This window comes from Hylobates moloch, unplaced genomic scaffold, assembly GCF_009828535.3.
Source record: "Hylobates moloch isolate HMO894 unplaced genomic scaffold, HMol_V3 SCAFFOLD_7, whole genome shotgun sequence".
In the NCBI taxonomy this organism is placed as follows: Eukaryota; Metazoa; Chordata; class Mammalia; order Primates; family Hylobatidae; genus Hylobates; species Hylobates moloch.
The window spans coordinates 9703098-9775186 of NW_026652282.1; the positions used below are offsets into that span (position 1 = coordinate 9703098).

A 72089-nucleotide genomic window follows, 5' to 3' on the forward strand; every position below is an offset into this window, starting at 1 on the left:
TATTTGCATATATCAGGGTAATTTCTGGGATGGAGGTTTTTACTGAGCATTTGTTGGCAGAGAGATTTTTCTCCCAGTCTCAAGACGTTCACAAAAAGCTAGTACTGAGAGGAAAAAACTGTTGGGACTTACATGTAATAGCATCCTCCAAGCAGCTCTATAAGATGACTAACATTTCAGCTGGACATGAGACAACTTGGCACCAGAAATGGTGGATGATGGTGCACCACCACTGCTTCATGCAGCCCACTATCGAGGCAAGGGGGCCTGAGCACATTGCCTGCAAATAATATGTTTGCAACTTTTCAATTCATTTGAGTCCTGACTTAAAAAAAAGCGTGCCAGGCAAATGATCATCTGCATGACTTTTCAGAAGGTTTTGTCCTGCTAGCCCTTAAATGATATGTGAAAACAAATCAGGGAGTTGGGGCCATCTGAAATGTAGCTTGAGAGGGTAAGAGAAGATGGAGAGACATGCTAAGGGTTTAAATAGGAGGAACCAATGAGGAAAAGCATATGACACTATTATAGTGGAATTTTGCCTTTTTTGGCCATTCCTGTATTTCCATAGTTGTAACCATTTGTTTCAAGCCATTCCTCTGATTTTTTTTTTTTTTTTTTGCATCTTATAAAAGTGAGGAGTCTATAAAACACAACATTTTGTAGGCCTGCAGCCTTTGTATCTAGTTTTTGGAAATAAGTTGTTACTTATCTGCCTATGAATGCCTTCTCCCAGCTTCCCTCGAAGTTTTGGGGGGATAAGGAAAAATTAGTTTCCTTTTAAAATACGGAACCCCTGGAGAACATTTGTTTCTCAGAGAATGATAAACAAGGAAAGGGGATGTGATGCATACAGCAAATTTAAAAACATTATCAGGCTGGATGCAGTGGCTCACGAAGCTTGCATTTTAGTGCAAAAAAACACAAATAAATATATAATATGGCAAGCGTATTGCTAAGCATTTTAGAGAAAAGTGAAATAGGATAAAAGGATTAGAGAAGAAATAGGAGGGTGGAGGGTCCATGCTATGTTGTAGGTCATGATTGTAAAGATCATTAAGTCTAGTCTCCATTCTCCCCCTGTGCAGATGAAGAAACTGAGGCACTAAAGGAAGAGATGACTGCTCAGGGTCCCCCAGCTGGCTAGGGGCCCACTGGGAATGAAACCCAGCTCTCCTGACCCAAGACAAGCCCTCTTTTCTCCCATCTCGACACCCGCACTTGGAAATGGGTTGCTGCAGTAGAAATTTGAAGTCTAGCATTTTTTCCCTTTGCAATCAATTGATACTGATTTTCTTATGAGTACAAAATGAATTGTCCAACACCATTTGCATATCAGCTTGTGGCAGCAGTAATAGTCACTAATATTTAGAAAGGGGTGGCATGGAAGTCACCTAGAGTTGACTCCCCACTGTGTGGTCAGTTCATGAGCATCTGCCCTGTGCTCAGCACCTTTCACACTGATGTGACAAATTCAGGATGCATCTCCAACTTTAATATGTACATGAGTCACCTGGGAATCTTGTTAAAGTGCGGATTCTGATTCAAGAGGTCTAGGTGGGACCTGAGACTCTAATAAGCTCCCAGGTGATGCTGAGGTTGCCAGTTCACAGACCACATTTTGGGTATTGAAAGTCTAGGTACCTCTGCTAGTTTGCTGAGTGCAACTGAGAAAGAAACCTCAGGGTTAATGCTTGCATTTTTCTGTCTTCACTTCTCCATTGTCCTACTCCCCTCCCTTGGAAGGCTCCAGCTTAGAAAAAGAAAACATTATGAAATAGCAGTGCCAAACCTGAATTACAACGTTAGCCATGTAATTATCTGGGCAAAAGCCAGATGTTCAGACTAGAGTTTAGTACAGCTTGCTGCCAGGGCTGGGTAAAGTTCCTAGATTGAAGACACAGTTGAGACTACATGACATATGCAAGAGAAAAGGGGTACCTGTGCCTGAGACTCTGGGAGGTGAGAAGTGGACAAGGGTTACTGCTGCATAAATAATTGAGGAAGCTTCTCCTTCCCCACCAGATTGCAAACTGAGATGTTTGCATGTTAATCTTGGCCACAGGGGTGACTTGGTCTGTGTCTGCAAATGAAAAGTTTCATCCTTGGCTGTGAAATAAAAATAGCAAATTGCATGTGGCATGCAGGGGCTTTTCCTCTATAAGGGGCGTCACTGTCCACTGTTTAAAGCCTCTGCTTGAGCCGTCTTCAAGGAAGGAGGGCTGTGAATGAGTGGGGGCAGATTGCAGAGCCAGTTCATAGACAGCAGAGATGCTCCAGGGAAAACCTCCCTTCTCTTGCTGTTTACATTTGCACATGCTTACCAGTTTGCCAGAACTTCTTGGTGTCAACAACCTTGACTGAGACTGCGCCACGTGAACGTATCTCCTGGGGACTCAGAAGATAGCTCAGGAGGGAAAGGCAAGGCCCCTACACTGTGATCTGACTGAGCTTAGGAGAACTGGGCTCCCCAAATCTTTTTGCAAACTCAGTTTCTTCTCAGAGGAAAATGGTAACAGTGATAATAAGAAAAAAATAAAACCGTATCTCTAAAGTGGACAAAGGCTGTAACAGTTCCCATTACTCTTCTGGAGGGAAAACCAGTTCCAGTGGGCCTAGGCTTCCGCAGCTATGTAGGGTTCTTTACAACTGAAGACTTTAGACCATTTGGTTTGCATTCAGTAGGGCCAGGTGGAAGATGTGAGGACGGGATGGTGAATGGGAGGTAGATATCTGACTTTAGATTTCTAGGCATTTGCCAAAATATTCCTTCTCCAGTCAAGACTTGTTGCCATCGGTGAAAATGGTCAGTCACCTTGTAACAGTTGTGATCTTCCTAAATGCGCTCAGCAAAGGCAAATGGAATGTTCTGGATTGCCAACCAATGGCCCAGAAGGTTGTACATCACACTGGGAATTGTTGCTGGTCTCTTTTGTTCAAAGTTGAACTAGAGAGGTGGCAAGCAGAGGTGAAACACTCTCATCAGTTACTAGAAAGATTTCCCACCACCCAGATAAGCCATAAACCATCTGAGGGAAAGAAAGATTAATTCCCTCAGCCAATATCAGCTCTAGCTCGATAATAACCTCCCAGTCTTGGAGATGGGAATAGGGAAGGCAAATGCCCTCTTCTTCAACAAGTCTCAGAGCTTACTGTAGTGTCTCAAGGATAAGGCTCCTATGACCCAAGAGCTGCTGGGCAACCTGTGTGTGTCTCAGCAGAGTCAAGGGTTTGGAGGACTGCCTGGGGCAACCCAGCTGTCACTGGGTGGCCCAGGGTTTCTGTATGAGGCCATGATCTTGGCTTGGCAAACAGCGAGGGAGATTCCAGGAAAACAAAGAAGAAAAAAATCCTTTTCACTTTTAATTCAAGTGGCCCTTCTTGCTGCCACTTTGAATGGCTAAGACATTTGTACTTTTTTTTTTTTTTTTTTTTTGAGACGGTGTCTCACTCTGTCGCCCAGGCTGGAGTGCAGTAGCACATTCTCGGCTCACTGCAAGCCCCGCCTCCCAGGTTCACGCCATTCTCCTGCCTCAGCCTCCCCAGCAGCTGAGACTACAGGCACCCACCACCATGCCTGGCTAATTTTTTGTATTTTCAGTAGAGACAGGGTTTCACCGTGTTAGCCAGGATGGTCTCGATCTCCTGACCTCGTGATCTGCCCGCCTCGGCCTCCCAAAGTGCTGGGATTACAGGCGTGAGCCACAGCGCCCAGCCGGCGACATTTGTACTTTTTAGTGGCCCCCACTTCCAGATGTGGAGTATATAAGTGGATGCTCACTGATGGGGCCACTCTGTAGCTCTCCAGAGTGAGCCAACCCCAGGATATAGGAGGAGCAGGGAGGGGCAGAGAAAAGCTTAATTCATTTTTCTTATTGTACGACTCATCTTAAAACATTGTAATTTCTTTCAAGCAAAATAGCAAGCCTTTTTTGTTCGAATAAACATTTTACTTTGGGATAATTTTAAATTTGCACAATAGTTGCAAAGATAGTACAAAGAATTGCCATATACCCAGCTTCTGCTAATGGTAACATCTTACATTTCCACCGTACATTTGTCAAAAACTAAGAAACTGACACAGGTGCAATACTATTACCTAAACTCCAGACTTAATTTCAGTTTTGCCAGTTTTCTATTTAATGTGCTTTTTCTATTCCAAGAGACAATCCAGGGGACCATATTGCATTGCATAACATGCTCTTTTCTAAAAAATCTCTGCTTGAGCTAATCTAGCTGATCTTTTAACCAACCTTACTGAGCACCTGTTCCGTACAGGGCCCTGGCTAAGCCAAGTGGGAGGGATAAATAAGTCCTGACATAGTTCGCTGTCTACTTGGAGAGGCTGATGCATAAATAACACTGTAAGATGCATGTAATCCGAGTGGTTTGCAAACAGTGCCCCAAGATTGTGGAGGACAGGCATAGTTCTCTCCACCTGGGGCCTCACTGGGGCCACATTTGCTATGAGTCCAGGAGAATCAGAAGTGCATTCCTAGGTAGGGAAGTGAGCTGGAGAGGGAAATCTGGGAAGGTGATACAGAGTTCCACCCAATTTGACTTTGATAGGAAAGGGAAAGTACTGCAGGGTACTGAGCTGACTATCTAAGATGTGGATGCTTAGAACTAGGAAATGTCCTGGTTTCTAAAAACAATGAAGAGAAGTACTCTAATACTGGGAAAATTGTGTGAGCGTGTTAGTTGGGGGGACTTTTCAACTGGGGCTCATTAGGAAGAAACCCCAGCGATCTTTCTTTCACTATGTGGCAGCTAGTTGAACTATTTGATTTTACAGCAAAGAACTCACAAAAAGAGGGCCTTTGTTCCCAGGCTGAAAGCACAAGAAAATACCAAAAACTTGAATCATGCCAGCATCCAGGTAGAAAATCATTCATATCATTTGCCGGTTGTTAATTTTGTTGGTGGCGATCATCTATGCTCTTTCCTCACCCTAGGGGTGCTGACCCTCATCTTAGAAGAGGCTTGACTTGTAGAGCGAGGACTCATTTCTCCCACCCAAGCCAAACAGGTGCAGGGGAATGGAGCAGTTTGACACCTGCTCTGTCCTAGGAGAAGATCATGACGTGACCTGGGGGTAAAGACTGAACACAAAGCTCAAAGCAGTGCTCTCTAAAAGCAGGATGTCCCTTGATGTCTGAAGAAATGACATTGTTGACCTATAGGCTTCTAGGTAGGGTTCCAAAAATGTACTCTCAGGGTCCATCTTCCATACTCAAAGCTTAACTTCAGTTCCCCCACAAAGATTTGCTTTCTCGATGCAAAGAAGGCCAAGATGTAGGATCCATGGTCTTCTAATGTGGTCTTCTACAAGATTCTCAATGGGCCCACACTCCCCAGCAATCCCCGACTTAGGAGTCCATATTCCAGCTGTTTAGCTCAAGGGCTCACAAGGCAGGTGGGTTTCACTTAAAGGCAAAAGAAGAGGATGAGAGTCCTGGGGGTAGCTCCCCACAGGTGAGGGCTGGCGGTTGAGAAGGCAGGAGAAAGTGTCACTTTCATGGCTGACGGGAATCCAGTGTGACTTCAATAGCTGAATGAGGCCGGGTGCGGTGGCTCGTGCCTGTAACCCCAACCCTTTGGGAGGCTGAGGCAAGAGGATCATTTGAGCCCAGGAGTTCAAAACCAGCCTGGGTAATGTAGTGAGACTTCATCTTTACAAAAAATAATGAGAATAATAATAATAACAATTTGAGTGAGCCTTCATCTTTCTGAGCCTCAGATTTTCCATCTGTAGATGAGAATCTTATCACCTGCCCTGCCTATCTTGCAAGGTTCTAGTAAGAATTCGAAAAACAAATGAATGCAGAATACATTGCCTGGTATAATAATACTCAATAAAGGGCAGCTATTGTTCATATTACTTCATGTATAATAAAAAAGTTATTTCTTGTAATTGAATTCCTAGTAAATATGAGAGTCTCCTTGCAGTAAAGAAGAGAACAAACTTTATGCTTCTAGAAAAAATATGTGGCTATTTGCCTATTGTGGTGGAGAGAATTATCACTCTCCAATTCAGGACAGGGTCCATGTCCTGTATGTCACATGGGAAAGGAGAATTTAGGTGGCAGATGGAATTAAGGTTGCTAAGCAGATGACTTTAAAATAGGGTGACTATCCTGAAGTTTTGGGATGGACCTAATGTAATCACAAGAGTCCTTAAAAGCGAAAAAGGAAGATGGGACTATGCAAGGGAGGACCAGCAGGACGGCAGCCTGAGAAGGACTTGGCCGGGCACTGCTGGCTTTGAAGATAGAGGGAGAAAGTCCTAAGCCAAGGAATGTAGAAACCTCTAGAAGCTGGAGAAGGCGAGGAAATGGATTCTCACCAAGAGCCTACAGACAGGAATGCAGTCCCGCTGACACCTTGCTCTTAGTCCAGTAAGATTCATGTCAGACTTCTGATCTACAAAACTGTAAGATAAAAAGCATGTGTGGGCTGGACACAGTGGCTCACGCCTGTAATCTCAGCACTGTGGGAGGCCAAGATGGGCAGATCACCAGAGGTCGGGAGTTCAAGACCAGCCTGACCAACATGGTGAAACCCCGTCTCTACTAAAAATGCAAAATTAGCCGGGCGTGGTGGCATATGCCTGTAGTCCCAGCTACTTGGGAGGCTGAGGCAGGAGAATAGCTTGAACCCGGAAGGCGGAGGTTGCAGTGAGCTGAGATCACGCCACTGTACTCCAGCCTGGGCAACAAGAGCGAAACTCTGTCTCAAAAAAAAAAAAAAAACAACAACAACAAAAAGAAACATGTGTGGTCATGGACACAAACAAGGGAACAATAGACACTGAGGCCTACTTGAGAGTGGAGGGTGCGGGGGAGTGAGGATTGAAAAACTACCTATGGCTACTATGCTGATTACCTGGGTGACAAAATAATCTGCACACCAAACCCCTGCAACATGCAGTTTATCTATAGGACAAACCTGCACATGTATCCCTGAACCTAAAATAAAAGTTTAAAAAATGTGTGTGTTGTTTTAAGCCACTTCATTTGTGATCATTGGTTACAGAAGCAATAGAAAACGGACACACCTGTCAATAGAAATTCTGGAGTAATGGCACATTCTTGGATGTAGGAATGAAATGCTATTAGCTGCACAGTTTTTTGGAAACTCCTTTACTCCTCTTCTCATGATGAATTAGTCACAGATGAATTAGTATTTTTCCCCCCATTTATCTGGCATGGATTGTAGTTGCTGAACTAAAGCAGCTATTTACAGTGCTCTTCTTATACCTCCGACTATGTTTGCAGAAACTTACATACAAAATACTGTTGCCTGATTCAGGCTGCCTGGTTTGGTTTTGAACAGGGTGTCTCAAGGTACATTCAAAGGGAAATTCCGACTCAAGGGCAAAGTGATGCTGATAGAGTCCAACTCAAAATATTTAGAGAAAAAGATGGGTATAGTCAGACAGTGGGCTTTCTCCCTTGTGTTTTCAAGGTTTTCCTGAGAACAACAGACATATCGTGGCTTTCCCCTTAGCTTACTATCAACATGAAGCGAGAGGTCAATGACACTGTCTGGCTCCTTAAAGGAGCTAAGAGAAGGGGAGAAAAATCCAAATTCCCAGGTAAACTTCTGTAAAAGGATTTGGAACTGAGGATAAGGAAGTTCTGAGGCTTACTGAAAGGGAAGGGAAGGCAGCATTATTTACTGGCCATGGATCGTACTTCCTGTTGTGAAGCTCAGAACTGTTTCATAACAGCTGGGGGCTGCTGTCTCTTCTGCTGTAATGAGGAAGCAGAGTTCTTGGTTCCTCCATATTACACAAGTTAATGACCTCTCCTGCACAGTGAAATTGGCATAGGGAGAAGAATGGGACGCTTGCCCCTGTAAACACAATAAAGCTTTTTTTAAAAAAATTGCGGGAATATCTTTTCATAGATAATGTTACTGAATATGTCACATGTCCTTTATCCCTCTGTAGGCTCTTGACTTGTCTGGAGATTAAAACAGCTTAAAGAGATAAGTACTCACCAGGGACTGCCCCTTAGCATGCATTTGTTGTCACTACATAGCCAGGGGCTACAAAAGCCAGCATAGTCCTTTAAAAAAGGAATTCGGTTCCTGTCTTTCTTATCATGTAACTTTGCTACAAACCCCACGAAAACTGTTTTTGCAGCAAATTTGCCTGGAAGGTCGGCCAGGGAATTGGGAAACAACATTTTTACCTTGACAGGAGACATAATAACTTGCCCTTATCCTTCTGCAGATAAGTCATACTGTGGCTACGTTCACACATGTGAGATACAGTGAAAAACTGAAGAGACTTCTTGGATATCTCATTGGATAAATACTCAAAAATCTAGATTTTTTTTTTTTTGGCAAAAAGTCTTTCAGGTTAGCAGACGGGTTGGGTTTCCTTATCACACCGTGTGAGTTCAAATTCAGATTGGGCTATTAACAAACTGTGTGGCCTTGACTAAGTTAATTAACATCTCTGTGCCTCAGTGTTCTCAACTTTAACGGAGAGAGTAGTAATACATATGCCATATTCTTGGCGTGAGAATTAAGTAAGGCAACATATGAAGCCCACAGAACAGTGCCTGATACTATAAAATGCTCCATCAATGTTAGCTATTTTGATTAGACAGAATGGATGTAAATTCATGATTGAGGAATAGAAGATACAGAAACAGGTGAGTCATCAAAGGGAAGGAATGCTTGAAAGCCCAGGAAACACTGCCCACCCGCATGTATGCTATCATTTGCACCCGGCATTCAGGGTTCTCCTGAATGAAGAAGCTTCTCTTCCTGCCTTATTCTCTCCTTGCCTCGTTCCCCATGACAATCCTTCTGGAAGTGTCTGCACTAGCCACACAGGTCTCCAGGGCTTTCTTATCTTCTTCCCCTCAGTCTCACACATTCACAAGGTTTTTGTTTTTTTAAAAAAAATTATTGGAAGTGACTTTAGATATCTTGCTTGTGTTATAACTTTAAAAACTCTTGGGCCAGGCGCAGTGGCTCACGCCTGTAATCCCAGCACTTTGGGAGGCCAAGGCGGGTGAATCACGAGGTCAGGAGTTCAAGACCAGCCTAGCCAACATGGTGAAACCCCGTCTCTACTAAAAATACAAAAATTAACTGGGTGTGGAGGTGCACACCTGTAATCCCAGCTACTCCGGAGGCTGAGGCAGGAGAATAGCTTGAACCCGGGAGGCAGAGGTTGCAGTGAGCCAAGATCGTGCCGTTGCACTCTAGCCTGGGCAACAGGGCGAGACTCCACCTCAAAAAAAAAAAAAAAAAAAAAAAAAATCTGGACCAGAAATGTTGCATGGTTTTACAAACTTATTCCATTTTGTACTTAGGAAATATAGACTAAATCCCAGGTTTTCAATTTCCTTGCCACTGTGCCATACTAAATATTGGGGATTCTACTCTTCTAGCAGTGCAAATCTGTGCTACTCTATTCATTCCCCATCATTGCTTAAGCTTCCAGGTTTGGTTTCTTATCTCTCCGTTAGATTCTAAGCATTCCAGGGCAGGGATCAAATGTAAGCTTTGTATTCTCAAAGGTGTCTCAAGTTCAAATCTCAAGTCTGACACTGGTAGAATCTTCAGTAAATATCTATTGACTTTTGCATTGCTTCAGTGATTAAATGGCTATATAAGGCAGATTGTTTCCCTCCTACTGAAAGCACTGTGGATAGGTGCACCCATATCGAATGGCCCCTCACTATTGTGAGTGCTGGCTGTTTTCATCACAGTGGGTGGCATTCTGGGCTCTTCCCCCAGGCTCGGAGTCTCTCTCAATGCCATGATCTTAGCATTCTGCCCGTTGACCACACTAGAAGTGAAACTACACGCTTATTTCTCATGGTGGGACACAGTGTACAAGGAAGTAAAAAAAAAAAAAAAAGGGAAAAAGAGAACAGACCTACTTTGTTCCCCTTAATCTCAGGTTTGGTGAATTACTGAGTTTGGGGCAGGCTTTAGAGGCTGGTAAATGACATGACATTGCCTCCTTTGTGGCTACTGAGTTCCTTTTGCAGGGGGATGGAAGACAGTTTCAAAGTTTTAACTTTGATCATCTTACCTGGGAAACGCAAGAAAGGCAGGATCCTCACTTGTTATGATGGAGTGCAGGGCCCAGGCAGGGGACACTGCAGGGACTTATGGTGGCAACTAGCACATTATCTTCTTGTGTCTTCATTTCTTCTGGATGAGGTTCATGATGAAGACTCCATAGGAAACCCATTCGTTAAGGGGAAGGTACTCCATTGCCTCACTTAGTTGCATATTATCCTGGCCTTTGACAGCCTGGATTAAACTCTGAGGCCTTCTCTCTAATGCAAGCTCATGGTAGGAGAGAATATCACTCTTGTCAGGCCATTCATATTGACTGGTCTTTGACATACTCCGGATACTCTGAAAATACTGCTCTGCAGTTCTCAGCATTTTAAAGGGGGAAAACCATGGTTAAAACAAACTAAATATGGCCTGAGAAGAACTCCATACTTCTAGGGGCTGGTGGGAATTGGACCTGGATGAGGCACAGAGGTTGGGCATAAATAAACAGGTCCTTCACTCTGTCACTCAAGCTAGAGTGAAGTGGCGTGATCTCAGCTCACTGTAACCTCCACCTCCCGGGTTCAAGCAACTCTTGTGCCTCAGCCTCCCAAGTAGCTGGGATTATAGGCATGTGCCCCCACGCCCGGCTAATTTTTGCATTCTTGGTAGAGACGGGGTTTCACCATGTTGGCCAGGCTGGTCTCGAACTCCTGAGCTCAAGTGATCCGCCCACCTTGGCCTCCCAAAGTGCTGGGACCACAGGCGTGAGCCACTGGGCCCAGCCTCGGTCCCTCTTATTGACCAGCTACTTCAGACTAACACTGGCCACACACTGTATCTCATAATCCTTTCAATCGTCTCTAAAATAGAGATTTTTGTCTTCCATTTTACAAATGACGAAACTGACAGCCAGAGAGATTAAGTAAGTTTCTCAGAGTGGAGCGAGGACTTGCAACTTCACAGCCATGTGCTTCTCTGCAGTATTGCCTGGATTTAGCAAAGTGGGATTTAAGGATTGCTTCCTTTGTCTTTACCTGCACTTAGGAAGTAGGCTTAGTTCTCTGAATAACCCACTTCTTGGACCATCAGACAACTATTTTCACACATACTTTCATCTTTCCCTAGCCTCCCTGAGTAGGTTAGGTAGTTATTCTTTGAGTGTTTTCCAAAATGGTAAGGCTTCAGGTAGACTTTCAAATTGTAAGAGTCATTTGAATAGAATTAAAATGTTCCACCCTAAGCCTTATACAGACAGTGCTTTGAATACATCTCCAAAAAGTATCTGACTGAATCTAATTTTTTAAAATGTCCTTTTGCTTAACTTACATTCAATAAGCCCACCCCGTCTCAGACATTTTTACTTCTGAAGATCACTGGGGCCGAACACAGTGGCTCACCCCTGTAATCCCAGCACTTTGGGAAGCCAAGGCAGGGGGATCGCTTGAGGCCAGGAGTTTGAGACCAGCCTGAGCCACATAGTGAGACCCCCATCTCTACAAAAAAAAAAAAAAAAATTAAAATTGGCTGCTTGTGGTGACACATGCTTATAGTCCCAGCTGCTTGGGAGGCTGAGGTGGGAGGATGAATTGAGCCCAGGAGTTCAAGGCTGCAGTGAGCCACGATCACACCATTGCACTCCAGCCTGGGCCACAGAGCTGTCTCTCTAAAAAATAATAATAATAAAAATAAAAAATAGAGAGAGAGAGAAATCAGAAATAGCTCCTTATAGTAAATACATTCAGAATTTCCCCATAAACACAGACTCCCATGACAACCAAACAAAGAGTCAAGGAAGGAGAAACTCACTCTCTTAAAGCCACCAGCTGTAAATCCTTTCTTCTAAAAACTGTAGGACAGTATAGATTCTGTTTAAATTTTTATTTTTATGACTGATGTAAAGAATGATCCTACTACTCTCTCTATGTTATATCTAAACTGGTACAGAGATATTGGTATAAAATATCTCTCTAATGGACAGATTGATTAATTGACTTGATAAGTTTGACTTAACGTGTATATGTCAAAAATCATTTTGAAGGGCCGGGCGCGGTGGCTCACACTTGTAATCCCAGCACTTTGGGAGGCCGAGGTGGGCGGATCACGAGGTCAGGAGATCGAGACCACAGTGAAACCCCGTCTCTACTAAAAATACAAAAAATTAGCCGGGCGTGGTGGCGGGCGCCTGTAGTTCCAGCTACTCGGAGAGGCTGAGGCAGGAGAATGGCGTGAACCCGGGAGGCGGAGCTTGCAGTGAGCCGAGATTGCGCCACTGCACTCCCGCCTGGGCGACAGAGCAAGACTCCGTCTCCAAAAAAACAAGAAAAAAAAAATCATTTTGAGTATTTCCACACACTTTGGGCTTCCAACGATCTGCATCCTTTCCCCCCACTGAGATTCTCTATGCTGGCATGTTTTTCTATGGCACAGTGAGGGAGCAGTTGACACAGTATAGGCCAAATGACCCATCTATTTCTGTTTTCTCCCTTAATTTACAATATCACTGACTACACCCAATAATTCCATTCTAAAATACATTTTTACACTTATTTTGCTACTCACGTTCAGGTCCTAAAAACACCATCACCAGGGTATACTATGGATTCAATTTTGGGGACATAAACATGTTCAAACGTCTATGATGAAAAGAAAGGTTTACTATTACTTGTCATCCTCAGTTCCATTTGTCTTATTAGAACCTTGCTGGGCACAGTGGCTCAAACCTCTAATCCCAGCACTTTGAAAGGCCAAGGCGGGAGGATTGCCTGAGGCCAGGAGTTTGAGATCAGCCGGGACAACACAGTGAGACTCCATGTCTACAAAAAATAATAATAAAAAAAATTAGCCAGGCATAGTGGCATGCATCTGTTCTCCCAACAATTCTGGAGGCTAAAGAGAGAGGATCACTTTAACCCATGAGTTTGAGCTTGCAGTGAGCTATGATCACACCACTACATTCCAGCCTAGGCAACAGAGCAAGACTCTTTCTCAAAAAAAAGAAAGAAAGAAAAAAAATAGAATCCAACAATCCTCCCACCCAACATTACATTTCCTTTTTCTGTACCCTGGGCAAAGAATATCAGAATTTTCATACACAGTAAATTCTCTATATGTGCTTGTCACTGGGGTAGTTTAAAAACCAGTGCTGTGGGGTACAGGTTTTTCTCCACAAATCACCACCGAATCAGCTTCTGACAGATCTGCAGTTAGAATGACTCTTGGCCAATCCTAGGATGATTCCTCTATTCATTAGTGGCTTTCAATGCCTTGGGGCTACTCTCTCTGTTATTTGAGGACACCATGCAGCATGCAGCGGTTTTTTATTAACTCACTAATTGTGCCATTTCTTTCACTCTTGGGGTGATGTTGTATGTGTTCTAATATAAGATATACAACTCTTCATCATTTTTCCCTGTTCAGATCATCTATTCTGCATGAGGACTCCCTGTAAGAATGTTCATAGTATTCAACTGTAGTAAGAGAAAGTTTGAAATAAACTGAATAGCTAAGTGAAAGGACATTGGTCAGATAAGTTATGGTAAACAAAATGGAATGCTAAACATCAATTAAAATGAGATGTTTGCTACTACATACTCATTAAAAAATTTTTTTTAAATGAGATGTTTCACTGGGTGCAGTGGCTCATGCCTATAATCACAAAACTTTGGGAGGTCAAGGTGGGCAGATCACTTGAGGGCAGGAGTTCGAGACCAGCTTGGCCAACATGACAAAACCCCATCTCTACTAAAAAAAAAAAAAAAAAAAAAAAAAAACATTAGCTGGGCATGGTGGCACATGACTCTAATTCCAGCTACTTGGGAAGCTGAGGCACAAGCATCACTTGACCCGGGAGGTAGAGGTTGCAGTGAGCCAAGATCGCAGCACTGCACTCCAGCCTGGGCGACAAAGCAAGACTCTGTCTCAAAAAAAAAAAAAAAAAAAAAAGAGAGATGTTTGAAGGGTATTTTAAGTTATGGAATGTTTGCAATGCTACAGTGAATATCCTTGTACTGAATCATGTACACCGATGCAAGAAATTCTGTAGGATATATTTCCAGGAATGGAATTGCTCACTCAGAAAGCTTAACTATTTTGCATTTTATATATATTGGTGAGAAAAACTTCAAAAAGATTGTACAAACTTATAATCACAAAGCAGTAACCGATTGGATGAGATTTTTTTTGAGAGACCATTTTTAATCCATCCAGTTTAGTCTAGCAACAAGCTGGAATGCTCTAAAAGAAACTCTAAAACACCAATTTGTCTTTTCACTCAAAGATGTATCATTTTCTGAAAAAATGTATAGTGAACTATATATAAAAATCATTCTATAAAGCGTTTCTTTTATGTTACTAAATTAATCAGTAGAAAGGACATGTATTATAAAAATATACTGTTGAAAACATGTTTTCTCAACATCCTAAAAGCTTCAGGCTGTATAGAGACAACCCAACTTTGTGTCTAAATGCTGTGTCATTCATATGTTCCAGCCTTGGTTTCCTTATTCTTAAAATGAGGAGTTGGAATCTAAGGTCCGTTTCAGATGTAATGACTCCATGATTTTACAATACCTCTTATCAACTGATTGTAGTAACAAAGAGAACTTCCTTCTCCCTCCTAATAATGACTTTTTAAAAAAAAATTAGAGACAGGGTCTCACTCTGTCACCCAGGTTGGAGCGCAATTATAAGATCCTAATTCACTGCAGCCTCCACCTCCTGGGCTCAAGTGATTCTCCTGTCTCAGCCTCCTGAGTAGCTGGGACCCTGGGTGCGCTGCTACGCCTGGCTAATCTTTTACTTTTTGTAGACACAGGATCCCAGTATGTTGCCCAGGCTGGTCTTGAATTCCTGGACTCAAGTGACCCTCCCAGCTCGGCCTCCCAAAGTGCTGGGATTACAGGCGTGAGCACTGCACCCAGCCAGAATGACATCTTTTGTCATAGGTTGTGTTTAGTCCTCACAAAAGCACTTTGAGGTCTCAGTATCATTGTGCCCATCTTACATAGAGGAAACTAAGGCACGGAAAGGTCAGTAACTTTTCTGAGACCACAGAGCAAGGCAGGGGTGGCAGAGGAGCAAAATTGCAATCCCCGGGGGCTGGGACAGCAGAGCCACATTCTTTCTCTTTTCTTCTCTTTCTTCCCTATTGTTAACAGATGGAAGCAAATCTCAAAGGGAAACCTACAAAAATTTTGACATTGCATTCCATAGCTTAGATAGACAATGTTTCTTTCTGTGATTCAAGGGAGAAGATTCTTAAATTATGTTCAATTGAATGTACACATCGAAACGTGGCTTAGCTTCTTTATGTCTTATGCTGTAAGAGTCTTTTTATGATTTGTTTTGATTTTTATGTTTTCTTAATTTTTCTAGGATATGTGCTTGATAGTACTGAAACAAAGGCAGAAAAGAATCCTGGGGTAGGGGGGTGAGTGGGAGGGAAGTCTCTTTAAGGTCAAATTGAGTTACTGTCTCTTGCAGATGAAGATGAATATGCTCTCACCGGACAGATTCTTGTGGCCCACGGAGAAATCTGAGCTAGTTCCCTTTTCTTGCTAATGAAGGGTCATCACTGAGGAGACTGAAGGGGAATTTTTAAAACCAGGTGAGACTAAGTATGCAGGGTAGGCTCTCAACAGATGCTGGCAGCTGCCTTTCCCTCAAGGTCCCACCTTCCCCACCCCAGACTTCCAGACACAGGCAGCTCAGGACATTTTCATACTTTGTGCCAGGCAAGAGATGCTCTTCAAATCTGTGACACGTTGGAAAGTTTTTTTTTTCTTTCAAATCACTCAAATGTTCACATCTCCAAATAGCAAAGAAAAATGCTTGATCTTGCATTTGAAACTTTCTTTCTTATTGGTCTTAATTTTCTTTATGTATTTATTTATTTTTTAGAGACAAGGTCTCCCTCTGTTACCCAGGCTGGAGTGCAGTGGTGTGATCATGGCTTACTGCAGCCTCAAACTCTTGGGCTCAAAGGATCTTCCCGCCTCACCCTCCAAGTAGCTGGGACCATAGGCGTGCACCACCATGCCCAAGACAAAGAGTCTCAGGCTGAGAGGCAGCAAGTGCAAAGGCCCTGGCAGGGTGGGAGACTGCTCACTGTGTCGCAGGGAAGGAGAGGAGACCTACATTGACTGATGGGCGGTCATGGCGTGTGAGCAATGAAGAAGGCTGGTGAGGCCCCACCCATTGGCCTTACATCACCGGGATCTTTTTCTCATGCAATGGGCAGCTAATGTAAGGTTTAGAGCAAGGGAATGAAGGGCTCTGATGATTCATAATAGTAATAGCATAGTGTGACTATTATGATCATTTTGGAACTATCACTCTTCTAGCAGGATTAGGAAAGAGGCCCTACACCAAAAACAAAGACAGGGAGACCCAGTCCAGGAACAGTTGGAGACGAGGGATTAGCAAGGGAGGGCAGGGACTGAAGCGCTGTGGGTATTGAGTGCACCAAGGGCACTGAGAGAAGGCCTGGGCTGCTGATTCCATGCTCTTGTGTCGCTTTGCTTTAGTGTTACTGCTGTTCTGCCCTTTGGCCAAGGGAAAAGATAAGAGTAATTTGAAAGGAAATATCCCTGGGAGAATAACAGTTTGTTTACCTGAAACGGATAATTCCTTGGAACAGGACTTGCCAGCTTTCAAGGATTCTAAAATTATGAGGCCAATCTGCACTTTAACCTGGACATGATCAGGATGTACTAAACTGAGACCGGGGAACCAGCCCTGGAGTTAAGATTCCTATTTTCAGTTTTGCTTTCGACCTTCCATAAACTGTTCCAATTCTCACTCATCTCCTGATACCATATTATTTTGGGCATCATATTTCCATGACTTGACTCCCTACACAAATTCTGCTTTGAAGCTTTTTCTATGCTGAAGCCACAATGGATCAATTCAGTCCAGTAACAGCTCAGCGGAAGGGAAGGGAAGTCAGTCAAAGCAGGGATTTGGTGTCAAGTAAACACAGTAATAGGCTTTTAACTGAATGAGTCTTTCCCTTTTTATTTTTATTTTTTAAATATTTATTTATTTATTTTTTATTTATTTATTTATTTATTTATTTTTGAGACAGAGTCTCGCTCTTTCGCCCAGGCTGGAGTGCAGTGGCCCAGTCTCGGCTCACTGCAAGCTCTGCCTCCCGGGTTCACGCCATTCTCCTGCCTCAGCCTCCCCAGCAACTGGGACTACAGGCACACGCCGCCACGCCCAGCTAATTTTTGTATTTTTAGTAGAGACGGGGTTTCACTGTGTTAGCCAGGACGGTCTCGATCTCCTGACCTTGTGATCCGCCCACCTCGGCCTCCCAAAGTGCTGGGATTACAGGCGTGAACCACCGCGCCCAGCGCGTCTTTCCCTTTTTAGCCAATTGTTTTGTTGTGTAGACAGAGCCTCAACCAGCCCCGTACCATTTGTCTCTTCCCAACGACTCCTCCCTATTCTCCTTCCTGGTAGCTCTGTGGGCTCCTTCATGCTGGTTTCCATGCCACAACCTATCTGGAATCTTGGAATTGCAGAATTTCAGGGGAAAGAGAAGTCTGGAATATATCTGAAGTCATGACGAACAACTTCCTTTCCCCATAGCTGATAAAGAATGGGCCTGCGGGTCCCATATGAAGGGAAGGTGTGAACACCCTGCATGATAGGAAGCAGTTTACAATGCCCTGGAGGTCCCTATTATTCACTGAGCAGTGCTGGACAACTAGACAAAAGCAAATATCATATCCACCCAGTTCAGGGGGCTTAGCCAGCTGTTTACCACGCCAGCAGTTTTCCTGTTTCACACTCCATATCGTCAATATAGGGCATTCTCTTAAGGGACCCATCATGTCCCTTCCAGTACACTCATTGTCAGTCTTTCCTTTTTTCTCCTCCCTTCACTCTTTCCACATTTCATCCAAATTGTTCTCTTTTCCTCCCCCTCCAGGGGAGAACAGGAGGATGGCCTGTGCCTGTTTCCAGTCTTAGCATGAGCACGGCCAGTTGGTGTTTACACATGAAAGGGAACTAACTGATCTCCTATGCCTGTACATCAGAGGGAAGTACCTGTTTTCCTTTGAATTCAATAGGCAGCTAATGAGTTTTCCATTCCTTCTGATCTCAACCTTCTGTCACGTCCACTAGTGGGTGATCTTCTTTCCGTTGCAAAAGAAGACTTTCTGAACTCCTATGTGGGTGGTCATTTATGAAGGTTGATTGGTGTTTGAAAATAATTTAGAACTCTGTATGTTCATATGTGTATGTGTGTATGTGTAAAAATAAAACTTGATTGGCACGACATCATGGGTGCTGGGAGTGGGTCTGGTAAGCAGGATAAAAAGTGGTCTTCTCTGTCCCTTGTCTGGCCACAATTAGGAGAGAGTCTGGATTGTCAGGAAATGGAGCTTGCACTACCCTCTCACTGCGGCTTAAGAATTTTCTTCTCAACAATGAAAAGATGCACAGATCATAGTACAGGAGATCATAAAAGTCATTCTTGCTACTTTCAGCAGATCATAGTTGTACACCATTCTATAAAAATATGAGAAAGAGAGAGAGAGGGAAAGATCTTTGTAGGAATAAACATAGAAAGCCATTTTATCTACAAAGCCAATTCAACCTGGACTGCAGTACTCACAATCATAAAGTACTAGTTAGGTTATCAGTTAGTGGTTGACAACCATAAAGTACCAGTTAGGTTATTAGTTAGTGATTGGAGGGATGCAAAAGCTGACTTGAATACATGACTTCAATCACTTGGACACATGTTTAATTTCCTGTAAGAAAGTTGCAGAAAATCAATGACCTAAATATCTGAACTTGGGTATTTCCAAGGAAACCACCAGACTTCCCCATTGTCTTAGATTAAATACAATTAATAAAATGCCTAACAGGCCCCGGAGGTCTTCTGCGTAATTAGATCAATAGCAGTACAACATGTGAGATTTATCTCTCTCTCCAACAAGACCCTTTAGGCTTGGTAACACATCCAAGTGGAAGAGGAAAGAAAGAAAGAAAAACTCAAAACCAAAAGCACAAATAAAACTACCGCTGAAATTAAGAAGTTAGGATCTTCCCAAAGGCAAGCAACTAAACTCATTCTACCGGTGAGACTGAGTGGAACCCTCTGCTCAGCCATTCCTCAGCATTGGACATGGCTTATTCTTGATGTTTGGATAAAATATGGGTTGGTCCGCAGGAAAGACATGCATTTTAAAAATAAAATAAAAAATATGAGTTGGCATCAATAAAATTGTATGTTTTAAGAAATGCAGGTTGGTATTATCAGCCCTGTTTTGCAGATAGAAAAACTGTGGCTCTGAGATCATCAGCAATCCTGAAGTCTAGATGATTTCAAGGCCGGGACTCAAACCTATGACTCTACAGTGTAGAGTTTATGCTGTCTCCTTAAATAGTCATGACTTCGCTAGGCTCACTTGAGAGAGATGATTTCACATACAATATTTAAAAAGTAAGGATGTAGGGGCAATGAAAATGTGGCCCAAGTATATCTAAAAAGGAAGATAGTTCACTGGCATATCAGGTCATGAAACAACCATGAGTGTGAATTAGGAAACCACAATGCACGTGAGAATGGCCCAAACACAACTGACTGCACCATCTGGAGAAAAGGTGAAGCCTACACAGAAGAATGCCAAGCAGAAAAATGAGATGGGTTTATGTCAAGCAAAGATTAACATTTCATGTGTCTTCTCACTTTAAGCACTTCTTCCTGCTTCTGTTATATCCCTTCATCCTGAGCTGAAGTGAGTTCATTAGCTAGGTGGAAAACAAGAGGAAAGCCAGTGGAAACTGACACTCTTTTTAGATTGTAACCCCTACTTGGGGCAAACCTACAGGATCTCAGTGATAGAGGTTTGCTTTCTTAGTAAACAGCCTTGGAAATTCCCCCTGATCTTCCTTCATGGGTCTGATGTTCTTCATCATTTTACCAATGACTTACATGTTGGGAGAGAAAACTTGCTTGCTAGATTTTAAGATAAGCTTATTAAGAGAAGAGGATGGGAGTTGGAAGGGTGGGAGTTGAGTACTTAGCATCTTGCAAGACAGGATCAGAATTTAAGAGATCAGAGGAAATTGAAAAATAATTCATAAAAAGTACAATAAATGCTTGTAGAATAAATAATAAAACAATGCAAAGCAATTATCCTGGGGAAAATAGAGACGGAAAAGTTGGTTATAACGCAAAAGGTCTATGGATCATGGTGATGGTACTTTTGCTTCTGAAAAACCTAAGATGTATCACAACTAGCACAGATGTACTTCATAACACCAGTTGAGTGCCTACTTAATTAATTCTGCTGAGATACTGATGAGGTACAGAAAAGGAAAGCGAGAATCAAAATAAATAGTTTGACTGCCTGTTGGGCACTCAAAGGGTAGTTCTTGATTGATGCATTAAAATGTAGTTTTTGCAGTCTTCAGCTTTATTGAGGCATCATTGACAAACAATAAACTGCACCTGTTTAAAATGTGCAATATGGTGAGTTTTGATGTATACACACATCTGTATGCCACAGTCAAGATGATCAACTTACCTATCATCCCTAAAACTTTCCTCATGCCTCTTGGTAATCCCTCCCTCTCCGCTCCCAGTACCCGGGCAACTACTGATCTACTTTCTGTGACTATAGATTATATTTTATAGACTCGATTTTACATAAATGAAATCACCCAGTAGATCTTTTGAGTCTAGCCTCTTTCATGCAGCATAATAATTTTAAGAGTCATTATGTTGTCTTAAGTGTCAATATTTCATCATGTAGCTTATTTTTTGGTGCTCAGTTATTACTTCCCCGGAGAGATTAGTCAGTTGACACATTCTTATCCTATTTCTTTATTCTGTACTTTTTGTTTAACTCACATCATAGACTCACTAAATATCTATATGAATTTATTCAAGGATTTGGTTCAAAAATGAAAATCTCTTCGAGAGGATTCTATTGGGGGTCATTCATTCATTTGTTCATTAAGTCATTCAGCAAATATCAATTAAGCCCTTACTAGGTCCCAGGCACGGTGCTAGGCACTGAGGATACAATAATAAAGAAAAGAGACATGCATCCCTTACATTCTAATGAGAGGAGACATGTGGCAAACACAATAAAAGCAAAAATTATTAGTATGTTAGAAGTCAACACGTGTGATTTAGACATAATAGAACAGGCTAAAGAGCCAATAGGCATCATCCTAACAATGCAGCCCGGATTCCAAACAGCTCCTGCAAATTGGACTGAGTATAGACTCTGGCGTGGTTTTCTCAGTCACGCTTACACAGGCCCCATGGAAATCAACTTCCATCAGGACTTCAAGGAAACGGAGGCTGCCATGAATGGTCAGGTATTAGGCAATGAAGTCATCCTTCCACTGAACAGTCCCCTACATCCCCTGCAGGTGTGTATGTCTTAAGCTTTTGTGCTCCCCTGCAGGAGAAAGGCCAGAAAGTGGCTGCCACATTCTCCCCCAACTGCAGGAGTGAGGCCAGAGGTTTACCTGGGAAGAATACTCTCCACAAACTTAAATCTCAGCACATTACACTGGTAAATGTCACATTCCAGTTCCAGATATCAATCTGGATCCAGGAATGTATGTGCTTCACTCATTCCAAGCACTCATTTGTTTGGTTTGGGGGAGGAGAGACAAGGCTAGAGCAATCTGAAAGTTCAATCAAGCCAAAATACATTGCTCAAAAACTGATGAAACAGGGCCGCCAATCCATAACCAGAGAATGTTGGGCACTTTCCTCTCTGCAGAAATGTTTTTGCATTTAAGTTTAGGTAGGTTTAAGAGAGGAGTGTAAGGAGAGAGTTTCTGTAACCAGAGGAGGGGAGTCTTCCCCGCCTGCCTCCGGAGCTTCTCCTCCAGGGTGATCTGGCAGCCATTCAAGGCAGCCTGAACTTTCTGAGAGACTTGATTTCCTGTTCCCACTGCCTCAGCCGACTGGAGGACTAGGGTGACCCGGGGGGTAGCAAGGGACACTGGTTAGTTTAGGATCAGCGAGTGGGAACTGTTTATCCCAACATGCTTAGAAATTCTTCCAGCAGCAACTGTAAAAATAAAAGTCTGAACTGTACAAGAAGCTTAGTTATTTCAACTGTGAACTTCAATCATGAGATTCTTGAATATCTTTTTGGGAAGACAAGTTATTTTGTTTGTTTCATTCATTTAAAATATAAAACAACAGACTTCTTATAATGCAGAGGGGACCTCACCGTCACCTAGTTCAACTCACACATTTTACAGATGATGCAGAGTTCAGAGCTATTCATTGACGATGGCTGGGGGGATGGGAGCAAGATCCATGTTTCCTGGCTCTGAACTCAGTGCAATTTCCTCCAAGGATTATAGAGAAGTGCAATTCCAAATGCCACGCCTTAGGGGGAAATTTACTATATGTAAATTATACCTCACAACCTGACTTAAAAAAAAGTATATGTTATCTCTGCTTCCTCCTGAACCTGGGTCTGCTTGACACCAAAGCCCGGGGCTTTCCGCTCTCTGCCTCTCGGTAGTCTTATTGTCATTCCTGTGAATTCATGGCCCTTTAGTGGTTTATGTTTGAGGAGGGAGCTGTGGACTGAATAAACTATGCAGCACAAAGGCATTAACCATGGATTAATGGGAAAGAAAAGCTTGCTGAGTTCTGAGTCTGACGGGTCAAGAGCTTCTGATGGTGTCATGCAAATTTCACTTCCCAATGAAATCAGTCACTCTTCGTGTAGAGGGGCCATCGTATCTTAGCCAGTTCCTGCTTGGGGTTCAGAAGAGAAAACAAAACTGTTTGCCCCTTGGTGGGAAAGGGACATTTGGTATTCTCCTTGGCTTCCTAGCTAATTACAAAGTGTTAATGACATTCAAAGGAAACTTGCCTCCTTCAGGGCTTTACAAATAAGGAAGGGTGGGGGAAGGTGAGCCAAAGAACAGACAGGGGCTCCACTGAAACGCAGGGCACAACCAGTCAGCTCCCAGAGGGGGAGGCAGCCTTAATTTACAAAGGAAATAGACACCCCAGCACAGGCTGAAATTGGGTGGGACCAAGAGTTCTTAAACTAATCACAGCTGGTTTCCAAACCGCAAAGATTTGTTATTGCAAAAACATTCTCAAGCAATAGATGAATAGATTGATGACAGAACAAAGAAAAGATGGAGACATTTTCCCCACAGCGGATTCAAGAGAGGTTCAGAGAGGTATGAACTAGCAAAGTAACACATTTATCCAATCGACATTTTTTACACATCTCCTACACTGGGTCTGAGGACACAGCTATCATGTAACATTTGACCTCCTCTAGTATCCTACAGAAAAACAACTAAAGCACGTTTGTGCAACTCAGAACTACAAGCTCTTCCTTATGATTTGGACAACAGGTGCCTTCAAAGAATGGTTCTTTTTCCTATATTTTCCTTCTCTTAATGTAGAATTTTTTCTTCCACCCTAAAAAGGAAACACGACCATCAGTTTCCCAAATATGAAGAGGGAAATGAATGTGTGTATAAACAGTGGTTACCACCTAGTAGAATTTTAAGCCTTTAAGGATTTTCCCCCCTAACGATTGCAATTTCCTTCAGTTACTATTGTCCTATGTCTTACATCCAATGTACTAGTTAGGTATTTCTTTACAGGCTTTTTAAGATTTACAGGTGTACCTGATCAAAAATAGCTGGAAAGATCTGGGATGTCTTTTACTGGATAATTTATTCCGTGTGTACCCAACAGCCAAGCACTTGGCAAATGACCAAAAATATGATTTATTTATTTTTATTTATGTTGTTGAGACGGAGTCTCACTCTGTCGCCCAGGCTGGAGTGCAGTGGCACCATCTTGGTTCACTGCAACCTCCGCCTCCCGGGTTCAAGCGATTCTCCTGCCTCAGCCTCCCCAGTAGCTGGGATTACAGGCGTGTGTCACCACACCCAGCTAATTTTTTATATTTTGCGTAGAGACAGGGTTTCATCATGTTGGCCAGGCTGGTCTCAAACTCCTGACCTCAAGTGATCCGCCTGCCTCGGCCTCCCAAAGTGCTGGGATTACAGGCATAAGCCCCTGTGCCCGGTCAAGAGATACGATTTAAAAAGCTAGAATAGCTCATGCAAGAAATAAGTAGCTGACAGATAAAATGGCAACTTTATGCTTTAATGGCAATGTAAACTATCCAGAAGGGACATTTATCGGTTCAACAAGAATTGATTTTCTTCGCTCTCAACTATTAACAGGTATTCTCTTTCTAAAAGATAGGAATGTGTGCTCCAGTAACTAATTTGTTTATGTGTAACTAATACATTGAGAGAATCTCTGTAAGACATCTTTCTCTGGCACTTATTTTATCTTGATCCTGGATGGAAGATAATGATAACCAAGTGACCTGTTTGTTGACTAGGGCACATTTCAAAGCAGGTATGGATATTTGATTTAATGTACATTAGCAGGACATTGATGCAAGTGTATGAGTATTGAGACAGGTAGGCAAGCGGCAGGGTGAACTTCACTCCTTAAAATAGTGAGCTCAAGAGGCGTAACTACCTAAGCTGTCTGATTTTGTTCGATGTGCTCTTTTAAAGTGATATAAGGCAAAATATATTTAACTGGTTAATTAGTGAAAATGTAGCAACAAAGGATGTCTGGTTAATTCATGGAAAACGGGAATTTTGAATAAATTTAAAGATAATGTTTGAATTAGGCAAATAAAATTAATTCTTCTGTTTGCATAAACACAGAGATTGGAGAATTGCTGTGTATTCAGTGTTCTTTCAAATGATCAATCATTCATTTATTTAGTACATGTGTATTGTGCATTTCTTGTATGGGTGGGAACACACCAGGTTCCAAAAATAAAACTGGGACTATGATAAAATTTTTACTCTCAAGGGTAACAGTTAAGTAAATAACAGCCACAATATGGAGTTTGAGAGGTACAGAACCAATAAAAGAGAGGAAAAGGGGCACAATTTTGTTTGAGAACAGATTCCAGAAAAGGTAAAGAATTAGGTGGTCTTTGACACAAGTCTTAAAAGAGTAAGTAGGCACTTGCCACACATAGAGGAAATAAAGTATAGCAGACAAAGAACAGACTAGTCACGGTTATTAACTATCAACTAGTCCATCTTTACCACTTACTTGCTATTCGTTCCTGGACACAATTGATCTCAGGGAGGTGGTGAGTAGAATGGTGGTTACCAGAGGTTGGAAATGGTAGGAGGGATGTCAGGGAAAAAGAAATGCTGGACAATGGGTATAAACATACAGTTAGAGAGAAGAAGTAAGTTCTAGTGTTCAATAGCACACTCGAGTAACTACAGTTATCCTGTATTTCAAAATACCTAGATGAGATTCGCAATGTTCTCGACACAAAAAATGATAAAAGTTTGAGATGATGAATATCCCAACTACCCTGATGTGATCTTTACATATTCATGAATCAAAATATCACATTTACCCCATATATATTTACAACTATTACATATCAATAAAAATAATGAAGATATTGGTAACTAATAGCTAACATTTATTCAACATGTACCATGTGTCTAACCTTCTCACCATTGTTTCCTCTGACACTCACAGTAACCCTCTGACACAGATACCATCATCACTGTCTGTTTTACAAATAAATAAGAATAAAAAGAATTGATTTCAATGTGTTTTGGGTGAGCAGCGCTGAGAGAGCCCTGATTCACTTGGATAAGAATACAATGCGCTGTCTGGTTGTGGTTCAATTTTACATCTCAGAGCTTATGTACTGTGAGTGCAATAAATCAGGTGTGTGCACAGAAATTCAGGGCAGAGTTAAGCTCCTCCTAAGGAGTGAGTCAAGTATTTGTGATTTGACTGGATCACCTTAATTTAGATATCTTTTCAAAGATATTAACCTATCAATCCAAGATGAAATTTTAACTAACATCAGGAAGATGAGATGGCCATTTCCCTCTGGTGTCAGGAGAACCCCTCTCCAAGAGGCAGAGGCAAGAGACTCTGTTTCTCCCGGGTTTCAGTTGCTGAAGGAAAGGACTTGCCACTGGTCTGTGGGCAAACTTCCTTGGGTGCTGTCTTTGCGTTTGAACTCTGAATTTTTCCAGTACATCATTGTTCTAAGGATATATTTAGTGCTTTGTGACTGTACATTTCAATATTCAGCTGTTGAGTGAGACAATATTACGAGACATGATGCTCTTGATATCAGCCGTTCTTCAAAGGGGGTGTTTCTTATGGAACAAAAGAAAATACATGCTTCAATCTAGAATTTAAAAGCATTAACTGCAACGTTTCGAGCATATATAAATAAATGTTATCTGTCTTACCATTTTTGGGAGAAAAGTGAATCTTTACATTTGTTTTAGTGTGACTTGTTTCTGATATTCTAACCTAAAATTTCATGGTCACAAAAAAGTACAAATTAAACGTTCTCTTTATGAAAAATAAAACAGGGACTATAGCACAGGTGATGTGAGAAAAACAGTCACTAAACAAAGGAACGAAGAGTGAACCCTGAAGTAATCTACGGACTTGGGGTGATAATGATATGTCAATGTAAGTTCATGGGGTGTAAGAAAGGCACCACTCTGGTGGGGGATATGGATAGTGGGGAAGGCTATGGTAGGAGAACAGGGGGTAAATGAGAAATCTTTAGACTTTCAGATCAATTTGTTGTGAACTAAAAACAATTCTAAAAAATAAAGTCATATATATGTGTGTGTACATATATTCACATATACATATATGCATATTATATATGTATAGATACGTGTATATGCATATATACATAAACACACACACACACACACACACACACATATATACACATTTATACACACACACACACCCCTAATAACTTTTAAGGACAAAAACTTTCTTCCCTTCAGAATATCTGCCAAAGTGACTTAAAGTACACCGTTACTCATTTGAGGTAGTAAGGGGTGGCATAAACATCAACTGTTTCACCACTAAGTACATTGTGTCCTACTTCTTGTCCTTCCATTATAGAATAAACAGTTACATAGCCCAGTGTGTATAACAGAGCTCTCATATGGACCTCTGCAGATCTCAAATGAGGATCTTCTTAGAAACTTGAAGTAGTAGTTACACTTATACACCAACACACGCTTTGGGTAAAAGGAAAATCCTTTATGAAAATGCAAACTTTAGGAATTAAATGCTCCCCATAAGGACTCACTTATTCCTGCATAAGTGATTGCAGGCAGAAAAACAGAATCTGAATGAACTTGTTTTTCTTAAACTTGGAAAACCTAGAAAAGACAAGAGTGGTATATAGGGGCCAATTAAAATAAAAAGCACAAGGAAAAATGAGAGGAAGTAGCTCCTCTCCTCCCAATGGGAGTTTTGTGTTTTGAACAATTCATGAAAGGAATTTCAGAAACTCAGCAAAAGAATACATTTAACTGACTTACTCCAGATATATTCTGAATTTCATATTTACTAAATAAAGTGTTTCCAAATGAACATTTTGTATGTTGTTACATGTAAAAACTGCACATTACAAAAGGAAAGGTAGGAGAATTCATCACTTAAGTTTTTAGATGCATGTATACTTAAACTTCCACATACTCCACAAATACTGAACTTGAAAAACAAAGCACCCTACATAATTTACCTTGCCACAGATATGAAATAATTGTAAGCATACATAAATGTTAATAAAATACTTTGAATCAATGCTAAGGGGAGATATCATTGAATGGTGGACCAAAACAAACTAAATGGCAATTTGATGTCTGTGGAAATGATATACCCACAAGCCGGTGGCTCAGCACTGATATTAATATATCTTGCTCAGTTGTCTCAATCATTTATAGTAGTTTAATTTTTTCAAGAACACAGACGTTAAGGTACTTTTAATAATTTTGAAAGGCCATAAAGTATATCTATTTTTTGAAGTCTTGCTTTCATTGGAATTGCTTCTTTAACTTAATGAGTAAATACAAAGAATGCACAGATAAAATAAGGGTTTGTCTTCTTTTATTAGAGAAAAATGTACTTTTCCATGCCCGTGCTTTCCACATTTTTGGAACTGATACAGATCCACAGAGGCCAAACCTAAAACTAAACTATCTTTAATGTTAAAATTTAATTGACAGTGTATATAACTGTGCAGTTGCTGCTTTCTCACAGAACTGTCTAGGGTTCATTCAACAGATCATAGAAACGTGGTCTGGCATTTAACAAAGAGACTAACGATAGAAGAGATATACTAATTTATACAAGAATTAACTAAACACTGTCATGTGGTTTAGTGTAGCTCAAGTTATGCTTGTATCATATAACATAGGTTCAAGTTCTTTTGTCAGTCATCAGAATAACAGAGGTTGAATGTACATCTGAATAAGTGCCAACTCTTGCTGCAGCTGTTTCAAAAAAATAAATTTAAGTAATTGCGATACACATTTCTATAAATAAAATATTCCAGTGCTTACATCAATCCTGAGTTTTTAAGATAAAATATGCACTACTTACAATTACCACAATATTATTTTGGAACACGGCGATTTATTTTTTAAGTTGACTATCTTCACCAAAAAGAGGGCTTTCATTATACTCTTCCAAGTCCTCATACTCTAAAACAAAAAGTCTAGTTCACTGACAAACCATCACTTTACATCTCACATTTTAAACAGAGTAAATTAAATGTCAAAAGGAAACAGCTTTTAATATTCAGAGGATGCTGGTTATTTATTTCAAATTTAAAAACTGTAATCAGGCCGGGCGCGGTGGCTCATGCTTGTAATCCCAGCACTTTGGGAGGCCGAGGCGGGTGGATCACGAGGTCAGGAGATCGAGACCACGGTGAAACCCCGTCTCTACTAACAATACAAAAAATTAGCCGGGCGTGGTGGCGGGCGCCTGTAGTCCCAGCTACTCGGAGAGGCTGAGGCAGGAGAGTGGCGTGAACCTGGGAGGCGGAGCTTGCAGTGAGCCGAGATTGCGCCACTGCACTCCAGCCTGGGCGACAGAGCGAGACTCCGTCTCAGAAAAAAAAGAAAACAAAAAAACTGTAATCAGTACATGGAGCTCCAAATACTTAAAATTTTTAATGCCAGATTTTAGTGAAATATTATTATAGCAGGTCCAACAATCATGTACTTTGCTTGAAGAAAATGGTTTGTTGAACTCATGTTATGGTCAAGATGGAGCAAAAACAGAAAAAGACTGGTAGTCTTAGATCATGACATACCATAGTTTTTCACCAGACTGTGACCCATTTGTTATCACTAATAGTCCACATAACATCGTTTCCACTGAAGGGATAAAATGGTCTGTGACATGACCTCATCAAGTTAGAGAAAACATAACTATGTTTGAAATATATACTATTCCCTCAACAAATAGTTCAACAGTTCCTACTCCCTAAAATGTGGTATGTTAATGCTAAGGAAGACGTAAAAAAATGAAGACACAATCTCTTCCATATTCCTGTGACATGAGCAAATATGCACGAATAAAAAAATTAATACAAAACTTACGTAACTGCTATGGAAGGGCAACTCACTCGGACATGTAGCCAAAAATGGAGACTGATGTCCACTTTTTGATTGAAATCAAAAGATTTCAATTGGTCAAAAACAAGAAAAAAAAAGATATTAGAAGCATTGTGAGGGAAGAGCAAGAGCAAAGCATGAGAGTAATGGAGAGGTCGTTCAGAGAAGGCTGTCAACCTGGAGAGGCGGGAAGAAAGACAGAAGGCGGCAAAACAAGCCCAAGAGGGGGTAATGTAAAGGGGAGAGTCTCTGAATATCTAAGAGCTGACATGTGGATACCATTGACAGGCTGGGAAGAGGGAAGGGCTAGAAGCATTTTAGGAAGGGAAAGGTTTTAGGAAGATAGTATTTCTGATTAATGAAGGGTGGCTCAGAAGAGAAGAGAGAACTCAGAAAACAGTTTAATAGTACGAGCAAGGAAGAATGAGGTCTTGAACTAGGGTTGCCTCAGTGGCAATTTAAAACAAGAAATTTAAGGACCATTGCAGAGGTAAAACTTGCCTCATGAAAACTGCATGGGAAAGATAATGGACTCAGAAGAGTCCAAGATGATACCGAAGTTCCTACCCTAAGTGGTAACATGTAGCATTAACATTGACAGGAAAACTTTTCTAGTCTTATGTTCATACCAATTAATAAATGGTTTCTGGGGAATATTATCACAATATGTTCTCCACTTGTGACTTCTATATAAATAACTGTTTTGTGTATACATAATCCTCAAGTTGCTTGAAAATTTTATTTTCAAACTCTTTTCCCAGTTTATTTAACACATCTCAGTCAGTGTAGAGGAGTGACATATGAACGTGTCTTTTCACAAGTTTACTAAAAAGAATATCTTACCTCCCAAAAGGGAATTCCATTGTTTCCTAAATAATACACATCTACATGAAGAAGAGCTCATTGTCCGATGACAATTTGCTAATGTGCTGTACAACAGCAGATAATTCACAAATCACAACGTGTTAATAATCTGCTGGCTTTCCCGTTCTGTTATACATCTGAACCATCTCTTATGATTACAAATTGTCATGTAAAACCATTACTAGTCACTAATAATTTTGAAAGTGAATATGCCATAAAACACTCCTTTATTACAGCAGAAAACAAAAGAGATATTCAGTAGTTACATTTGCCTACTTCCTATTTAACTAAAACTCTTGAAACAACACACGTAAAAAAGACATCCAGAAAGGACTGATGGACTTTCTGCCTTCCACTAAAGATTTGTCGCTGATCTGCTAAAAACTGAAAATAAAGTCTTCATTAATGTGTTCATAAGGTATCAATTTTTATACACAAGATGTATATTTCTAGGTAAAATTTCCAATTTATCTTTTCCTGGTCTAAATAACTCCCACAAAACTATTCATGAATCCTAAAAATACTGTTTTATGTTAATACATTTACTAATTATGTTAAATCTGGAACAATACATTCAAAGTTAAAAATGGTAAGTAATTTAAAATGTATAACCAATATGTCTTTCCATACATTCTGAAACAAGCAGACTGTCTTCTATTTTAATGCATGTGTTGTATTTTATAAGAACGTATTGTGTTACCAAATAGAACAGACCTTTGTGAATTGCTCGTGTGGTGGCTCAATCTCTTTCAGTTCCTTTCTCATCTTGTTGCCACCTCTTTTGTTGCTCTTGAAATATTTTCTAGAAGCACAAAACAAAAAAGTGATTAAAATTGGGTAAATTTTAATACTTATAAAACATAGGCTGGGCACGGTGGCTCAAGCCTGTAATCCCAGCAGTTTGGGAGGCCAAGGCGGGAGGATCACAAGGTCAGGAGATCAAGATCATCCTGGCTAACATGGTGAAACCCCATCTCTACTAAAAACACAAAAATTTAGCTGGGTGTGGTGGCAGCGGGCGCCTGTAGTCCCAGCTTCTCAAGAGGCTGAGGCAGGAGAATGGCGTGAACCCAGGAGGCGGAGGTTGCAGTGAGCCAAGATTGTGCCACTGCACTCCAGCCTGGGCGACAAAAAAAAAAAAACCATAATTCTGCATTAAAGAAATACTCTTTAAATCAATACTTCTGAACACTTTCTTTTAGACGTTTATGACCAATTTGAAACAATTGTGTTCACCACTCATATGCTAAAACAATAACCTTTTTCTTTTTTTTTTTTTTTTTTTTTTTTGAGACGGAGTCTCGCTCTGTCGCCCAGGCTGGAGTGCAGTGGCGCAATCTCGGCTCACTGCAAGCTCCGCCTTGCCTCAGCCTCTCCGAGTAGCTGGGACTACAGGCGCCCGCCACCACGCCCGGCTAATTTTTTTTGTATTTTTAGTAGAGACGGGGTTTCACCGTGGTCTCGATCTCCTGACCTCGTGATCCGCCCGCCTCGGCCTCCCAAAGTGCTGGGATTACAAGCGTGAGCCACCGCGCCCGGCAACAATAACCTTTTTCATCAGTCATGGAGTAAAGAATTTTTTCTTATACATATTCAACACATAAGTCTTAATTCTTGATTTCAAATGAAGAGTATTCGATGACCCTTCCTATAATTTGTTGACCACAGATAGGTAAGATCTATACAGAAATTAACTAAGAAACATTCTTTCTTACTAAGATTTTAAACACCTATTAAATCTTGGTCATTTCAATATGTACATAGATGAACCTTCCATTAATGATTGCCTTTCTGCACCTTGACCTAATCTCCAACAACAGTGTTCTCCTCTCCTCTACGTGGCACTCACAGTCATCCCCTAAATTTTGTCGTTCCCAGTGACCGCAGTATCTACATAATATTAATAATAGCAATGATAAACAGCAACCATGGGTCAGATTGCATCCTGAAAAATTTAAATAACCCTATTACATAGGAACCCTTTAATCCTCCAAACAACTCTGAAGTAGGTACTCTCACCATGTCTCCTTTTGTATATAAAGAAACTTTAGCACAGAGATAAATAATTTGCCCATGGTTCCCAAACTAGCAATGGTCAAACTGGAATTGGATCCCAAGCAGTGGGGCTCCGGAGTCCCAACCCTTGATCACTGCACTCAGCTGTTTCTCCATCTTCCTAACATACAGCCACTACCTTCCTGCCACTGTAGGTCACTCACTTCAGTACTACAGCTCAGGGGTCTGTCGGGACCTGATGCCTATTGAATGGAGCACTTTTCACTGCCCAATGCCCCACCCTCATGTGCTCAGGTAACTCAGTCCCAGCTGAAATTCCACAGCCAGTCATCATAACCCCATGCCTGCATCTGTGCCCTGTCCAATTCTCCCTCTATCAACGTGCTCAGCTACACCCCAACCCAGGAAATTCCAACCCTACAGCTGCTCTTGCACAAATATGCCAATTGGGTTCACTTTAACTTCTTAATCGCTATGATGCTGACTTCAGCTGGACCCCTAATGCTGCATGGCAATTATATTCCCCTAGTCCATGAGTCTACTAATGGGCCCCCCACTCTGGGCTCATGCCCTCTTCCTTCTTTGCTGGATTTCTGCATGAATTATTACTACCTGAGACATTGATACAATAGGTTAATCACAAAGCTAAGCCTGATACCATCTTTTCTCCTTCTCCTTCCTCATCTTTCTGCTCATCTGTGATGAACTCTTCAAGGACATTCGGCAACTTCAGAGAAATTCTATAATCACGTTTCTGCCTGTAACACATAATAAGTAACAAGGTCATACGTCATAGAGAGATGAAAAATTAATCCTATTCAAACCAAAACCGACTTGACATAGTTTATACTATAAAGTAGCAAGGGGGTAATAGCAGCTGAAATCTTCTTTTTGGGAAAAGGTGAATGAGTTACTGTCATTCTGAAAGGATCCCTTCCTAACTGACCACTAGAGCAGCTATCTTACATTCTTTACCTGCTGAAGACAAAGGAGGGTTTACTGCACTATAAATTTCCCAGAAACAATCTTTTTCTCCAAGAGCAGTTTACTTTTCTTTTTTTTGAGACGGAGTCTTGCTCTGTCTCCCAGGCTGGAGTGCAGTGGCGCAATCTCCGCTCACTGCAAGCTCCGCCTCCCGGGTTCACGCCATTCTCCTGCCTCAGCCTCTCTGAGTAGCTGGGACTACAGGCGCCCACCACCATGCCCGGCTAATTTTTTTGTATTTTTAGTAGAGACGGGGTTTCACCGTGGTCTCGATCTCCTGACCTCGTGATCCGCCCGCCTCGGCCTCCCAAAGTGCTGGGATTACAAGCGTGAGCCACCGCGCCCGGCCGAGCAGTTTACTTTTCATTTCTTCTTACTAAATAACATATGGGTTCTCATAAGGAAGTTCAAGAATATCATAGCCATTCATCCCGTAAGATTTCCCGAAAGAAATACTTAACTATTTCTCCACTTTGGCACAACAATGATCTAAAAGGAATAGTGAAAACAATTTAACTAAAATAAATAACTTATTTACAACACAAGGTTATCCCTTTCTACATAATTGAATATTGTTAAGAATCTACAGACTAAACGTTGAAGACATTTATCTTATATTCAGCTACCATATTTCTAGAAATGGATAAACATTAATTTTACAGGAAGACTTTTTATCTGGAAGGCAAAAAGAGGTCATCTTCATTGGCTTCTAGGTAATATCTCTCAATTCTGTTAAACTGAGGTTATAAAACTAAAGAAACTTACCTGTTTAGGGAACAATCAAGTAAAATATGTTGTTCCCTAGAGATGCCAATATGTACAGGATAGTTTTGGAAATTATTTGCACAAATGAATAAAGAAATGATATAAATATCATTATTCAAAAAAGCCAACAATCATACCTTTTTAGTTGTGTTGTTCTCAAAATATTTTTAATTCTGTTCTTTATTTCGCTGCAAGCTTTTGCAACCTTTTCAATCCTTTTTCTCTTTGCAGCAAGATCCTCTTTAATGTCAGCTAGATAGTAAATGAATATGCATTAAATGTTCATGTTGAAAAGTAGTTTCTTTGCATATATTGAAACCAGTATGGGACTTGATGGTTCAGCAATATCAGAAGGACATTTAAAATGTAAAATGCAAAGACCATTTCAAAAAGCAAGATTTACTTACTTTATGTAAAACTTTTCAGGTATTAATATTAGTATTCCAATTTCAATTGGTGTAACAGCAAATCACTTAATTGACGGATGATGAAAAAAAGTGAATAATTAAAAGTTTCTATTTTTTAAGTGTGCAGAATGGGTTACAAACACAGACTTTAATTTCTTTTTTTTTTTTTTTTTCAGACAGAGTCTCGCTCTGTCGCCCAGGCTGGAGTGCAGTGGCATGATCTCGGCTCACTGCAAGCTCTGCCTCCCGGGTTCACGCCATTCTCCTACCTCAGCCTCCTGAGTAGCTGGCACTACAGGTGCCCGCCACCATGCCTGGCTAATTTTTGTATTTTTAGTGGAGACAGGGTTTCACCGCGTTAGTCAGGATGGTCTTGATCTCCTGACCTCGTGATCCGCCCGCCTCGGCCTCCCAAAGTGCTGGGATTACAGGTGTGAGCCACCGCGCCCGGCCACAGACTTTAATTTCTACATTTATAAAATGTCCTACAATTCAAAGGACATGTTTCCGTGAAATACTGTCACAACTCATTATGTAAAGCACAAAAAAGTATCTTATTTAATAAGACCATCAAAAGGGTAGAAATAACTTAATATAAAATAAGTTAAGTATTTTTAATCAATCTAGTGGTTGATGCTATTAACTGTATTTTAATAAAAGAAGCAATGTCCATGGGTATAAACATTTAGGTTTAAATAGATAAAGAAATACATTCAAAAACACGTTTGAAATATTTTCTGAGAGCTTTTTATATGACATTTTTATCCATAGTGCGGTGTTTCAGAAAACTGTAATACTGCAAGGAATGCTTTCCTAAACATGGTTTCACATCAGAGATCTCCCATCAATTGCTAAGAATAGGTTTGAGCAATCATAAAAGAGCTGCACCATAATACAAATTTTTTTACATACAGTATCCATCTATAATACTCAATGTGTTAGGCAGCTCACAAAACTGGCACTTTGTCACCACCAAGCAGAGCAAAGCTTTCCAAATATATTGCTTGTATGAATTATCGCTATAGAAGAGCTGAAAACTAAAGCAAGCTTTTTAAAAATAAGAGTATTGTCTCCATCATCTCTACAGAAATTTTCTCAAACTTTTTTGAAAATATGGTCCTATAACAGTGCAACTAATATTTCACATGGCAATATAAAGTTTATGAGTTTTTGGATCCAATTATATGCTTCTCACTGGGTAGAAAAGTTGTCTTTCCTTTTCTACTACACAGCTTATTACTGGAATAATAATAGAAAATCATCATTTTAGAGAGTTCAATTTTCCCTGGTACTTTAAAGAAAACAAAATCAGAAAGTTGTGACAATAGCTAAATCAGGAAGATGAAAAACTCATATTAAAAACTCTGAGTACATACGGACAGTAAGAGGTGAACAACACACACCTGGGCCTACTTGAGGTTAGAGGGTAGGAGGAGGGTGAGGATCGAAAACCACCCATCAGGTACGATGCTTATAATCTGGGTGACAAAATAATCTGTATACCAAACCCCTGTGACATGCAATTTATCTATATAACGAATCTGCACATGTACCCCCAAACCTAAAGTAAGCTAAAAAAAAAAACCTGATATATGACTTAATGTGTGTACACTGAAAGGAACGAATAGAGCTGTTTCTCCTCCAATGTCCTCTAATATCCCCCAAACAATTAAATTCCCACGTGTATGAAAGAAAAGTCACCCCTCTTGCTTCACCATTATTAGAAGCATTCTCACATTCCACATCAACAATTAAAAAGGTAAGTAAGAAAAATTATCAAACAGATTACATTAAATGCTATATATGAGAAGAAGGCATTTAAGACAGTCTTGTCATCCACTAATTCATATAACCTACTGTAAGAGTTATATGGTTGAAAACAATTTTCATAAACCACAAATAGCTCATAAAACATACCTGCAATATCTTCTGGCTCCTTGGTATCAACCCTGTAACAAAAAGTTGCAACAAAATTTTAACATAATGCTACACAAAATGCCTTGTTTGTTGGGAAGAAATGTCTTATGTGAAATGTTCTGCATAGAACAGAACAGTGACGACATGATCCAAAGCTGACTTTTCCTAAAAGACCTTATCCGACAGGCAAAAGTGACTTAAACACTTTACCCCGTTTGTTTGTCTGTTTCAGCAAAAGATCCTCTTTCCCCATGCTCATCAGTTACATCTCCCTCCTTTGTCTCTGTAACAGGTTTTCTTTCCTCATGCTCATAACCTACTGGATCCTTTCCTGCATTAAAATAAAAAAGACAAACCTTTTTTAGAGGAAGACGCTGTTGTGGACATTTTTTGTAGAGAAACGTACTATTTGTAGACTTTTTTTTGGCTCTCTGCCAATTAAAGCTCTAAAGCACAACTATACATGGAATCGCCGGCTCCTGACCATTTTACTGGGGCATTTTTGGAAGCCCTTCGGGTTCAAGTCCCGGTAAACAATGTTCACAGATCAGACCCCTTGGATGTCAGGACTGCATCCATGGAGAAGAGCTGCTCTGAGAGCATCTGTAACCCTGCTATGAGGGGGAGCCTCCCACGGGAAGCCTAAGGCCCTTGAGCCCGCTTTGAAAACCTGGGGCATCTTAGCACATGCACGGCGGACTCCAAAGCCACGAAGGGGCCGGGGTCCTCGGGCTGCCCATGTGCCCCCCCGCGCAGAAAGCAGACAGACCGTCGGGCGTGCACCTTCTTCTAGGTCCCCTTGGGCTGTGTGTACCTGCAAGCTCCATTTCCTGGGTGGCCATAACTTGAACCTCCAACTGGTCCTTGGCAGCCCTCCTGCTGTGCTTCCTGCTCACGGGCTCCATGGCTGGCTGTCCTGGGAAGCTAGAGGCGACCTCTGAGCCTGGTGAGTGCAAAGACACACTGAGGAAACTAAGGAAACGAGGCGTGTTAAATGAAAACCATCAGGATCGCGGGTTCAAGGGCGCCCCGAGTCTCCTGTGGGAGCAGGAGGGGACGCGGAGAAGATGCCATCGTCCCCTCCTGTCCTGGCCCGTCCAGCGCTTCCCCAGGGCTGGCTGCAGAGCTCGCAGAATTCCGCCGCCTCTGCGGGATTCTTGCAGTGCCCTTGGGACAGAGCCTGGCCCTGCCCCTGGGTTCCCCAGCGACCCAGTGTAGTCGGGAGGGCCGCGGGGCGACACAGGATCTCCCCAGCCATCTCCATGGGAATGAGCCGGTACGCACCTGTTTCTGACAGGGGCAGGGACTGCCCACTCGCCAGCCTGGATGCCCAGGGGACCCCTGGTGACCCCAAGTATCCCGTCCTGATGGGCGGCCAGACAAGACGGACCCACGTTGACCCCCCAACCCCCCCCCCAAACGCTGCACACATGCACAGGCCTCCGGGACCCTCCTGGGTCCTGGGGACCACTCAGGCAGCTCCAGCTCCCCGCCCTGACCCAGGCCCCAGGCGACAATGCCTGGGCCATTTCCTCACAGATCAGCCTGGCTGCCCCGCCCTTCACACCCTCTTCCCCAAAGGGCCTCTTGCCCGCCTTCCCCGCATCCCCACCGAGGGCGTCTCACCTGAGGGAGCCCTGATGTTGTTCCCTCAGAGGACCTGCAGAGGCTGGCACCACGAAGCTCCTCTGAGGGCCTGGATCCTCGGTTCTCGCGAGAGCAGCAGCCGGCCTGGCTGCCCGCGCTCCTCGCTGATTGGTCGGCTCAGTGCGCATGCAGGTGGCGGGCGGCATGGGGCCACGCCCCGTGCAGGCACACCCTCCCCCTCAGGGACTGTCCATAGCTGCTGTGGACTCACTGGGTGGCTCTCTGAGGCCTCTGTCCCCACGATATTCCAGCTCCTCATCCTGGTGAAGGAAGCAAGGACCCCGGAGTGGTGAGTGCCAGGGGACCCTGCCCTAAGGAATGGAGGCCAAGTGAACGGGGCCTAGGACCTTGCCCCCAGGCTCATTCCAGCCACTCCTGCCCCTTTGGGTGGAATGGCCATCACCCTGCGGGTGGGGCCCAGGCTCCCTCCCATGTCCTGTATGCTTCCAACATGCCCAGCTGCATCCTTTTTATCAATAGATTGTGCTTTTATGTTTTATCTAAGAAAATTGTTGACTCCCAGCAGGGGCAGGTAATTTTCTCCTATCCTACTTCATTCCCTCACACTGGGCATTGCATGATTCTGTAGTGGATATACAAAGTGAAAGACTTTATGTCTAGATTTCTCATGATGTGGTCATTTCTTTTCTTTCATCTTTCTTTTCTTTTTCTTTCTTTCTTTTTTTTTTTTTTTGACAGAGTCTTGCTTTGTCACCCAGGCTGGGCTGCAATGGTGTAATCACTGCTCACTGTAGCCTCAACTTCCCATGCTCAAGGAATCCTCCCACCACAGCCTCCCAAGTAGCTGGGACTACAGGCATGTCCCACCATGCCCAGCTAATTTTATTTTATTTATTTATTTATTTTTAGAGACAGAGTCTCACTCTGTCGCCCAGGCTGGAGTGCAGTGGCACGATCTTGGCTTACTGCAACCTCTGCCTCCCTGGTTCAAGCAATTCTCCTGCCTCAGCCTCCCAAGTAGCTGGGACTATAGGCACACGCCGCCACGCCTGGCTGATTTTTTTTTTTTTTTTTTTTTTTAGGATAGAGACGGGGTCTCACTATGTTGCCCAGGCTGGTCTGCAACTCCTGGGCTCAAGTGATCCGCCCGCCTCAGCCTCCCAAAGTGCTGGGGTTACAGGCGTGAGCCATGGTGCCCAGCCCGATTATTTCCACAGCTGGGTTGGAAGCCATCTTCCCCTGACAAGGCAGCTCACCTTTATGTCTAAGAGTTCTCTATAACCTAAAGAGAATCCCTAATTACTGACACTAAATACCACCAGCTGTCCCATTTCCCCACAATATACTTGGTACCCAAATTAGCCAATGAGACATCTTGGGCAATTTTAATCCATGATTGCTTCAGGTTTCCCTCTCTTTCGAGCTTAAGATGTGTAACATTAAGAAAGAAGACAAATCTTGCGGAGGGCTTTGTGCAACCAGCCTTACAGCTTTCTATCCCATCTGGATCAATGTAATTTTCATACGCTTCATCAAAGATTTCAGCTGAAAGTACTATACCAGGTTCTGTCTATAATTGGAAACACATACACACATACACCAACTACTGGTATTCAGCTAAGAATTCAATGCTGGCTCATTTTTCTTTAAAAGAATGTCAAATCAAGGAACAATTCTCCATCGCAAAGCAGAATTTGATGTCAGGTGAAGACAAATGGGGATTACAGAGCTACTTCTTTGGCATAACAGCCTAGAAACAAACTGAAAAGGATTCTGCAATTTTAAATAGGCACAAAGACATTCTTTTAAGAACACCAAGTGTCCAAGTTACAAAACCCTGAAGAAATTCTTTTAAACTTTTGGATGGAGCAATTTATCTCTTTTTCCCAACTGGAGTATTTGTGAGATGTCTCTCAGAAAGAAACAACTCAATACACAAACCATTAAGCCTTTGTAAAGGGAGGAAGTCTATTTGAAGCAACTCTGGGTTGCAGAAACAGGTTTTGTGAACCAACCAAAGCCTTTAGGGCAAACATGGTCACTTCAATTTTTTTTTTTTCCCACTAGAGGTTATCTACAAAGACCACAGGAAATGTTTAAGCAAATTTAAACGCGATTTCTCAAGAGTTATTAGAATAAGTACATTAATTTAGAGAATTGGTTTCTAATAACTGGAGGCATAACCCCCTCCTACCCCCGACACCCTACTCCACCCTATGTGAATCGACTGACAAGTAAGGATAATGCTTCATAACAAATGTAGAAATAACACCAATTTTCAAAGCAGCCCTTGCTCTTCTATTTCTGTCATTAAGAACTAACTGAAAGAAATCCACCCCTTGGATTCATAGACAGACAGAGGGACAAACACATGGCTAGATATGTGATAAGCAACAACAGTATGGCCAAATGTCAGTGATGGAATCTAGGTGGTGGGAACATGAATGTTTTCCATGAAATTCTTTCAACTTTTCTGTGTATTTGTAATTTCTAATAATAAAATGTTGGAAAACAACATGTATGCTGTGCATACATGTAGAGACATAGGCTCAGACGCTCTCATCAAATGGCAGCAACAATTGTTCATTTTGAAAACATCTAGAAATCTAAGATGTGATCACTGGGTTAAAGACTATATACATCCATACTCTGTAGTCTGAATTAGTGATTTACACTCTAATAGCCAATCAAATTGCTCATTTATCAGACAGGGCTGGTAGCACAGGAGATGGAAGTTTCTCTACTGATAATCCTCCAGATGTTTGAGGGCTTCATATTCATTCACATTTCAGCCTTTTCTCCAATTCTTAGACTCTTAGCAAAAGTTTATACTTGAATGAAGCAGCAAATTCTAGGCTCCAGCTGTTTAAGAATAAATGAAAACATTCATGTCTTTCAGAAAGGCTTATCTGATGTACTCTGCACAAATACCCTCACCTATGATCTTCTCTGTGCAGACTCTATCAGGGCCCTTCTCAATGGGCTTTTCTTTTCTTTTTTTTTTTTTTTTTTTTTTTTTTTTTTTTTTTTTTTTTTTTTTTTTTTTGAGACGGAGTCTCGCTCTGTCGCCCAGGCTGGAGTGCAGGGGCGCAATCTCGGCTCACTGCAAGCTCCGCCTCCTGGGTTCACGCCATTCTCCTGCCTCAGCCTCTCCGAGTAGCTGGGACTACAGGCGCCCGCCACCACGCCCGGCTAATTTTTTGTATTTTTAGTAGAGACGGGGTTTCACCGTGGTCTCGATCTCCTGACCTCGTGATCCATCCGCCTCGGCCTCCCAAAGTGCTGGGATTACAAGCGTGAGCCACCGCGCCCGGCCACTCAATGGGCTTTTCAAGACTCTCTCCAATTAGATTATAATTCCTTCAAGGGCAGGTCTTTGTCAACTTTGCTTCTCCAGCACTCAGCGCCATGGTTGGCACATGGTGGGCCGTCAGCAAATGCTGTGTTTGCTATACGTGAATTAATGCTGTGCATACATGTAGAGACATAGGCTCAGACCCTCTCATCAAATGGCAAAGTCTACCACCCAGTCCTGAGAATTACATCTCAGCTTAGAGCAGAGAGGCCCCACCCTGGCATCTCCTGGAATCACTCAGGAAATTTCAAAACACACTGCTGCCTCCATCCTACCCACTAAGTTTCTGATTAACTGTGTTGGAGTTTAGCCTGGGCCTCAGGACGGTGAAATCTCCCCAGATGATAGAAAAGTGCAGGCAGCACTGAGAATTCCAGGGTTTGGACTTTGCAAGCCACCAGGTAATTTCATTTTCACTCACCTTCTTTCCTTTGATTCTCAGGACAAGCTACCAGGTCTCCAGGACTGAAGGTTATCATCTAAGTTGGTGTTCTCAACTGGAGGCGATTTACCCCCCAACCAGGAGACAGTTGGCAATGTCTGGAGGTATTTTTGGTTTTTATAGCTGGGGATGGGGGTGCTACTGGCATCTTGTGGGTAGAAGCCAGGGATGCTACTAAACATCCAATGCACAGGATAGCGCCACCACAAAGAATTATCTGGCTCCCAATGCCAACAGTGTTGAGATTGACACACTGTGGTCTATGGTAACTGTTTGATTAGCTAGGGTTTTCTTAGCCAGAGTAATCTCCTTTGTGCACTCTGTGCCCATGCCCCGAATAAGACAGACAACTGCACAACAATTTATCCCAGAGTACATCTGAGTCAACTGTTGATGTTATATGTTGGATTGGCTCCAGCAAATGAAGAGCTGACATTCAATGAGTGTTCCCTTTGTGCCAGGCACGTTATATACATGGCCATATGTTCCTCCCAGCAATCTGGGAGAGGAGAGAGATTCTAAATTTGAAAACTAAGCTCATTATACAAGGTCATGCATTTAATTAAGAGTTTGAACCTTTAACAACAAGCCCAAGACAAGGAGTTGCCTCAGATCCTTAATAGGTTGCCTTAATATAAAATTAATAATGCCCTATGATTCTCAAAACCCCTTGTTTGAGAAACTCAAGCCTAACACATTGTTCATCTTTCCTGCTCTTGCAGAATGGAATTGATGTGCTATACAAGCCTAATCATTAACAAGACATACCAGTACCCTTTCCTTGTAATCCCACCCTCCTCCACCCCACTAAGGATCCACAAAATACCTTTTAAGGTGAAGTTCCAATCACTTTCACATTATTGCAACCATGGCTTATGGCTTATCTTTGTTGTCATGGATAATTGAGGCAACTGTGTAGGAATGGCAACTTATGAATGATCTAACAATAGGCCTATTAATATAGCAGTAAATGTCACAGTTATAATAGAAGGTACCATACTTACACAGAGTATCGCCAGACCTAGCACAATTCCTGGCATAAGGTTTGTGCTTAATAAATGCTTGCTGGATGAACCAATGAAGTAATCAAATGAGTCGGAATAAGATGCAACATATTCAAGAGATTTATAGAATGGAAGATCTATAGTGTTTTTATTTGAGATCTATATGTTCTGTAGTGGTAACCGAAAGAGTAATAGCTGACTTTCACTTTATTATTAAAGCACAAATAGAGCATATCAATATTTATTTTCTCATCCTTATTTTGGTATCTAATAGTGCCACCAAATATTATATTATATGGATAACTATAATTCCGATACTCACATCAACATTTTTAATCTTGTTGGTAGACATTATATTTTTCTTTAAAAGAAAGATAAACATCTTAACATGGGAAATATTTGACATTATTAGATTTCCTAAAAAGAATTTTTGTGCTTTTATCAGCATCTGACCAATATCTACAGGACTGACTTCTCCTTTAGGCACAGAGTTGAGGGACCACAAAATTACTTCAATTTCTCTTAAAAATAACAAGGGAAAATATTAATATAATTCAGTATGGATTATATTATCTTTATACTAACAGAGTCACAAAATATAATTTTTAAGGTATTATTTTATATATATAATTTTTTTTTTTTAGCAGAGGAAGGGCTTCACGAAGAAAAATGCATCTATAGCTTATCAATGTCATGCAGTGGCCCTAGATGTCACCTCTCTACATTCCACTGCCTCACTCTTTTCAAATAGCTTTTTTATTAATTAGTTTTCTTTTTTTTTTTTTCTTTTATGAGGCAGAATGTCATTCTGTCACCCAGGCTGTAGTGCAGTGGCATGATCTTAGCTCACTGCAACCTCTGCCTCCCAGGTTGAAGCAATTCTCATGCCTCACCCTCTCAAGTAGCTGGGATTACAGGCATGTGCCACCGCACCTGGCTAATTTTTGTATTTTTATTAGAAACAGGGTTTCACCATGTTGGCCAGGCTGGTCTCAAACTCCTGACCTCAAGTGATCTCCCCCCCTCAGCCTCCCAAAGTGTTGGGATTACAGGCATGAGCCACCACGCCCGACCATTAATTAGCTTCCGATTTCAGTTTTTTAAGAGAACTTTGTTTCAACATCTAAGTGACTATCTGGGTCCTTCAGTGGAGGGAGACTGGTAACTGAGGACATTTTACAACCAATTGATGACAAGGGACTGACTCAAGGTGTGGGGGAGGGGTGAGGGAATTGATGACATGGGAACATACCAGTTTGCAGGTCAAAAATGAGGGGTTAAAGATGACTCCAAGACTCTCAGCTCAGGGACATGGGCAGATGAAGGTGCAGTTAGGCTAGCAATGTCAAGTAAATACCATGAGAGAGGAGATGGTCAATGGGTCTCACGGACATTGGGACTGGAAAGGGCTAAAGCTGAATCTGGCAGAGATAAAGGAGAAGGAGCCAGCACTACAGACTGAAGAGATAGGAGGACAAGCTGGAGAGCTGAGTCCAGGGACAGAAGAGGACAGAGATTTTAGAGTTGTGGAGAGTTCAGTAAATTCAAAGAGCTCAGAGGGATGAAGAAGGTTGAGGCTTGGATGGCCACCACAAGATTTGACCATCACGAGGGTACCCAAGGTCTTTGCCTGGTAGTTTCTGAAGTGTGACGTAGGGAGAAACCAGATTGCAGTGGATAAAAGATATGAAGGCGGAGGCTGGGCGCAGTGGCTCATGCCTGTAATCCCAGCACTTTGGGAGGCTGAGCCAGGCGGATCACCTGAGATTGGGAGTTCCAGACCAGCCTAACATGGAGAAACCCCGTCTCTACTAAAAATACAAAATTAGCCAGGCATGGTGGGATGCGCCTGTAATCCCAGCTACTCAGGATCCTGGGGCAGGAGAATCGCTTGAACCCAGGAGGCGGAGGTTGCATTGAGCCAAGATTGTGCCATTGCACTCCAGTCTGGACAACAACAAAATTCCGTCTCGAAAAAAAAAAAAAAAAAAAAAAGATATAAAGGCAGAGAGGGAGAGAGAGGGTTCCTCCCTCCAGGGCCAGGACATTTTAGAATATAAGTTGAGGAAGAGGAATTGGTGGTCACAGGGAGAGAAAGAACAAGCTGGTGTTTTTTCTTCTCTTCTGTCTCTCAAAATTATACTTTCGCAGAGAGAATGAAGTGTAATCATCTAGACCAGGGGTCAACAAACTATGACCCCTGGGCCAAAGCTACGTAGCTGCCTATGCTTGTAAATAAAGTTTTATTGAAACACAGCCATGCCCATTTTTTTTCTCTATTGTCTATGGCTGCTTTTACACTACAGTGGCAGAGTTGAGTAGTTGTAACAGAAACCGCCTGCCCAGCAAAGTAAAAAATATTTACTATCAGGCCCTTTTGAGAAGGTTTGTCAACCACTGTTCTGGGTCAACTCCCTTGATATAAAGATGGAGAAACAGGCATTCCATCACATTTCTATGTTCATTTGCTTTCCTGTTCTGACAAAGCAGAAGTGTCTACCGGAATTATTAATTACCTAGTGTATGCATCATCACCCACTGAATTTTAAGAGCTATGTATACAACTTTCATGCAAAGTGTCACCACTTTCTATTCTCATCAACGTGAATTTTCCTCCCCATTCTAGCTGCAAAGCAAAACTAAAGCTAAATGCACTTCCATCCTTTATACAGGCCTCATTTCAGGAATGTTTGTTGGGCACATTAATGAGCAGAAATGACTTAGCTTTATAACTGCTTCTGAAAATCTTGAGATTTAAGTGAGAAGGAAATACTTTTCTTTCTGCCTCCATCCTATTTTAGTGTAAATCAAAGTTAATAGCTCATGATCTGGTTGGCAGTTCACAAGAAGGGGCGAGGTTGCCAGAAAATCAAAATCACACAATTTCCTGTTTTTGAAGATGTATTTCAACAAGATCACTGAGAGCTTCAAAGACAAAAATGGCTGTCTGCCAGGGCCAGACCAGCTCCAAGCGCCTTTGTTTGCTTTATTGTTTGATGCTGAGGGGTCAAAGCACTCTTTCTATTGTGTTGTCTCTGCTCCCCACCCCTGTTATTTTTTTTGTTGTTGTTATTCTATTAAGATTCCTGCTGAAAATTAAATTAAGCTTCCTAAGTTCTTCTTTGTTGATCCTAGCAACTAATTATAGAGAAACCAGAAAAGATTCGCGATACTTGGGCATTTTTTTAAGATTGTAATTGGCTATCCACAAAGTTGGTGGAACAATAGTTTTTGGGGAAAAAAAGAGATTCGTACTGATTTTTCAACGAATATTTAAAAATATCTTGGCATCAAAATTCCTCCCATTAACCTCGTTTGAACATAAAAAGGTCCCTCTTACTGGTGCTATAATTGACTTTCCCTACCCTATTCTTCCCTGTTCATCCTGACACATCCCCCACACTCCTTTCTAAATTGTGGCATAGGACCCATGTGGCCCCTGTAATCTTCCTTCAAGGCCAAAGCCAACTCCCAGAATACTCAGCATGTCAGTGCCACCTGCTCACAACTTTGGCACTGGCATGGTTGAAAATTCTTCCAAGTAATGTCCAAGAGGGATAGCTTTTTTCTGGGATGAGCTTGCTAAGCTAACTCAGAGGGTCACAGTAGATTGTGATTATGTCTTTCAGAGCAGAATGTCGGGGGTGGGGTGGGGGCGGGTACATCTATGGAAGGATTAGAAAACTCGCTGACTAGAGGGGCTCTCAAGATCACTTTGTGTGAATTCCACTGCTATAGAAACTATGAAATTGGCTCACTGATCTGAACTTTGGGTCAAGACCCATGCAGCCATTCTAAACATGAATGGTTTTGGCCTTCAGTCACAACAATTGAAAATTGGACCCTTGAAGAAGGCAGGAGTCTCTGAAGCCTCCTTAGAATGTGAGGGCTTTAGGCCTGGAGTACCTTAAAGGTTTTCTTTAAAAAACATTTGTATATGGTGACCACATTGTCTGATTTTAAATTCAAGAGGCATCCATAGAGAATTTGAAGTGCTACTGCCTTGGAGCCAAGATGTGTTATTTAGGGTAATGGCACTTCTGTAATCTGTCACTCCTGAATCTCCTGTAAGAGAAGCATTTTCTTAGGCCTGATCATTCCTGTCTAGGTTGACTATCAAGCGCTGTACACCTCTGAGAACAGATCTGGGGTGCGAGGTCACACAGGTGGCCTCAAGGGGAAGACAGAGCTCTCTAGTTGTTGTAACTTAAGGTAAAAGGTGTGTAACCCCAGTACTACGGTGGGAGGGCCAGCTCACTCTGAAACCTGGTGATATCACCTAAAAGTCCTTGAGCTGAAATGGAGCACCTGCAGTCATTATGGTGGTCACACCCCTCATGTCTTGCTAAATATCCCTCAACAGTTTAGTGATATAGGTAGTCATTAACAGGTCCCTAATGAGATTTTATTGTATTGTATTGTATTTCATTTTTGAGACAGAATCTCACTCTGTGGCCCAGACTGGAATGTAGTGGCACCATTTTGGCTTACTGCAACTCCGCCTCCCGAGTTCAAGCGATTGTCGTGCCTCAATCTCCCGAGTAGCTGGGACGACAGGCGCACGCCAGTACACCCAGCTAATTTTTTGTATTTTTAGTACAGATGGGGTTTGCCATGTTGGCCAGGCTGTTCTTGAACTCCTGGTCTCAAGGGATCCGCCTACCTCAGCCTACCAAAGTGCTGAGATTACAGGCATGAGCCACCCACTGTGCCCGGCCCCTAATGATATTTTAGTTAAGAAGATTTTCTGTATTTATGTAAGGCCATGCCAGAAATGTTTTCTTTAAAGGTGCTTTATTCATAGAAGTTTGCTGTCCTCTTTATGTTTTAAAATAATTGATTACTAGTTAGACACTATCAGTGTTTAATATTGAACCATCTCTGAATCACCAGTTTATTCTGTTCAGATTTCAAGTGGGTCAGGATTCACATACACATTTGAACTTTGAATTCATATTGGTTCCTCAACACAAAAGGAATTGAGACACAGATAATCTTTGGCCATTAGTATTCACCATGGAAATTACCAAGATAATCTTAAAATGTCATAAAAATCAGGAAGTTATAGTTTAGTCCCATAAAATCAGAATCATAACGTATTTCAAATCAATATCACTCTAAATCAGTATAATCCGTTCATCACACCATGAGTAACAATTACCCGTTTGAAAGAGCTTCCTGAGTAGCCTGAAGGCTCAACTCAATGTTTTCTACTTAGTACAATCACAGCATTTAAAATTTTTTTTATAATTCTAAAAATTATATGAGCTTAGGATAAAGAAATGACAGTTTACCCCTTCTCAGTTTCATTCTTCAGAAGGATATTAACATTACCTTATGTAAGCTTTCAGAATATTGTTTACTATACTGTACTTAGAAAAATATAACTGAAATCGGTTGATTTGCTCCTGAGCAACCCTGTGAGTGGAGGCATATTAACTAATATTTCTGTTTTCAAAAAATAGGATAATAATATACATCTGCACTTGCCTTTTTTCCTAACCTAATGATGTACTTTGGACATCCCTGTCTATTATTAGACATACATCTTCCTCATTTCGTGGTTACACAGTATTCCATTGTATGGAGATATTATATTTTAACCAGTTCCTTCTTGATGGCTATTTATGTTGATTCTAGCTTTTTTCCCCCCGTGGCTGATATAAACATTGTATTTTTATATCATTGTGCAGTTGTGAAAATGCCTAGAAATAAAATAACTGAATCAACTAGATCCAGTTATTTAAAAATCTTGTGATCTGTTTCTCAATTATTGCCCTCTCCAAAATTGTCCCAGTATATATTTTCACTCACAGGGCATGAAAGCCAATCCTAGTGTTTATGAAGGAAGGCACTTGTGTTAACAGAGGTGTTACTGTTATAGTCTAGAATAGAGACTTTACGTGCACACATTCCCTCTCTCTTTCTCTCTCCCTTTTTCTTTTATAGACTGTGAGCAGATTAGCAGACATTTTGTATTTATAGCACTCAGTGGCAAACTGCATGTGATGATTACTACCAGATTTCATCCTCATCCTTGATTGTGTGACATTGTTCATATACACACTGAACTTTGATTTGTGAAGATGGGCTTGATGATTTCAGGAAAATAGAGAAGACAAGATAAATTCTTAAGATCGCTATTTAGAAAACCTGTGAATTTGCTGATTTGGCATGTAGATGTAGAATAATAAACCTTGTTACTAGTATTACAGATACCATGCAAGCCTTTGCCCTATATTATTTTTCTTCAGAACTCAAGCCATTCTACATGTCCATCGGATGATCTTTCTGCAATGACACAGGCTGTCAGAATCATTTATAGAACATAGAGTCCAACTCTGGATAACCCAATCAAAAAAAGGAATTGATTGGAAGGACATAGGTAGTTCATATAATCATTAGAAAAGTGAAAGGTCAGACACAGAAAACAAACAGGAACCAGGGGCAGGCCTGATGACCAAGGACAAAACAATTCACACTGTGCTCTGGTTAAGGCCACACTGCTGGGACCACCACTCCTGGGCCTCCCCACACCTCTGGGCTCCTGACTCCACTACTGCCAAGAGTCTCACACCTGTCTCCCTCAACACACAAAGCCCTAGGTGCAACTTTCTCATTGGATGAGCCTAGGTCATGTGCTCAAACCCCACCCACAGAAAACTCTGGGAGAGGGAATTGTCTGAGGTCCTTTAGCTTCCCCTTTGGAAAATCTATCAACACCTGCACAACGGCGAATTGTCTCCAAATAGAGAGTTCAATGCCTCATAGCCAAAACAACTCAAAAACATTGAAGAGGAGAAACGAGAACTGAACATCACCCTGAGGTCTCCACTTCTGTTTCTGAAATGATGTTATCATTTATTTCTGCCTTTCTTTATTGGCACCTCCTTAAAAGCAGCAGATCAGCATTTTGTAACCTCATCTAACCTCTCTGCATTGGCTCCCAGCATTATTGTTTTTAAAGATTCTCAGCAATAACAAGAATACCTCATGATCACCTAGTGCGTGCAGGTTCCCAGATGCTTTTCCACGTAGGACAGCGTGTGCACAATAGTCCACTATGTAGTGGGGATAATTCCTCCCTATCTTGTTAACTTTTTGACGTGACTTTTTTTTTCTAACCCTTCTCTCTCCAAACCCTAACCTGGCCATTCCCACTGCTTTCTCAGCAACATTGGAGAGCGCTGTATTAATCATCAGAATGAAGACTTAACTTTTCTTCTTGGATTTCAGGACCCTCCTTCTCTCATATTGTGCTGTCCATCAAACCACTGCTTACCACCACAAATCATTCATCCAGCCAGCGGGGTCCCTCCTGCTCAATCCTGGGTCTTACCACGTGCATTACCCATTGGCCTCAATGGAAATAAGATCCTGTATTTTTGAATGAAAAAATGCCTTTATTTGTATTATTTTTATTTTTAAAACCAGCTGTGTGTTCTTTGGAAAAGTAGGGAAGCCTTCTGGACCTAGATTACTCATCTGAAAGCTGAATGTGGAGCCGGGTGATTTCTGATTTCTTCCTCCACTGTAACCTTCTATATATTTAAAAAATCCCATGAACAGAAGTGGGGTTGATAGAGGAGGGGACTCAAAGTAACATTAAAGGGGGGAACTCCTTCTTTCACTGGCTTTATCTGAAAATGAGAATCATAATTGATATTCTCAAAGTAGCTTGAGGACTCGAGTTCACTGACACCATGTGAGTTAATTGTCGAATGCTCCTTTGAGGTCTTAATACATATGCCCATGGAGATCCTTTTAGCTTTCAAATAAAAACCATAAGCATGAAATGCCTAATTCCTGTCCTGGGCACTTCATGCTTTATTAAAATATAATAGTATTTGTTATTTTCGTGTATGATAATGGCATTGTAGTTGTATTTTTAGAAAGTGTCTATCTTTTAGAGCAGGATTTCTCAATCTCAGTGCTACTGACATTTGGAGACAGTTCTTTGTTGGGGCTGGGGGTGTCTGTGCATTATAGAATATTGAGCAGCATCCCTGGCTTCTACCCACTAGATGCCAATAGCACCCCTTCCACAGTTGTGACAATCAAACATGTCCCCAGACATTGTCAAATGTCCCCAGGGGAGCAACTTCACCACCAGTTAAGAACGACTGTTTTAGAGATACATACTAACATATTTTCCAATGAAATAATAAGATATCTGGTAGGGAATGGTTGAGGATATGGGTGTGGATAGGGCAAATTGGCCAAGAACTGATGGCTGTTGGATTGGGTGATAAGTACTGGGGCCTCATATTATCTTGACCACTTTTGGGTATATTCAAGTATCTAAAATCAAAAGTGCAAAAAACATTGTTTTAACACATCAGTGGTATTGATTTTAAATCTGTTCTCAAGGTTGAGCCTGCAGAGCATCTTACCCTGGAAAGATTAGGAGCTGAGGATAGGGGAAGTAGAATATTATTCATGCTCTTGACTAACTGCTTTTGACTGTTCTGGGGACATACTAAGTTTTGAGTGGTTAGACTGAACTCTTAATCAGCCTTACTAGTGTCAAGCCATTCTGCACATACCACCATGATTTTTTTCTTCCTGGTCATCTGGATGAGCATTAGCCAAATTGAAGGTTGAGGCTGCATTATCTGGGGAAGGCTTCCACCCTCCCCATGGCCAACAGCTCCTTGTTTAGGCCATCTGCTTGAGTGCAGCCGTATCCCAGCCTTGCTGCTTTCGGGGCTGATGCTTAAAGGCAGGTTTCCCTTATTACAGCCTCATGGGCACCAAGGTTACAGTGGAGAAAGGGCCTAGGGGAAGGCTGAGCCTGGCTGGAACTAGAGGAACACCAGCAGGGATCCAATTAACAATACATAATTACCAGTGGGTCTGACCTTTCTTTAGCCTGAGAAACATAACTGGAACTTAGCTTGAGACTGGGCAGAGTAACCCTCAGAACCTTTATTTTGAGGCTGAGTATTGGGTTGGACCATCCAGAATGGAGCAGGAATATGTAAGGATCACTTTGGAGATGATGTTGGGCTGGTGGTAGCAAAGAGGTTGTGCAAATTGGCAGTAGAACATCAAAGTGATTCTTTTCTACGTTTAAGAGGAGTAATCAAAGCTGTCTAGAAAAATTGGCAAATCATAATTCTCTTCGGCATAGAAAAAATGTAGATGTAATTGATTTAGAAAAGTCCACAGCTACTTTCAATCTTAAAGATAGTAGATGGTGTGACTAAGAGCTGGAACTCCAGCCACACCACCTAGACTTAGATTCCAACTCCACTCCTTATGAGCATCCCATGCTAACCTTTGTAAGGCAAGTTATGGACACTTGCCTCACCTCAGTTTCCTCGTCTGTAAATCCCGGACAACAATCATATGCCTCTCCTAGGGTTATATGAGGATTAAATAAGTTAGTACACTAATGGGTTTAGAATAGGGCCTAGTGCAGAGTAAACAATTGATGTTGGTGATTGTTAGCTAGAACTAGCCTTCTTTATCTTGCCAGACAGTGTAAACATTATGTAGGCAGGACAATTTGAGGGTCGGGAAGAAGAGGCCGCTTCCATAAAATTTAAAATGACCATCAAAGGCCATTTCTTTGGATTAATAAGTTACTTGCTTTTCACATTTTTGGGAGTTGGCACGTAGCATGGGGACATTTATCAAATGCTGTTTCTCTGATAGAGCAGTTCTTAAAAGACAGGAATTTGAATGGGGTGAAGGTGGGAGGAGCAGGGGACATCTGGATTATGGGGGCTCTGCCTTTGAAATGGCAGCTGTGTGGGTCCTGGAAGGACTTTAAACCCTCTGAAGACAGTGGCCACTGATGCTGGGAGATGGGTGAGGGATCCCCCAAAAAGACATGCCGTTTGAGAATTATTTCTGAGCTAAGAATCTCTTGACCTAAAGTAACCATATTAAACTGAATGTGCCCCATATCAAAGGGATCCCATTCTCCGTTCAAATTTGTCTTTTGTACTATTAATGCGGTAAAGACTTCCAAACCCTCTGCCGTTGTTGGGTACTTTGTTTTCAACCCCATCTCCCAGATGACACACAGACCCTCTCTGGTGTCATTTCAAATCTGGAAGTGAATCTGATAGCTCTCTTTGTTGCCATTTTCTCGTTAATGAGGTTACAATACTTCATATTTACAGGCTTCTTAATTTCATCTTTGATGTTTTTCTTTTTAGCAAGCAAATTATTCTGGCTTTCTTACAAATACTGCTCAGAATCAGAGCAAGGGCTTCTTACCCCCTTGCAAGGGTGGCCCAATCACTGTCTGCTTTTGATTTGTGTACTCTGTGCCCTCTGTGAACAGTACTGCCACTTGAAACCCGATTCCCAGAGCAGTCCTTGGACCTCTTGTATCGGCATTCCCCAGACTGTGAATTAAAATGGCAGTTTTCTGTTTCAACCCTAGACCTTCTGAATCTGAATTTCTAAAAATGGGGCCCAGGAAACTGAATTTTTATTATCAGATCCCAAGGGATCTGATGCACACTGAAGTGTAGAACTGTGACCTCATACCCTAAACCCACGTTCTCCATTGCAAATCCTTCAGCATCCTTACCTTCTGTCTTACCCACCCAGGAGACTCCCTTCCCAAATATGCATCCTGCACGGTGTCATTGCATTTGCTTTCCTAGGGAAGGATGAAGATAAAATCTTGACATGTGCTTTGTGGTGAGGGGAGAAAGCAGTTTTTATCTGAGGCTGAAAGGTCATATCTTGAGCCTCAGACAGAAAATTTAGTCACCCAAGGAAAGGGTCAAGAGGTCGGCTAGCCTGAGCTGATAGAGTGAGACAGTCTTGTGAGTCTGACTTAAGTTAAACCATGATCTTGGGTCCATAAATATTGCAGAATGAAACAGATGATTTACTGATATTGAAATGGCCAGGCCACTTGGATGATTTCCCTGAGTACAGTGTCTAACTTGGAGATTTTATACATTATAGTAAAATAGTGGCCAGGCATAGTGGCTGACACCTATAATTTCAGCACTTTGGGAGGTTGAAGTGGGAGAATTGCTTGAGCCCAGGAATTCGAGACCAGCCTGAGCAACATAGCAAGATCCAGTCTGTAAATTTATATGTGTGTGTGTGTGTGTGTGTGTGTATGTATAAAATAGCTTGGGCACTCTCCAAGCTGACTGGGACTTGGCCTTGACTCTGACCTTGATTGCTCTTATTCTATGAATAATTCCAAAAAGATTGATTATCTGATTACTCAGGCCACTGCAAATAGGAAGCGCCTGATTAGAAGCAATTTGCAAGAGCAAGAGGAATATGCAAACACAGGCACAGTGAAAGAGGCAAAAATTGACAGAAATTTCTGGAAAATTTGCTTATGTGAAACTTATTATTCCTTGATGATGACAAATGGATAGGTGAGAACATAAAGATAGCTATAAAAATAGAGCACTTCCAACTTCAAGACTTGACCTTAAGAATCTTCTAGTACTTAAAAAAAGTAGGCCATTGTTGATCAAGTATAACACTGACTACTTTGGGATGGAGAAGTAGAGATGATGAAAGGTGAAAAAGGCTTTACACAAGTCATGGAATTGAGACAGTAATGATCTAGGGGGCTGGAACTAAATCCCAAATAGATCTCTCCAAATTTATAGATTTGGTTTCATAAAAGGAGATGACAGCCTAGAAACCTCTGTTGAGCTTCTCTTCCATTTGATTGACCTAAATTTCTTTTGGCTGATTACCAAAGCATTACACTAGCAAAATGTTTGCCACTACTATATAGACATTTAAGCTGGAAATACAATACTCAAGTAATTAGAGTCAATGTTCCCTATACAAGCATAAGAGATAGCTCAGATGTTTCTCTGCATATAGGGGAGAAATAAAATCAAGTTCTGGCAGAGTTCCGTAAACATCAGCTAATTTCAGACAATTCCAACAATACCATTATAAGGTACAGGATGTTAAAGTCCAAACTCTAAAATAAAATTGAATAATGTTATGCCTAATTGTGTGACCCTTAAGGTTATGCTAAGAGAATAAACTTAGTGTTTATTGTTATCTGAGGATATTAACTAAATAATTAAGGCAATAACTTGTGTTTGATAGTACAGTGTGTCTATGTGATTTTGTCTTAAGAGGGAAAATATATGTATTAGTCTGTTTTCATGCTGCTGATAAAGACATACCTGAGACTGGGAAATTTACAAAAGAAAGAGGTTTAATGGACTTACAGTTCCATGTGGCTGGGAGGCCTCACAATCATGGTGGAAGGCAAGGAGGAGCAAGTCACATCTAAAATGGACAGCAGCAGGCAAAGAGAAAGAGAACTTGTGCAGGGGAACTCCTCTTTATAAAACCATCAGATCTCGTGAGACCTATTCACTATTAAGAGAATAGCACGGGAAAGACCTGATCCCATGATTCAATTACCTCCCACCAGTTCCCTCCCACAACACATGGGAATTCAAGATGAGATTTGGGTGGGGACACAGCCAAACCATATCATTCCACCCTGGCCCCTCCCAAATCTCATGTCCTCACATTTCAAAACAGTGAAATGTGTCTCAACAGTCCCCCAAAGTCTTAACTCATTTCAGCATTAACTCAGAAGTCTACAGTCCAAAGTCTCATCTGAGACAAGGCAAGTCCCTTCTGCCTATGAGCCTGTAAAATCAAAAGTAAGTTAGTTACTTCCTAGAGACAATGGGGGTACAGGCATTGGGTACATACAGCCATTCCAAATGGGAGAAATTGGCCAAAGCAAAGGGGCTACAGGCCTCATCCAAGTCTGAAATCCAGCGGAGCAGTCAAATCTTAAAGCTCCAAAATGATCTCCTTTGACTCCGTGTCTCACATCCAGGTCATGCTGATGCAAGAGGTAGGTTCCCATGGTCTTGGGCAGCTCCACCTCTGTGGCTTTGCAGGGTACAGCCCCTCCCTCCTGGCTGCTTTTGTGGGCTGGCATTGAGTGTCTATGGCTTTTCCAGGCACATAGTGCAGGCTGTTGGTGGAACTACCATTCTGGGGTCTGGAGGATGGTGGCCCTCTTCTCACAGCTCCACAAGGCAGTGCCCCAGGAGGGACTCTGTGTGGGGGCTCTGACTCCACATTTCCCTTCCAAACTGCCCTAGCCGAGGTTCTTCTTCAGGGCCCAGCCCCTGCAGCAAACTTCTGCCTCGCCATCCAGGCATTTTCATACATGCTCTAAAATTTAGGTGGAGGTTCCCAAACTCCAATTCTTGACTTCTGTGCACTGGCAGGCTCAGTACCACATGGAAGCTGCCAAGATTTGGAGCTTGCACCCTCTGAAGCCATGGCCCAAGCTCTACGTTGGCCCCTTTCAGCCATGGCTGGAGCAGCTGGGATGCAGAGCACCAAGTCCCTAGGCTGCACACAGCATGGGAACCCTGGGCACAGCCCACAAAACCATTTTTTCCTCCTAGGCCTCTGGGCTTGTGATGGTAGGGGCTACCATGAAGACCTCTGACATTTTCCCCATTGTCTTGGGGATTAACATTTGGCTCCTCGTTGCTTATGCAAATTTCTGCAGCCAGCTTAAATTTTTCCTCAGAAAATGGTATTTTCTTTTCTATCAAATTGTCAGGCAGCAAATTTTCTGAACTTTTATGCTCTGCTTCCTTTAAAAAACTAAATGCCTTTAATAGCACCCAAGTCACCTCTTGAATGCTTTGCTGCTTAGAAATTTCTTCCACCAGATACCCTAAATCATCTCTCTCTCAAGTTCAAAGTTCCACAAATCTCTAGGGCAGGGGCAAAATGCCACCAGTCTCTTTGCTAAAACATAACAAGAGTCACCTTTGCTCCAGTTCCCAACAAGTTCCTCATCTCCATCTGAGACCACCTCAGCCTGGATTTCATTTTCCGTAGTATTATCACCATTTTGGTCAAAGCCATTCAACAAGTCTCTAGGGAGTTCCAAACTTTCCCACATTTTCTTGTATTCTTCTGAGCCCTCCAAACTGTTCCAACCTCTGCCTGTAACCCAGTTCCAAAATCCCTTCCACATTTTCAGGTATCTTTTCAGCAGCACCCCACTCTACTGGTACCAATTTACTGTATTAGTCTGTTTTCACGATGCTGATAAAGACATACCTGAGACTGGGAAATTTGCAAAAGAAAGAGATTTAATGGTCTTACAGTTCCACATGGCTGGGGAGGCCTCACAATCATGGTGGAAGGTAAGGAGGAGCAAGTCACGTCTTACATGGATGGCAGCAGGCAAAGAGAGAGATAACTTTTGCAGGGGAATTCCTCTTTATAAAACCATCAGCTCTTGTGAGACTTATTCACTATCATGAGAACAGCTCAGGAAAGACTTGCCCCCATGATTCAATGAACTCCCCCTGGATCTGTCCCACAACATGTGGAAATTCAAGATGAGATTTGGATGGGGACACAGCTAAACCATATCAATATACAAAGGAGAAAATGTGGGAATAAGGGCTAGGGAAATTGTTAGCAACAACCATCTGGGTGACCTTCAGTAAACCAAGTGTGATCAGGGTGAGAAACAGGGAAGAAGGAAATGTGGGGAAATGGGGTGAACGTCAGGTGGATCAGAGAGACGCAGTCATGAGGGTCAGGTGTGGTATCCGGAATAATGTGGGATGCCGGATTGAAGTCTGGGTTGGGAACAATGGTAATTGTGGGAGACTCAACAAAGAGTGAGTATAGCTGAAGGAGCCGGGGAGCAGAAAGTATATGTGTCAGGTGTGAGGAAGAAAATAGATTTTGGAAATTATGAGAGCTGTAGAGAGTGATTAGGGTGGCAGCAGCGGCTTCACGGAGACATGATGGCCAGCCTAAAAGAGTAAGGTCAAGTTGTTTGGACAGAAAGGCTACAGGACGCGATCCTGGTCCTTGTGTAAGAATTCTGACTGCACAGCCCTGCACTTCGGCTGTGTGTAATGAAAAGGGTTGGGATGGGTCAGGGAGAGCTAGAGTGGGGGCAGTCTCTAAAGCTGTCTTCAAGGAACGGAAAGAGGAGTGGGGAAAGGATTTAGGATCTATGGGGTCAGCTAGGTTTCTTTTTGTGAGTTTATATAATGGTTTTGTTAGGATGGCAAAACCAGGTATCCAAAGGCGAAAGTATCCAACCATGCCCAGGAAGGAAAGGAGTTGTTGTTTTGTAGAAGGGGTTGGGGTTTGAGAGATTAGTCAGACACGATCGGCAGGGAGAGCACGTGTGTTTTTATGGAGAATTATGCCAAGGTAGGTAATGAATGGAGAAGAAATTTGAGCTTTGGAGGCGGATACCCGATATCCTTTGGAGAATAAATGCTGAAGAAGCAGAAGTGTGTCTTGTTGAGAGGATTCAAAGGAGGGGCTACAAAGAAGGTCATCAATATATTGAATAAGGTGAGAAGCGGAGGGGTGAAAAGAAAGTAGATCATGAGAAAGAGCTTGGCTGAAGTAATGAGGGCTGTCCCTGAAACCTTGCGGCAGCACAGCCCAGGTAAGCTGCTGGGACTGATGGGTGTCGGGGTCAGTCCAGGTGAAAGCAAAGAGAGGCTGGGACGAGGGGTGCAGGGGAATAGTGAAAAAAGCATCTTTAAGATCAAGAACGGAATAGTGAGTTGTGGAGGAAGGTTTTGAGGACAAAAGAGTGTACGGATTGGGCACCACAGGGTGGATAGGCAAAACAATTTGGTTGATAAGGTGCAGATCTTGAACTAATCTGTAAGACTTGTCCGGTTTTTGGACAGGTAAAATGGGGGAATTGTAAGGAGAGTTTATAGGTTTTAGAAGCCCATGCTGTAGCAGGCGAGTGATAACAGGCTTTAATCCTTTTAAAGCATGCTGTGGGATGGAATATTGGCATTGAGCGGGGTAAGGGTGATTAGGTTTTAATGGGATGGTAATGGGCATGTGATCGGTTGCCAGGGAAGGAGTATAGATGTCCCATACTTGTGGGTTAAGGTGGGGGGATATGAGAGGAAGACTCGAAGGAGGCTTTGGGTTGGGGAGAAGGGCAGCAATGAGATGTGGCTGTAGTCCAGGAATAGTCAGGGAAGCAGATAATTTGGTTAAAATGTCTTGGCCTAATAAGGGAACTAGGCAGGTGGGGATAACTAAAAAAGAGTGCATAAAAGAGTGTTGTCTAAGTTGGCACCAGAGTTGGGGAGTTTTAAGAGGTTTAGAAGCCTGGCCGTCAATACCCACAACAGTTACGGAGGCAAGGGAAACAGGCCCTTGAAAAGAAGGTAATGTGGAGTGGATAGCCTCCATATTGATTAAGAAGGGGTCAGGCTTACCTTCCACTGTGAGAGTTACCTGAAGCTCGGCATCCATGATGGTTTAGGGGGCTTCCGAGGCGATCAGGCAGTGTCAGTCTTCAGCCGCTAAGCCAAGAAGATCTGGGAAGGAGTCAGTCAGAGAGCCTTGGGCCAGAGTTCCAGGGGCTCTGGGAGTGGCTGCCAGGTGAGTTGAACAGTCTGATTTCCAGTGGGGTCCCGCACAGATGGGACACGGCTTAGGAGGAATCCCGGGCTGCGGGCATTCCTTGGCCTAGTGGCCAGATTTCCGGCACATGTAGCAAGCTCCTGGGGGAGGAGGTTCTGGAGGAACACCTGGCTGCTGCGGTTCAGGCATTTGGAAGTTCTTGTGTGCTGGAGATGTGGCTGGGGTTTGTCTCACAGTGGAGGCAAGGAATTGAAACTTTTTCTATTATAGTACACCTTGAAGATGAGGTTAATTAAGTCCTGTTGTGGGGTTTCAGGGCCAGATTCTAATTTTTGGAGTTTTATTTAATGTCGGGGGCAGATTGGGTAATAAAATGTATATTGAGAATAAGACGGCCTTTTGACCTTTTAGGGTCTACGGCTATAAAGCGTCTCAGGGTTGCTGACAAACAAGCCATGAACTGGGCTGGATTTTTATATTTGATGAAAAAGAGCCTAAACGCTATCTGATTTGGGATAAAGAAAAAGGAGCATTAACATTGACTATGCCTTTAGCTCCAGCCACCTTTTTAAGAATAAATTGCTGGGCAGGTGGGAGAGGGCTAGTCACGGAATGAAACTGTAAGCGGGACTGGGTGTGAGGAGGGGAGGTGATAAAAGGATTATAGGGTGGAGGAGCGGAGGCTGAGGAAGAATTGGGATCTAGCTCGGCCTGGCGAGGAGGGGAGAGGTCAGATGGGTCTGTAGAAAAGGAAGATTAGAAAGACTCAGCGACGCTTGGGGTTGGGATTGAGGGGACAGGTGGGAGGGAAAGAAGGAAGATTTGGGACGACTTGCATTGGGCACAGAGACTAGGAAGGGACTGATGTGTAAAAGAATGCCTGGATATCAGGCACCTCAGACCATTTGCCCATTTTATGACAAGAATTATTTAGATCTTGTAGGATGGAAAAATTGAAAATGCCATTTTCCAGCTATTTGGAACTATTGTCGAGTTAGTATTGGGGTTAAGCGGCATTGCAGAAGAAAATAAGATGCTTAGATTTTAGGTCAGGTGAGAGTTGAAGAGGTTTTAAGTTCTTAAGAATACAGGCTAAGGGAGAAGAAGGAGAAATGGAAGGTGGAAGCTTGCCCATAGTGAAGGAGGCAAACCCAGAGAGAAGAGAGCACAGAGATACGAGGTTGGGGTACTTGCCCCTTCCCCAGAGAAGGGGTAGAGACATGGAGAGAAGGGGTTGGGGGTACTTGCCCCTCCCCTAGAAAAGCAGGACTTGCTGCTAAGGGTGAAGGAGAAGGGGTTGAGGGGTACTTGCCCCTCCGAAAAGCAGGACTTGCTGCTAAGGGTGAAGGAGAAGGGGTTGAGGGGTACTTGCCCCTCTGAAAAGCAGGACTTGCTGCTAAGGGTGAAGGAGAAGGGGTTGAGGGGTACTTGCCCCTGCCCCAGGAAAGCGGGACTTGCTGCTAAGGGTGAAGGACCAAGGCAGACGTCCCTGCGTGGTCTGACACCTCTGAAACCTGGGTGAATAATCAGGGAGGCATCCCTGCAATGATTAACACAAGGGAAGGCTGCCTTCCCTAGTCAGTGACTGGTGCTGGAGTTTTGGGTCCATGGATAAAACGTGTCTCCTTTGTCTCTACCAGAAAATGAAAGGAATTGAAATTAAGAGAAGGGAGAGATTGAAGAGTGGAAAGGAGAAAGTGGTTGAGGGATAGTGAGAGAGGTTGGAGAAGAGAGTAAGAAGAGGCCGCTTACCCAATTTAAAATCGGTGAGATGTTCCTTGGGCTGGTCGGTCTGAGGACCTGAGGTCATAGGTGGACCTTTCTCACAGAGCAAAGAACAGGAGGACAGGGGATTGATCTCCCAAGGGAGGTCCCCCGATCCGAGTCAGGGCACCAAATTTCATGCGCGTCTGTGTGAAGAGACCACCAAACAGGCTTTGTGTGAGCAACATGGCTGTTTATTTCACCTGGGTGCAGGCGGGCTGAGTCCAAAAAGAGAGCCAGCAAAGGGTGGTGGATTATCATTAGTTCTTATAGGTTTTGGGATAGGCGGTGGAGTTAGGAGCAATGTTTTGGGGGCAGGGGTGGATCTCTCAAAGTACATTCTCAAGGGTAGGGAGAATTACAAAGAAACTTCTTAAGGGTGGGGGAGATTACAAAGTACATTGATCAGTTAGGGTGGGGCAGAAACAAATCACAATGGTGGAATGTCATCAGTTAAGGCTATTTTTACTTCTTTTGTGGATCTTCAGTTACTTCAGGCCATCTGGATGTATACGTGCAAGTCACAGGGGATGCGATGGCTTGGCTTGGGCTCAGGGGCCTGACAGGAACATTATTGCTCACCATGGCACAACTACCCCAAGGTTAATGGTGACCACAATAACACTCAAATTCCAAACAGGATTTCTGAGAGGACCTCTAACATTTGAATGGAGTACTAGGATGTTAGATCTGGGAGAAATTTGTCTAGTTATATAGCATTATACTCATCTGGTAGGGGACAGAATGGAGTCAGAGAGGTTAAGTGGCTTCAGCATCTCTTTTTATGCATTTTTGTGGTACACAACCACAGTGTGTCTCCTCAGCTCTGGGAGCTCCTTCAAGGAGGCATATCTTAATCATCTTGATGTCACTCAATCCCAGCAGAGTGCCAGGAACACAGCAGATGTTTGCTATTTGTTAAATAAGTTGCTAAAGGCAGTCAGAAAAGGAGTCTTTCTGGTAACTGGACTCCTAGCCAGCCCTCTTTTCATTAAGTCTCAGCTCTGTAAACATTCTTGACAAATATGTTAGTTCAGAACATTCTGGACTCACTGAGGGATTTTTCTCAGCAGCATCTCACTGGAGATGTTTCAATTCCTTTGCCAAGGGTCCTGGTTGTGTGGTCCCACAGGTCTTGGCCAAGTCTGCACAGACGTGGTCTATTTATCTGGGTCTCTTTCTCCCTGCTGTGGGTCCCTTGAGGATCGTGAAAGTGAATTAGTCATCTTTACATCACTGGAGACAAGCACAGTGCCTGGTGCACGATCGTGGTTCTATGAGTGTTTGTTGAGCAAATTAATGTTAATTAACACTTGTTGAATGCTAACCCCTGTGCCAGTCACCTTTTCAGAGCACTGTACCCAAGGAACTCCTTTGATCCTCACGACAGCATTCTCATCATTATTTTTAAAAATGTTTGTTTGTTTGTTTATTTATTTATTTATTTATTTATTTATTTGAGACAGAGTCTTACTCTGTCACCCAGGCTGGAGTGCAGTGGTGCAATCTTGGCTCACTGCAACCTCTGCCTCCCAGGTTGAAGCAATTCTCATTCCTCACCCTCCTGAATAGCTGGGACTACAGGCATGAGCCACTACATCTGACTGATTTTTTGTATTTTTAGTAGAGACAGAGTTTCACCGTGTTGGCCAGGCTGGTCTTGAACTCCTGACCTCAAGTGATCTGCCCGCCTCGGCCTCCCAAAGTGTTGGGATTACAAGCGTGAGCCACCGCGCCCGGCCCCCTTACATTCTTATCATTATTCTAGTTTTATGGAAGAGGAGACAGGCACAGAGAAGCTTGGAACCGAATAGAAAACCACACAGCTAGTAATTAGAGGAGCTGGGATTTGAACCGAGGGAATTTGGCTTCAGAGCCGACCATACCAGTGATTCCCAACACTTTGTTCTTGGCCCCCCTTTGCACTCTTAGAATTAACTGAGTGCCTCAAAGACCCTGTCTTTATTTATCACCTCAAGGAGCTAAATCTCTCAAAACTTATGATAGTAAAAATTAAACTGAGGAAATTTACAAATGTTTGTTGATGAATTAATTTAAATATAACAATAATAAGTCCATTGAATGTTAATGTGACATAGTTTTATTTTTAAAAACTATGCTTTTCTTAAAAAATGTAGTGAAAAGAGTGGCAATGTTTTTTGTTGTCGTTTTGTTTTGTTTTCAGATGGTTTCACCCTGTTGCCCAGGCTGGAGTGCAGTGGCATGATCATGACTCACTGCAGCCTCCACCTCTTGGGCTCAAGTGTTCCTCCTGCCTTAGCCTCTCAAGTAGCTGGGATCACAGGTGTGTATTACCATGCCCTGCCAATTTTAAAATTTTTTGTAGAGACAGGGTCTTGCTATGTTGCCCGGGCTGGTCTTGAACTTCTGGGCTCAAGCAGTTCTCCTGCCTCAGCCTCCCAGAGTGCTGAGATTACAAGTGTGAGCCACTGCCTCAGCCCTGAGTGGGAATGTTTTACATTGTTGCACATTTCTTTAATGTCTGACTTAATAGAAGACAGCTGAATTTGCTTATCTGCTGTGTATTCAGTCTCTTGATATATGTCCTGTAGCCTCTAGGAAACTCCACTGTGCACTTGTGTGAGAGAGAGAAAAGGGCAAATAACATCTTGGGTTTTGGCACTCCCCACGGGTACCCCCAGGGTATAGCTTGGACAATATATAGCTCCCTCTCTGCATGCTCCCCAGAGTGGAATGGAATCACAAAGCAAGAGACTTGGCCTTCCACGAGACCTTAATGCTGCAGAGGTGAGTGGTGCAGCCTACTCTAACCTAGGGTGCCCTGTGATGGGGCTGTGGACTTATGAAACCGATGTGTGTCCTATGCCCTCAAATTCCATGTGGTTTCCTGCCTCTGTGCCTCTGCTCTTGCTGAACCCTCTGTCTGGCATGCTGTCCTCCTTCAGGTGGTTTCCTGGAGACCAAGGCTGTACTGAATATCCCCCTCCTCTAGGCTGTCATAGTACCCCAAATAGACCCCTATGGTAGCCATCACCGCATTACATGAGTCTCTCTACCCCAGGCTGAGTGCTCCCTGATGGCAGGGATTTAGGATTTAGCCCTCTTTGCATTTCCATTGTTGAAGACAGAATGGCAGAGCAAAGTGCTGGGGAACATGGGGGTGGAGGAGACAAATTTGACCTGTAGATCGAGGGAAACTTCCTGGAGGAAGGGGATTGGGCCTGGTCTGGTGGCAGAGGGAAGGTAAGGGCAATCCTGTCATTTGGAACTGTTTGACCCTGGGGCAGGGGCATCTCCTGGGGGAAGACAGAGTTGGTAGAAGTGGTTGGAGGGTCCAAGGCAGAGAGGCCAGTGGGAGACAAATCTGGGAAGATCAGAGAGGACACAAAGTCACTGCATACAGAAGTCACTTGGATGAAAGGAGCTCTTCTGATCTCAATCTGTGTGAGTTTCAGAGCGATTGGACTGTAGGTGACGTTGATGCCTGGCTCAGTGCAGGAAATGAATATTCAGGCCCTTTCAGCTGAGATGAAAGTGCCCTTCCTGAGCAGCAGTCAACAGACCTCACATTTTAGGAGACTCCTGGTCCCAGAATGACTGTTAGCTGGATTGAATTCTGTACGAGCAACGTCTTTTTTTTTTTTTTTTTTTTTTTGAGACAGATTCTTGCTCTGTCACCAAGGCTGGAGCGCAGTGGTGCAATCTCAGCTCACTGTAACCTCTGCCTCCCAGGTTCAAGCACTTCTCCTGCCTCAGCCTCCTGAGTAGCTGAGATTACAGGTGCTCACCACCACACCTGGCTAATTTTTGTATTTTTAGTAAAGATGAGGTTTCACCATGTTGGCCAGGCTGGTCACGAACTCCCTGACCTCAAGTGATCCTCCTGCCTCGGCCTCCCAAAGCTCTGGGATTACAGTTGTGAGCCACTGCGCCTGGCCAGGAGCAAGGTCTTAAGCAGAAAAATGCTCACAGCCACTGGGCTAGTAAGTCTATTTATTCTCAGGGATGAAGGCTCTAGCCCTCATACGAATATGACAGAAAGCAATCACACACCAAGCTATGTGACTAGGAAGTAGAGCACTTAAGGAGGCAGAGATTTGTTTTTAGTCGACAGCAAGAAATATATATTTTCCTCTTATTCTTCAGCTACCATTCTGACTAGTTTTTATTACTCTCAAGAGAGGCAAAGCCAAGAATTTCTTGTAGACATTATTTCCCAGCAAATGTCGCATTTTAGAATGCATACTGACATCTTCCCCTTAATTAATTTATTCCAGACATTCAACTTGGCAGCATTTAATAAATTATGATTACAAACAGCACCACTTAAAAAGTATGATTATTAAAATGGTGCTCATTGAAGAATTTGAAAGTACAGAAAAACAAACAAAAAGTAGCAGGCTGGGCGTGGTGGCTCACACCTGTAATCCCAGCACTTTGAGAGGCTGAGGCAGGCAGATTGCTTGAGCTCAGGAGTTTGAGACCAGCCCGGCCAACATGGTGAAACATTGTCTCTACAAAAAATACAAAAATTAGCTGGGTGTGGTGGTGCATGCCTGTGGTCCTAGCTACTTGAGAGGCTGAGGTGGGAGGATTACTTGAGCTTGGGAGGCAGAGGCTGCAGTGAGCTGAGATTGCACCACTGCATTCCAGCCTGGGTGACAGAGTAAGATCCTGTCTCAAAAAACAAACAAACAAACAAACAAACAAACAACAACAACAACAAAAATTAGCAGGAAAAATCTCCCCTCTCTTCTAATTCCAAACACTAAGATTCCCGTCCCTGTGTGGTAGTCTCCCCAAATGGCTGCCATCGATTTTTTTTCCTTCATATGCACATGCTGTTCGACCCAGCAAGAAGCCATTCTACCTTCCCTGGAATCTGGCCTGACATCTTGAATTGCATTGGCCACTACTAGAAGTCTGTATAAATGATGCTGTGCCAATTCTAGGCCTGGACTTTAAGACATCTGGCAACTTTCACTTTCCCTCTGAAAACCTACTGCCACATAAGAAGTCTGACTATGCAGAGACACCATGCAGTGAGGAACCCCAAGCTATGATGTGGAGAGACCCAGAAGGAGAACTAAGTGTCTGACATGTGAAGAAAGCCTTCTCAGTCCTTCCAGCCTAGCCCAGCCCCCAGTTCAGTGCAGTAGAATTAGTGACCTCAGCCAATGCCACCTGGAACAGAAAACCACCCAGCTCAGACTAGTCTACCCAAAGAATCATGAGAAATGATAGTTATTGTCTGATGACACTAAGTTTTGCCAAGTCTGTTATTCAGCAGCAAGTAATAACTGAGATGCCTTGTTCTATTTTAGAATATTTTCTTAGTATCTTTTTTCACAGCATTTTTAGCAGTCACACTTATACAATAAATACAATTGGTTTTTAGCACTTTTCACAGTACATTTCAGGACATGTCTCTTCTCATTTTATCAAAAGTGGAAGGAATATTTTTAGTGACTACACACTGTTCAATTGTAGGGTTGTATTATCATCTGGGCCAATCAAATTCTGTCTGCCAGGAAGGTAGAAATGGGACAAAGTGATTCTGGTCAACCTTTGTGGCTGAGGTGGCCACATTTGGATATTGTGCAAGCAGAACTAGAAAATCAGAACTAGAAAATCAGTCATAGACAGAAAGAAGAAAGAAGTGGGCATAGAGGTTGGGTGTGGTGGCTCACGCCTGTAATCCTACCACTTTGGGAGGCCGAGGTGGGCAGATCACTTGAGCTCAGGAGTTCGAGACCAGCCTGGGCAACATGGCAAAACCCCATCTCTACAAAAAATAAAAAAAATTAGCCTGGCATGGTGGTGTGCACCCGTAATCCCAGCTACTGAGGAGGCTGAGGTGGGAGGATTGCTGGAGCCCGAGAGGCGGAGGTTGCAGTCAGCCAAGATTGTGCCACTGTAGTCCAGCCTGGGTGACTAAGACCCTGTCTCAAAAAATATAAAAAAAAGAAAAGAAAAAAGAGCTAGGCTTAGAAAGAAGAGAGAAAATGAAAAATAGAGATAATACGGCCCATAGTGTGTCCTTGAGATCTACTGATTTTCTACTTCTAGCCCTTGTGTTGTATGAAATACTTGAATAGCTTTTTTCCCAGCTGCCATGTAAGAAGTGATAACTGAGATGTAAGAAGTCTGACTATGCAGAGACACCATGCTGTGAGGAAGCCCAAGCTGTGATGTGGAGAGGCCACTAGATAAGGCCTCCTGTATTCCATGAAATACTTGAATATTTTTTTCCAATAAATTCTTCATTTACTTTCAAACCACTTTGAGAGACTTTTGTTCCCTGCAGCCAAATACTTCTTGAATAAGGCCAATGGTTTCAAAAGAAGAACAGGAAGGAACGTCATGTTGGAGAGGCAGGAAAACCTTTTTTGCAACATGAAGTTGCCTCTGTGGACTTCAGTTTCCTGATGGTGACTCAGCTCTACAACTTGAAAATGAGCAGTTAACAGGCTGCTTGTGCCAAGTAATTCTAGTGATAGATGTGCATTTTTTCTATAGCTTCCCACCATTATAGTCCACTTTGGATGCTGAATTCTGATTCAAAAAGGAATGGAGGCCAAAAACCATGTGTGCTCCTGAGAGAACAGTGCCAAATTCTCCACTTGCAAAATGGGACATTAATAATTGCCGCCTCATTCCACTGAGTCTATGATGAAAGTTATTTCTTCAGTTTTTCAAATTTAATCACAGCTTTTGAAATTAAGGACATCTGAATATTTTGTGTGTATTACGGTATAATTAATGCTGTATTTCTGGGCTAAGAGCCCAGAAACTATTGTATATAAGTATGCACAAATATACCTTTACAGTTTGATAATATTTCATTTCCATATAGGCAATTTTCTTCTTGAATAAATTACTTGATGGTTGTATTTTTTCATGAACCATCATGAGGAATATTCCAGATTTCCAGATTTGCTCTCCAGTGTTTTGAGTGTACAGCAACCTTGCCAACATATGACCTTGAACGTTCTGCACATGGCTAAGGATCTGTTGGATTACCATTTTCTATAGCTGCCCTTTTCCATACAGGAGGCGCTAGCCACATGTGGCTACTGAGCAACCGTAGTGGATTAAATCCAAATTCAGGTGTTCTGTAAGTGTATAAAATACACACTTAATTTTGATGACTTAGTACCAAAAAAAAAAAAAAGAAAATAATAATTTCTACATTGACTACATGTTGAAATAATAGAATTTTGGAAGTATTAGGTTAAATTAAAGATATTAATTTCACCCATTTCTTTATACTTTAAAAAATGTGGTTACTGGAAGATTTTAAATTACATATATGTCTCACTCTTATGGCTTGCATTATGTTTCCAATTGACAGCGCTACTCTACGGAGCTGAATTCAACCTTTTGTGAGTCTCTCTGGGCCCCCAACCAATAGGGATGAGTAGCCTTAAAGTACTAGCTTATTTCTTCTCAGGATTCCCAAAAACCAGGGAAAGCAGATAGAAGAATCAGGATGTGTCTGCCCTGGATGCTTCCTTTTTTTTTTTTTTTTTGTCTTCTTCTTGACTTTTGGTGTCCTCTCTACCACCTAGTGCTACGTAAGTGGCCCGCCAAGAAAACCTACCCAGCATGCGCTTCCTGAAACATCTCCCTGAGCTCCAGAGTATTGTATTCTTTTTCTTTTTCATCTCCTCCAAAACTAACAACCCCTCAGTGTAGGAATCTCACATAGCTGTTATATGAAATATGGGCTTTAAAAAATTTCTCACAAGAATATGAAAGATAAGCCTTTGTATTAGCCTGTTAAAGGTAAGGTTGAAAGGCTTTCTAATGGGACAACTTCTGGCCAGGTGTTCCAGTAGAAAGATGCATTTCCAGCAGTTGAGAGGGCAGTATTTTGGGGTAATGTGTTTAAACCAAACATTGTTAGCAATACCTATTCTGTAAATATATTAACCTTTTCCCTGCTAAAGGCATAGTTATGGGTCATACAATCAAAACGATGTGATCTCACATTAATTTTCCCTAAAATAATCTCTACCAGCTTCCACAGAAGCCCCTTCTGCCTCTGTCCTCATATCCTCTTCCCTAATTAAAAGTCTATAAATTAGAAGTTGCCATTATCGACCAAATCGCTTCTGTTGTAAAACTATCGGCTGAGATGTTTCTAGCTGTCCTCCATTATTCATGACTCTCTCTCCTTTGAAGTAACTAACGTGTTTTTTTTTTGTTGTTGTTGTTGTTGTTTTTTTGAGACGGAGTCTCGCTCTGTTGCCCAGGCTGGAGTGCAGTGGCGCGATCTCGGCTAACTGCAAGCTCCGCCTCCCGGGTTCATGCCATTCTCCTGCCTCAGCCTCCCGAGTAGCTGGGACTACAGGTGCCTGCCACCACGCCCGGCTAATTTTTTTTGTATTTTTTAGTAGAGACGGGATTTCACCGTGTTAGCCAGGATGGTCTCGATCTCCTGACCTCGTGATCCACCCACCTTGGCCTCCCATTCACTTAGTCACTCACTTGTTCATTCATTCATTCATTTAATATTTATATACCATGCACTTTCTAAAAGTTCTTGAAGCTGTTCAGTACCCTTCATACACATGCAAACCTGTGCTTCCACTGTTGTGCTGTCAAACTGGGGGCCTCTAGTGAAGAAGGAAAATAATTCCACATGCATGCCAATCCTGTTCAAACGGACACCAGGCCAAGCCCTCTGGGAATTTTACATTCAGACCCAGGTGGAGAACTGGGCTTCTTAAAAAAGTCCTGTAAATCAATCCATAGTATATAAAAATTAGCCACGTCTAAAAGAGGTTTATTGAACGATTTCCACAACCATTGCATTAGATTTCAAGGAGTTTATGAGGATAAGCAGATCTTTATAGAGAATCACCATTAACGTGGTCATTAGCTTTCACATCATTAAATATCTCATTTCAAGGGCAATTATGTTGGATTTCACATTTATCAGAAAATAATTGCAGAAAAATGTGCCATACACACCATTTTTTCAGAGGCATCAGCAACACAAAAGATGGAACTCAAAAGCAACATTTCCTTTTTGTGTATTATTTGAAACTTATGCCATGGCAATTTTGCAGGACTAATTCACAGATTAGCTTAAAGTCGGATGTTATACGAGCATCAAATTATCCAACTTCTCTATGATTCTTTTAATCTGTACCAAGTTTGGTTTATATGGTGATTGATGGCTTACTATTGGCAGAGTCACTCCATTACAATAAGATTATTTGTAGATGAGTGTGGTGGACACACCCTCAGGTGACCCCCAATGAGTCCCATCCTTGTATAAGCCTCTCCCCTTGAGTGTCGGAGGAAACTGACTTGCATCCAGCCAATAGAATATGGCAAAGGTGATGGGATATCACTCCCTTGATTACACCATGTAAGACTCTGTCTTAGTGGACTGGAGTGAGAGACCCTGCCTTGCTGGTCTTGAAGAAGCTTCCAAGCTGTGGGAGAGCCCAAGGCAAGGAACTGTGGGCAGTCTCAAGGACTGAGTGACCTCCGGATGAAAGCTAGTAAGAAAACAAGGACCCCAGTCTTGCAGCTTCAAGGAACTGAATTCTACCAACAACCATGTGAGATTGGAAAAGGTCCTTGATCTCCATATGAGACTGCAGCCCAGCTGACAGCTTGATTTCAGCCTCTTGAGGCCAGAGCTGAGAATCCAGCCATGCCATACCTAGACTCCTGGCCCATAGAAACTGTGAGATAATAAATGGGTGTGGCCAGGCACAGCTGACACCTGTAATCCCAGCAATTTGGGAGGCCAAGGCAGGAGTATCACTTGAGCTCAGGAGTTTGAGACCAGCCTGGCTAACATGGCAAAACCCTATCTCTACAAAAAAAATACAAAAATTAGCTGGGTACAGTGGTGTGCGCCTGTAGCTATAGCTACTTGGGAGGCCAAGGCACGAGAATCTCTTGAACCTGGGAGGCGGTGGTTGCAGTAAGCCAAGATCGCGCCATTGCACTCCAGCCTGGGCAATGGGAATGAAACTTTGTTTCAAAAAAATAAATAAATAACAATAAAAAAAAAATGGGTGTTATTTTGAGCCACTAAACTTGCAGTAGTTTGTTATATAGCACAGAAAACAGATACAATGGGTTTTTCATTCATGTCTGTGACACAATATTCATAAATTTATCTTTAAACTAGTTATTCTCAAACTCTATGAAAAATCAATATTTTAATCTCCAATCTATCATGGAAAAATACTTTCATAAAATGAATTATTAGAAAAACCTAAATTTAAAAGGTATACAAAATACAAGTCCATGGACCAATAGTCATAACATTTTTAAAAATGAGTTCTTGCAAAAATTTAATAAAGACATACAAAACGCAAGCCTAAGAGTTTTATTAGATTTGATAGACAGTTACTCTGTCAAATTAGTGTAAAAGTCTTTAAACATTTATTCTCAATTTACATGTCTCCCTGAGGCTGGATAATAAACAGCTCACTGAAGAGTGGCCATCTACAGATCATCCATTTAAATGATACCAAATCAACTTATAAAAATAGCTGGTATTTATAGAGGTTTTATTATGCCCGGGACAGTGTCCAGTCATTCACATGAATTACCTTCTAGTAATGATCATCCCAACTCTGAAATTTATAAATTCTCCTATTTTATGTGTGAACAAACTAGGATTAATGAGATGAAGTAACTTACCCAACTTGGTCACACAGCTAGTAAATACGGGAAGTTGTGACCCAAACCCAGAAATCTTAACTGCATAGCATGACACTGCAGAATCCCTTTATCCATGGTAATAATTGAGATAATACAATGCTCAAATTATGATAAATATGAGATGAAATTAATTTCACCCTGGTCAAAATTTCCACAAAGTCCTACATAGGGAGATTTCTGTGCTTTTGTTCCCTAAAAATGAGACCCATCGCTTATACCAAACACGAACTAGAGAGAGATGAGGCATGTGGTGAGGTCTAGAAGGAAATGAACCGTGCTGTTGTTGATGTCTCTTCTCAGAGCATGGTGGTTCTTAGTATAGTAGCAGAATCAGAGATGCGGAAGAGAGGAAAGCAGGTGTACCTTGG

The 72089-nt window shown here is 42.3% G+C and overlaps 1 protein-coding gene across 2 annotated transcripts; it reads right to left on the reverse strand.

Moving 5' to 3' along the window:
• Window positions 1–30618: 30618 nt before the first annotated feature.
• On the reverse strand, window positions 30619–38202 carry FAM9C (family with sequence similarity 9 member C). 2 transcript variants are annotated; one of them, XM_058441845.1, is made up of 8 exons: window positions 38115–38202; window positions 37303–37431; window positions 36699–36819; window positions 36489–36520; window positions 34302–34416; window positions 33074–33173; window positions 31114–31201; window positions 30619–30776 (listed from the first exon to the last, which is right to left on the reverse strand). In XM_058441845.1, the coding sequence occupies exons 2-7, from the start codon at window positions 37391–37393 to the stop codon at window positions 31139–31141; spliced, it is 522 nt and encodes a 173-aa protein (XP_058297828.1). In that variant the 5' UTR covers window positions 37394–37431; window positions 38115–38202; the 3' UTR covers window positions 30619–30776; window positions 31114–31138. The 2 variants fall into 2 exon arrangements, with proteins under 2 accessions (XP_058297828.1, XP_032613864.1); XM_032757973.2 differs by having other exon boundaries at window positions 30619–30783.
• Window positions 38203–72089: the final 33887 nt, after the last annotated feature.

Excerpts from the sequence above, each read along its gene's own strand:
- FAM9C (XM_058441845.1), bottom strand. The coding sequence starts at position 37,393 with ATGGAGCCCGTGAGCAGGAAGCACAGCAGGAGGGCTGCCAAGGACCAG. Across the intron at positions 36,521-36,698 it reads GAAACAGACAAACAAACGGG|GGTTGATACCAAGGAGCCAG; the intron begins GTAAAGTGTTTA and ends TTTTTGTTACAG. Across the intron at positions 34,417-36,488 it reads GGAGCCAGAAGATATTGCAG|CTGACATTAAAGAGGATCTT; the intron begins GTATGTTTTATG and ends TTTACTATCTAG.